Source organism: Dipteris shenzhenensis, chromosome 19 (assembly GCF_047967505.1).
Source record: "Dipteris shenzhenensis isolate YYH24624 ecotype China chromosome 19, Dip_SZ_1.0, whole genome shotgun sequence".
NCBI classification, from domain to species: Eukaryota; Viridiplantae; Streptophyta; class Polypodiopsida; order Gleicheniales; family Dipteridaceae; genus Dipteris; species Dipteris shenzhenensis.
Window position 1 is genome coordinate 49,573,325 of NC_141614.1, and position 67,778 is coordinate 49,641,102.

The 67,778-nt window shown below is 39.5% G+C and overlaps 1 protein-coding gene across 1 annotated transcript; it reads left to right on the plus strand.

The window, feature by feature from the left end:
• Positions 1–42,600: 42,600 nt before the first annotated feature.
• LOC147890588 (putative E3 ubiquitin-protein ligase XERICO) lies at positions 42,601–45,253 on the plus strand. Its single transcript, XM_087390961.1, has one exon. The coding sequence runs from the start codon at positions 43,064–43,066 to the stop codon at positions 43,607–43,609; it is 546 nt and encodes a 181-aa protein (XP_087247087.1). The 5' UTR covers positions 42,601–43,063; the 3' UTR covers positions 43,610–45,253.
• Positions 45,254–67,778: the final 22,525 nt, after the last annotated feature.

Below are 67,778 nucleotides of genomic sequence, written 5' to 3' on the forward strand. Positions count from 1 at the left end.
TAAGAGATTGGCACCACTGCCATTCTCCACTTGTACAAATGTTTACCCTACTATTCTAGGAGGGCTATTCCAGTGATCATAGGAGAGTGGTGTCCTATTCCATTCCACATGTGAGTTTGATGATCTCAGTGTCATAGTGTAGTTGCAAGCATGAGACTGGCATCACTGCCATTCTCCGCTAGTGGTAATCTAGACAAAATGAACCTATAGATTGACATTCCACTACATTGAAGAATGCACATTACCACTAGCGGAGAATGGCGGTAGGATAATGGCAAAAGTGCCAATGCACATGTGAGTTTAGGATTCCTTGTGCATGTTTTCAGGTCATGGTATGAGATTGGCACCACTGCCATTCTCCACTGGTGGCATTCTCCTTAGAGATTGACACAAATCCATATGATCTCTACACAGCGGAGAGAGTGATCACTACATAGAAGAATGCACATTACCACTAGCAAAGAATGGCAATAGGATAATGGCAAAAGTGCCAATGCACATGTGAGTTTAGGATTCCTTGTGCATGTTTTTAGGTCATGGTATGAGATTGGCACCACTACCATTCTCCACTGGTGGCATTCTCCACAGAGATTGGCACAATTCCATATGATCTCTGCACATCTGAGTTTAGGCTTCTCAATGACATTTCTTAGGGCCTAATAAGAGATTGGCACCACTGCCATTCGTCACTTGTACAAATGTTTACCCTACGATTCTAGGATGGGTATTCCAGTGATCATAGGAGAGTGGTGCCCGATTCCAATCCACATGTGAGTCTGATGATCTCAGTGTCATTATGTAGGTGCCACCATGAGTTTGGCATCACTGCCATTCTCCACTAGTGGTTGTCTAGACAAACTAAACCTATAGATTGACATTCCAAGGCCTAATAAGAGATTGACACAATTCCATATGATCTCTACACGGCGGAGACAGTGATCACTACATAGAAGAATGAGCATGTGAGTTTAGGCTTCTCAATGCCATTTCTTAGGGCCTAATAAGAGATTGGCACCACTACCATTATCCACTTGTACAAATGTTTAGCCTACTATTCTAGGAGGGGTATTCCAGTGATCATAGGAGAGTGGTGTCCTATTCCATTCCACATGTGAGTTTGATGATCTCAGTGTCATTATGTAGTTGCAACCATGAGATTGGCACCACTGCCATTCTCCGCTAGTAGTAGTCTAGACAAACTGAACCTATAGATTGACATTCCACTAATTTTATTGGCTAAAGTAGGATAATGGCAAAAGTGCCAATGCACATGTGAGTTTAGGATTCCTTGTGCGTGTTTTCAGGTCATGGTATGAGATTGGCACCACTGCCATTCTCAACTGGTGGCATTCTCCACAGAGATTGACACAATTCCATATGATCTCTACACAGCGGAGACAGTGATGACTACATAGAAGGATGCACATGTGAGTTTAGGCTTCTCAATGCCATTTCTTAGGCCCTAATAAGAGATTGGCACCACTGCCATTCTCCACTTGTACAAATTTTTACCCTACTATTCTAGGAGGGGTATTCCAATCATCATAGGAGGGTGGTGTCCGATTCCAATCCACATGTGAGTCTGATGATCTCAGTGTCATTATGTAGGTGCCCCCATGAGTTTTGCAAAAGTGCCAATGCACATGTGAGATTGGCACGACTGCCATTCTCCACTGGTGGCATTCTCCATAGAGATTGACACAATTCCATGTGATCTCTGCACATGTGAGTTTAGGCTTCTCAATGCCATTTCTTAGGGCCTAATAAGAGATTGGCACCACTGCCATTCTCCACTTGTACAAATGTTTACCCTACTATTCTAGGAGGGGTATTCCAGTGATCATAGGAGAGTGGTGTCCTATTCCATTCCACATGTGAGTTTGATGATCTCAGAGATTGACACAATTCCATATGATCTCTGCATAGCGGAGACAGTGATCACTACATAGAAGAATGCACATGTGAGTTTAGGCTTCTCAATGCCATTTCTTAGGGCCTAATAAGAGATTGGCACCACTTTTATTCTCCACTTGTATAGATGTTCACCCTGCTATTCTAGGAGGGGTATTCCAGTGATCATAGGAGAGTGGTGTCCTATTCCATTCCACATGTGAGTTTGATGATCTCAGTGTCATTATGTAGTTGCCAGCATGAGATTGGCATCACTGCCATTCTCCGCTAGTGGTTTTCTAGACAAACTGAACCTATAGATTGACATTCCACTAATTTTATTGGCTGCAGTAGGATAATGGCAAAAGTGCCAATGCACATGTGAGTTTAGGATTCCTTGTGCATGTTATCAGGTCATGGTATGAGGTTGGCACCACTGCCATTCTCCACAGAGATTGACACAAATCCATGTGAACTCTATAGAGCAGAGACTGTGATCATAGGAGAGTGGTGTCCGATTCCATTCCACATGTGAGTTTGATGATTTCAGTGTCATTATGTAGTTGCCAGCATGGGATTGGCATCACTGCCATTCTCTGCTAGCGGTAATCTAGACAAACTAAACATATAGATTGACATTCCACTAATTCCAATGGGAGAATGGCATTGGTGCCCTTCTACCTTTGTGAATCCAAAATTTTGAATCAGGACATTCCATTGGGAGAATGGCACTAGTGCCATTCTCCATTTTCCTATTACAAAGCCAAAAAATTAGGACATTCCATTGGGACATTCCATTGGGAGAATGGCACTAGTGCTATTCTCCATTTTCCAATGGGAGAATGGCACTAGTGCCATTCTCCATTTTCCTATTACAATGGAGAATGGCACTAAACCTATAGATTGACACTCCACTAATTCCAATGGGAGAATGGCATTGGTGCCCTTCTACCTTTATGAAGCCAAAATTTTGAATTAGGAGATTCCATTGGGAGAATGGCACTAGTGCCATTCTCCATTTTCCAATGGGAGAATGGCACTAGTGCCAGTCTCCATTTTCCTATTACAAAGCCAAAAAATTAGGACATTCCATTGAGACATTCCATTGGGAGAATGGCACTAGTGCCATTCTCCATTTTCCTATTCCTAGTGCCATTCTCCATTTTCCTATTACAAAGCCAAAAAATTAGGACATTCCATTGGGAGAATGGCACTAATGCCATTCTCCATTTTCCTATTCTCCAGTGCCATTCTCCCATTGCAATGTCCTAATATAAATTTCGGTTTTGAAATACAATTTCAAACAGAATAATTTGAATTTGAATTTAAATTTAATATTGGAGAGAATGGCATATGTGCCACTCTATATATCCAAATTCAAAAGGGAACAATGGTGGGAAGAGCACTGGTGCCACTCTCACGGACTTCTTATGAGGTCTTGGAGAATGGCGCTGGTGCCATTCTCCATTTAAAATTAGAAATTCAATCTCTAAATTTGCCATTCAATCATGAAAATCACAATTGAGATTGAAGTTTAACTTGAAATCAAAATTTGAAAACTAGAATTTAGGTTTTGAAATACAATTTCAAAAGAATAATTTCAATTTGAAATACAAATTGAAATTAAAATTATCAATATGAATTTGAATTTAAATTTAATATTGGAGAGAATGGCATAAGTGCCACTCTATATATCCAAAATTCAAAAGGGCACAATGGCAGGAAGACCTATATTTCAAAATTTGAATTATTTAGTAGTTTCAAATCAAGTCCTTTTCTCTCATTTCAATTGATGCCTTTCTCTCATTCACTTTCTATTCATTCCAAAGCAGATTGGAGAGGAGTCTTAGAGTCTGAGAGTTTTACTCACCACAGCTCGCACGGAGAGTCTTGAGGCAAGAAGGCTGAACTCCACCGGAGCTGCGAAGTTGATGGAGCTAGAAGGAAACAACACAATTGACGCTCAATCAGTTCGGTAGCTTCCTCTTTAATTCACGGATTTTTTGCTTTCTTATACCCGTGACGGACTCTTACTGCTCGATGCACTTGATCCTAGACTCTTACGAAGCACTGATTTTCTATTCTTTAAGGAACGAAGCGCTCCTTTGGATTCGCCATAGCCAATTCCTATATCTTATTAAGCTTTCCATAGTTAAATTTGCCATAGCCAACTCCCCGCCATAGCCACTCCTATCTTAGAGTCTATGCACAGACTCTTGTGAGAGCCTTGAGAACATGGCAGTCTCGTCAAACACCTTCTTGAGAAGAGCAAAGCGTACGTTAATCAAATTATGAAAGCTTACGAAAGTTTTGAAAGCTTACATTAATCATCTCAAAAAGCTTAAGTTTTGAAAGCTTACGAAAGTTTTGAAAGTTCTGAAAGCGTATGTTCATATCTTTGGAAGTGCGAATTTCTTCATTCTTTGGAAAAGCGAATCCTTCATGCTTCCATCTTTTGGAAAAGGAAATCCTTCATGCCTCTTTGGAAGTGCGAATCCCTTCAATCTTTGGAAAAGCAAAGAGTATGAAGTAAAGCGAGTGGTGAATCCTTCATGCTTCATTGGAAGAGCGAATCCCCTCAATCTTTGGAAAAGCAAAGAGTATGAATTAAAGCGAGAGCTTGAGTAGATGAGCGATAGGCAGGATGAATTAAAGCGAGAGGCGAGCTTGAGTATGAATTAAAGCGAGAGGCGAGCTCGAGTAGATGAGCGATGGCATGAAAAGTGAGGGCGAGAAACGAAAGGCATGCGAGCGGCAAGCGGCAAGCGGTGAAAGGCAAGCTAAAGTTAGGAACCCAAAAAAGCAAAGGGGCAAGGAAAGTGGAGACGAAAGTGCAGGATGAGATACGCTTGAGCTAGCTTGAGCTACGCGCACAATGAGATCGACAGCAGCACAGCATGCGAGGCAATCAACATAGGGCAACGAGATGAAAGAGAAGGTACTAGGGTTTTTCAAATTTTCACCTTCATTAGTTTAACCTTTTGCATTTCGTTAAAATTTAACACGTTTAATATATCCTACCTATGCACTTTTTTTTAATGTAACGAAGTTAGAGATGTGTCATTGAGCTTCAAGTATACACTTGGGCTCCATAAACCACACAAGGCTCTAGAAGCCTCTTGTAATAGGCCTTGACAAGAACTACAATCTTTTCAAGAGCATAAGAATGTACTTCAATAACTACTTAGCTTGAAATAAGTTCTCATTGGAGTTTATAATGCAAGCTTCAAGAGCAACACATAAAAATATAGTCAATGTTGTCTAGACATACTCATAGTGATGTAGAAGTCATAGACTTTGTGCAAATTCACAAACTTCTGCCTCTCTCTCTCTCATAGAAGGGAATTCCACACACAAATCCTATCAAACATAAATTTCAAACAACAAGAAAATGAGTTCCTAGGGGGCTCCTACAATCAAGCTCTAGAGCTCTCAAATATAAATGGGAACTATACTACTCAAAGAAATGGTGAAGATGGGCAATGTTGTAGAGGGAGGGCTTTGGAGCATAACAAAACCAAGGGCTTACAAGAGAGAGACACTATAGGGGGGAGAAGAACACCATGGGCTGATATAAAGATAGGGGTGAGAGAGAGGCATTCCAATGGAATGGATAGGGTTGAGTCTTTGCTTCCATTCAGCTACTTCGACTTATGTCGTGGCTTTGTTTCCTTCATCTCTATTGTCTTCTACAATTCTGTCACCTTTGTAGTCGATGCATCTCGTCTTTGCTCACCACTCTGTGCACTATGTCTATAACCACTTAGGTGCTTGTATGAATACACGGCATCAAACATCGGTTTGTTCAGTGGCTTGAGAGCCTAAGAACATGACAATGGCACCCTTTGTAACACTTCAAAAACCCTTTTCCCATCTTGAAAATGTTTCAGTGGCAAGCTCTTGATGAGTGAAGTTGATTGTTTCATTTTCTAATGCCACTACCTACTTTGTTTACTCCCACTATATATTTCATGAAAGAGTGAATTCAATTGCAAATCAATTATTTTTCATCTACTCCTATATTAACTTCATAACTAAAAGTTAGGAATACTCAACATTAAAAATGGAGAATACATAATTAATAAAATACAAATATAGTAACCACACAAAAATACATAAATAATATATATTTTATTATGGAACATAAAACATAAAGAATATATATATTATCATATTTAAATATAATCAAATATATAAATGAAATTGGTGTATATTTCATCAAAGAGTGAATTCAATTGCAAATCAATTATTGGGACGAGTTTCATTGATAGATGGTGCCCATCAGCAAGACAAGAATGACTAGATTATAGTTGTCCATTCCCCATTGCCGATTGCCCAATCTCCCCTTCCCCCCCTTCCCCTCCCCCCCCCCCACCCCCCCTTCCCCATTGGGAGAATGGCACTAGTGCCATTCTCCATTTTCCAATGGGAGAATGGCACTAGTGCCATTCTCCATTTTCCTATTACAAAGCCAAAAAAATAGGACATTCCATTGGGACATTCCATTGGGAGAATGGCACTAGTGCCATTCTCCATTTTCCTATTCCTAGTGCCATTCTCCATTTTCCTATTACAATGGCGAATGGCACTAAACCTATAGATTGACATTCCAATAATTCCAATGGGAGAATGGCATTGGTGCCCTTCTACCTTTGTGAAGCCAAAATTTTGAATTAGGACATTCCATTGGGAGAATGGCACTTCTCCATTTTCCAATGGGAGAATGGTACTAGTGCCAGTCTCCATTTTCCTATTACAAAGCCAAAAAATTAGGACATTCCATTGGGACATTCCATTGGGAGGCACTAGTGCCATTTCTCCATTTTCCTATTCCTAGTGCCATTCTCCATTTTCCTATTACAAAGCCAAAAAATTAGGACATTCCATTGGGAGAATGGCACTAGTGCCATTCTCCATTTTCCTATTTTCCAGTGCCATTCTCCATTTTCCAATGGGAGAATGGCACTAGTGCCATTCTCCATTTTCCTATTCCTAGTGCCATTCTCCATTTTCCTATTACAAAGCCAAAAAATTAGGACATTCCATTGGGAGAATGGCACTAGTGCCATTCTCCATTTTCCTATTCTCCAGTGCCATTCTCCCATTGCCAAATTCACATGTAGAATGGCACTGGTGCCATTCTCCCCCCGCTACAAGGACAACTTTGTTGGTCTTATGAAATTCTTTGGTTGTAGTTTGTTCATAATCAATTTCCTATCATCGTAATGAGAGGGGATGGCTACTATCAGATGCATGAATCAGGTCATGACGATGGTGAAAATAATTCATGCTTTAGAAAAAGTTTTATCAAATTGCTAAAATTTTTAGGGAAATAATTCATGCTTTCATGAAAATTTTGTATAGACTCACTCATGCTTTATAGAGATTTGCACCAATGCCATTCTTCCCCTCTAGAAGGACATGTTTGATGGTCTTATGAAATTCTTTGGTTGTAATTTGTTCATAATTAATTCTCCATAATCGTAATGACAGGGGATGGCTATCAGAAGCAGGGAGAAGGTCATGATGATGATGGGGAATGAAGTGGTTGGAATTGGTGGAGTGTGTGCAATAGATTCGGAGGCCTACTGCAGTGGTGTGAAGATTGGGACAGAAAATGTATCAGTGATAGTGGAGAAGTCTATCAATACTGAAATGCTCTTGCCATTTCCCACTATGGATGCAGTGCTTGTTGGTGAGGCAATTTGGAGCATTGTCAAGTGGCCTAAGGGCTCTCTAAAACATGTTGGTGATTCTTTAGATGATGCAGTAACTGAAGAAGCTGCACCAAGTGGGCCTGAGCAACCTTATGTTGAGGCAATGCCAGTTTCTTCATTGGAAACTGACAATTTCATTCGTGAATCTTGGAAAGAGAAAAAGGTTGTCTTATGGGATGAGAGCAAAACAAAGACCGTGGGGGAAGGTGTGATCTTATATGTTTTCCCGGGAGACTCTATAAACTTTGACCTATTGGGTAATGATTGCATTGGTGTGGGTATTGAAAAGAAAGAACAAATTAGAGGAAGTGACTCAGGGTCTTCTATGCAAGATGTCGGCTCTCTCAGCCTAGTAAAGTGGCCCATCAAGCAGATTACCTTACTTGAAGGAAGCCCATTGCAACAATATGTGCCCATGGTATAGATGAGTTGGTCAATGATCAAATGTTGAAAAGGGATGATCCAACATCAAAAAAAAGAAGGTACACTTTCATTAACAGGGTGCCTAAACAAAGAGAGCCTCCAACAGCAATGTACAAAATATAACTAGATTCGGTGCAGCAGGTTTCTTCCATCGATTGTTGTGGGAGTAGGTGTTGCCAACATGCAGAGTGAGATCTCTTAATGAATCTAAGGAAGAACTTTTGGGGCAGCTCCTTGGAGTCTCGTACAAACTTTATATACCATGTGTTTTCAACGGCTTGGCATCATGACTACACAAGGAGGATATGCTACAAGTTCAGGATAAACGGTCGGGATGTCTGTTGTAGAGCATGGTATGAGATGCATGGAATTCCAAGGACATCATTTTAAAAGCAAGGTGACTTCATCTTGGTGAGGCCATCAGATCCTATATACCCCATATGGCTTGGGGTTGCCATATCAAGTGCCGAGATGGATGCTGCTTCTCCTAATTTCAAGAAATTATTAATTCAGTATTGGGCACCATCAGTTAAGAGAAAGGGGCTCAGTGATGCAGATGCCTATGTTGATTGCTGGAACAAGTATTGGGCAGAGAATAGGTTGGATCCACAGGTATGGGAGTGTATTGATGCAATTGTCTGGTCATGGACATCAAAATCCATAAATAGACCCAAGAAGATCAAGATTCCACAGAGCATATGTATCAAAGCACAGGAGAGCTTGCTTGGTATCAGAGCATAGAAAATGGTGTCGATTTTCTCCCTCTTAATCTCCCAAACTTCCATTGTAAGGTGTGTTCTCATGTGATGTTTCTCAATTGTTGTTATCTTGTCAATGGGTATTTGCATATTATTAATATGACAATTTTCAGAAGCTGACCTTCACCAACAACTACTTTGTTTCTAGTGGAACTCACTATGCATGGTGTTTGTTAACACCACCAACTGGTGTTTATTAACACCTCAAGTAAAATATACATGTTGTCCCTAGACGATGTTTATTAACACCACCAAATACATGATTTTCAAACTCTGCCACAAATTCTTTGTTCCGGTTTTTATACGCAATGAACTGTTTCACAACCAATGAAGTTTTTCATAATCATTGGAATTCCAAATATTAGCTTATTCAATATTGGTAAAATTCCCACAATCAATGGAAATTTTCCCAAATTTAATGAAGTCATTCCCAATTTTAATGAAATCCACCCAATTTTGAAATTCCCAAAATGCAACTTTTGTCCCACTTTATCTAATACTGTGTTTTCATAGCAATCGTTATGCTTGCCTATCGTTATTGCTTCCACACCGTCACCACCACTGCCACTACCACATGTCTCCTCTGAACTCTATCCATTGACTCACGTGAGCCATATTCATTTCCCCCTATTTATCACCCAAGTCATATCCCCCCCTCTCTTTACCTTCATATGTTTAAACTTTCTAACCCTTTCCAATTAATGTCTCTACTTTTATTACTTAAACGAATGTTTTACCCTTCCTACCTTGTATGATGTTTATGCTAAAATTCAACTTTATGTTTCTTTCATGATCCACAGGAAAGTTATTTGGCTTCTATTCCATATTTAATCACCACATCATTATATCATAGGTGGTTAAAAAAACCTTTAGTTTGCCTATGTACTACCCTAGCTCTTAATTTTTAATTAGTTTATATTTATTAATTCTTGAATTTATAATTAATGAGTCTTTTACCCCTTCCTTTTTAGGAGAAAACTTCTTTCCATAATTTTCCATATTCTTTACATATATAATTCATTAATTTCCCATTAAAAGGTAGTCATCCATTCTCATTACAAGTGCAATTCCAAGAACTACCGCCTATACTACCACAACACCAATGCCTATCAAGATCTTCAAGATCCAGACGTGGTACCCCTCATCCAAGCAATCACATTACATATAGTGGCAAGTAGGTTCCCTTACCATCTTAATCTGCAATGTAGGTGGTAGAGTTCATGGATAGGAATAATCAGTCCACAAGCACGACAGCATGGCTTCACGTGGATGGCGAGTACCACCACTTCCATTTCATAGTGGAAACAATCTGACATGCATTTGGGCTTCCCATCATCTCCCAACCATTTGCAAAGTTAAGGAATATGGAGAAGCGGCTTGCAAGGTACAACACAAATGTACACAGGGGTGGTGTCCCTATGAAATAAATCCAAAATGTACCAATAGCAAAGGCAGCTAGGGAGCCACTCTGCTTGCCCAGACATAGTTGATGGAACATCATAGTGTGTTGCTACCTAATCTATTGGCCCAAACCAACTGGGTAGATTTCTTTTATAGGGAATTGATCAACATCTGCACACATGGGGAAAACATTAGAAATCCAATGTTCATTATGCCTATCATCCATCAACTGTCCAATGATCCCATTCTAGAAGGGTATGGTGATGTAGCAAGATTTATTACTTTACTATCAGCCCCAAAGTCAACGCCAACTAAGCCATTGCAAAAAAAGAGAAGAGAGGAGCCAAGCCAACAAGCATAAGAGGAAGCAGCTACTGCCAAACGATAGCAAGAGGAGGCAGAAGCCAAAATACTCTAGGATGAGGAAGCGGCAAAAAAGACATAGGATGACCTCCTTTAGCAACAAGAAGAGCTCCAATGGATCAGAGAGGAATAAGCCTTCAAGAGGGAGGCAAAAATTACAGAAACACTAATTAAAAAGCCCCATTAGAGATAGAGAGGATATTATCGATATGACACAGGAGTCCAAGGAGCCAAATCCTCCACCATAGCCAAGGCAGCTAGCATGAAGCTACGAATAGCAACAGTCGCTACAACCCCCATACCGCCCCAATGTCTATCAACAAGCTCTATAGTTTTGTACCTCCAAGTCCTACCAATCTGTCAAAGGCTACCACAAAATAATGATTGAAGACAATTAGACTGGCCAAAAAGAGATTTCTTTTCTCAAATCTATTATGGCCATAGAAGTAGCTGCAAGAAACATCCGAGCAGCAAGGCAACATGAGTTTGCAATCTGTTAGAATATTGCAGTAGCCAAGGCAAACATTAAGTTCTAGGAATCAAAAAGGCCCTATAGAAAGAGAAGGCAGACTGACTGGTTAATAATCTCAACTACAAGTCCTTCCTTCTCTACTATTTTTTCAGATTCCAAAGGAAAGCTCAAAACAAAAAGGATCACCTGACCTCGTACGAACTTTCTTCTTTCACAATCCCTCCATTCGCTTCATGATCTCTCTCTTTGAATCTTGTCTTCTTTCATGATCTCTCCATTGGCTTCATGTTCTCTCCCTGTGCATCAATCCATGAATGCTCATGCAATAATACCCTTTAGGCATATTACGATGCCCTATGTACAACATCAAGCGATCATGGATCAGGAGAAGTATCAAGTGTCGAGGAGGAGAAACAAGCCTTGGAAGTTAAGGTGGCCAACAAACCTAGCTAATCGAATGGCTACATCAGCAATGGCAACAACACATTGTATCCTTGCAAATGGATTTGTATGCACAAGGGCATACACCCCGCCACAGCATGATCCTATGGGGACCTCCACAAATGGTTGTTGGAAGTGTCATCCCATGCCTCTACACTCTACTTCACCACACACACAGTTGAAGACACCTTCAACCATTTTTTTAAGACCATCTCTACCGTTGCACTACCACACAATATCAATTTTGATAATGCACTGACATTGCACAACTTAGAAGGACTCTTGTGCCGCACATCCACCCAAAGACACCCACTTATCTCTATGGCCTACTTCCATGAAGATATAATCCTTGACTAGGATCTGGACATTCTCACATTTTTCTACCACCGAATTGTCTACAATTTTATGGCATGGATGAGAGTGTTGTAGGACTCCTTAGTCTTCACTAATGATACATCTATGTGGGATGGCATGGATGAGAGTGTTGCAAGGCTCCTTAGTCTTCACTAATGATACATATATGCTTGAACTTATCAAGCCAACTGCCTTAGTAGACCTCCCTTGCAACCCTTGCATTCTATGCCGAAGTTTAGAATGGATGTAAGGATATGGCCAAAGTGATGTCGAATTCATTTTCATCCACCTTTTTCGGGCCGAAAGTGAATGGTATCTGAGGGGCCTAACCGACCCTTGTAGAGGTGAGGAACTAGCTCATTGGTTGAGAACCAATTCTCTTTCTCCCACCTTTTTAGCTCTTCAAAATGTTAAGATTACTCTGGCCAATCTAGAAACCAGGTTAAAGATTGTTGATAGAAGAAGGAATTGGTACTTTACCAACCATGAGGAAGGTATAGCGGGGACTGTAGAAGGAATCTTGTCTCAATATAACAATGGAGTAAATGTGATAGTAGACACCCAAATAGATGGCTCTCACTGCAATGTGTAATTAAGAGGTAGGTTTTTTTATGATATCCATTTATGCCTTCAACAGCACTCATGACAGAATATCTATGCCTTAGGTGACTTCAATATGGTGAAAAACATAGGATGGATGGTCAAGAAAGGTTATTGTGATCAAAGGTGGGGAATTGGCTCCAAGATACCCTGTAATTAGTGGACACTAATGTTGGTGGTGATTTCACTTGGTGCAATAATTAGATAGGAGAAGTCAAGAGAGAAGCTAGGATTGTGACAGATGTTATGCTTCCCAGGACCTAATTGGAAAAATTCTCTCATTCAAAACTTAGGTGTCCTCTCTCTCATTGTCAGATCATAAGCCTGCTTGCTTCAAGTGTGACTTTGGGATGGGTCATAAGTCCAAGTCTCTTCTCTTTAAAGAGTAATTAAGAGAGGTTCAAAGCTATTTGGATAGAATCTTTTGCTGATAACATATCTGTTGCTCTTTCTTGGTCAACTACAATTCAATTGACTCAAAATTTCCCCAAACTTGCTAGGAAAAATAGAGCCAAAATCAGGGCCAAGCGGATGGATAGAATATTGGTAATCTAGAGGCTCTTGCTAGACAAGGATGTTTTAATGCTTAAGCTTACTAGATAAGAACCAAGGTTGATCTCAAAAAGAAGGAACAAATAATTCTAATGATTCCAAAATTTATTTTAGAGATTGGTGGGCTGGTAAGCTGGATAGACCCACTAAAGAAACCTTCAAACTAATTGGAAGAAAGATTGATAATGATGAGGAGGTGCCCCTTTTATAGAGAGGAGATGACTCTCTAGTAAGCAGTCAGGTAAAGAATGTTGATCTCATTCAGCAACATCTTCAAAACCTTCTCTCCTCCACTATCATCCCTAATGATGAGGTTCAAAGAGAAAGGAAGATTTGTCAATATGTTAGAGAGAAAACTATCCTAAATTTTGATGATTTCTTTCTTGGGAGACCCTTGACCATTGAAGGGCTCAAAGAGGATGTTATGGTCATGGATGATGCTAGGATCCTAGGGGAGGATGGCTTACCCATTGAATTCTATAAAGCCTTTTCGGAAGTTGTGGGCCCTTACCTTCTACTTCTCTAGTAAGAGAGTGTTAGAGACAAGGCTCTCCCTAGTCATACTAATGGAGGTCTCATTAAGCTCATCCCCAAAGATGGACCAAAAAATGACCTAAAAAATTGAAGATCCCTCACTATGTTGAACTTCATCTACAAATCTTTGATAAAGTCCTCTCCCTCAAGATTCAGAGGAGAATGGACACTTGAATTTTACAAGAGCAGAAAGGGTTCATAAAAGGAAGGCACTTGTTAGAGGCCATCATTAACATCTGGGAGGGGTGTGAATATGCTAAGGAGACCAACTAGGACATTTGCTTTCTCAAATTTAATTTTGACAAGGCTTGTGATAGGTTGGAATGGGATTTCCTCATCCATTCTTTGCAAGGCACGGGACTTGGTCCTATTTTTGTTTCTTATGTGAGCCTTCTTTTAACAAATTCCCTAGCTAAACTCTGCATTAATAGTGAAATGAGTAAATCTTTCATCATCAAGAGGTCAATAAGACAAGGATGTCCATTGGATCCTTTACTCTTTGCCACTGCTACTGACTCCTTAGGTTGGCTTATTAAAGGTCAGGCTAAAGAAGGTGCAATCAGAGGAATAGAGCTTCCTACTGGTAAATTGTTGGTGTGTCTATAGTTTGCAAATGACACTAATCTCAGACCAAGAGACACTGTTTAGGATATTCAGAGAGTAATGAGCTACCTTGAGGTTTTTTGCAAAGATTTTGTTATGAATTGCAAACCTCAAGATACCCAAAGGAACTATTTTCAAGCTGCTTGGCATTCCTATGGGTTTTGACATCTCAATGAAGCATATATGGGACTAGGGTTCTAAAAGAAATTGGATAAATGGAGAGGGCTAATCTTGAGTAGGAAGAAGATTTGTGCTAAATCATTGCAGCTATCCTATTTCAATTTTTTATCTCTCTTATTTTTTATCTCTCTTGTTGGGCCCCCTCAAATACAAACTTAGATAGATTCATTAGACTATGTAGATCTTTTTGTGGGGAAGGGAATCCATAATTTCCAAGGTCATATGGTATTTTTTTTAAGACGAAGGTGGATTGGGGGTTACTGATATTGAACAAGAAGTTAGGAAACTTTTTGCTTCTTGGGTAATAAAAGCCATCCTTAACCCCCCAAAGTGACTCGACTCATCTTTTACTCAGAAGTCTGAGCCTACTAAGACCCTATAGAGCTCCTAGGTGGAAGAATGACCCTATTCTATCATCCCTGTGCAACCTTGAGCCTTGAAAGGCTTAGGGGAATCCTATGTGACAATCCATCTCCGTGCTACTTTTCTTACTTCTACTATAGGCCTCACTCACCTTCAATAGAGATCAACCTATTGCACCTTAATGAACAAATGTTGTTCCACTATGCTGGGGCTGCTCTACTAGTCCATCTATTTTGCTGGACCCTTTACTGGAGGTTATTTTGGTCCCTCCACTAGATCTGTTGCTGTTGCTTGACATTATATTGACCCTCTTTTGGACCATTTGGTGGATACTCTGGTTTCTCTTCTAGACCTATTGTTGGACCCTCTACTGGACCCTCTATTAGACCTACTGTTGGACCCTCTATAGTACCCTCTAATGGACTCTTTGCTGGACCCTCCACTAGATGTTGTGCTAGACCCTCTGCTAGATCTATTGATGGATGCCTTGATAGTCTCACTTATCAGCCTACTAGTCAATTTCTGGGACTACATGGTGTACACCCTGCTGACAAAAAATAGTAGCCCCAAGTCAATGAGGTTTTTTCTACTACTTTTTCTTATGTTCTCATAGATATGTGATCTGCCACTTTTTCTTCTCCCCTTGGGGGATGGGATTTCTATGTATTCAAGGCTTTGTAAAGACGAGTCTTTTGATATAAAATAATATAAATAGTTTTTTTTGCTAAAAAATAAACTAGTCGATAAAATCTCAAGAATGTAAGTTAGACTTGTTGCATTCTAGCCAGTGGTGATTTGCAACATAGTTTTTTGCACAATGCCTACATGGGGGTTTATAGATGCCAGGTTTTGGTTTTTGATTTAGTGCTAGACTCTCAGCTCCATTTTTGTTTGAGTTTTTGAGTTTTTGGGATCTATAGCTATTAGTGTAGCACTCAACAAGGAGCCTAGCATGCCCTTGCTTCAGCCCTTTGAGGCTTGTATGAGGTTCCACTACTTTTTGATGTACTTTGTCCCATATGCCCATGAGGCCTTCCACGGATGTTAATATATCTTTCTTTCCTTCCTTCCTTTATGCTCTGTGTGTGTGTGTGTAGGCCTGTGTGTGCATGCATGCAAGCATGTGTGTGTGTATGTGTGCATACGCACGAGTGCTCACATGTGCATGTGTAGTACGCATGTGTCCATGTGTGTGCCATGCACACTTGCACACACACGCATGCAGTGTCCATGTGTCCATATGTGTGCATGTGTGTTTGTGTCTTGTTTATGTTTGCCTCCTATGTGCATACGTGCATGTGCATGCATGCAGGTCAATATGTGCGCATGCACACACGTGTGTGTGTGTGTGTGTTTAGATTAAAAAGTCCCATCAATAATTGAGCCATACAATTAATTCCATCAATTGGATAAAAAGTTAAAAAAGAAAAACATATAAGGAAAAAATGTTTGAGACATCTAAGTTGAAAAATGCAACTAGAGTTTGCAAAAATTTCAATAAAATTAAGAATTTTTAATAATATTGAGTTTGACAAACATAATATTGAAAAGAGATTGAAAAAAGATGTCGAATCCTCAGGCAGTCCAGGTTCCGAGGTCGAGGTCCACTTACTTGCCACCATCCAAACAAACTAGGTGTTAGAACATCATAGCTACATTTGGGTAGACAAGTAATGCCTGTTTTCCGTAGCTTGTTATCGCTTTACCTAGGAATATAGACAACCATATGGATTCTTAGATAATTAAAAAAAACAATTTAGCCACAAGTGAAGTTTAAGTCACAAGTGGAGTAAGGAGCGAATGAGTGCATGGGTTAAGAAGGGATTAGAGGAGGTATGGGACGATTAGTGGGCTTGGTATGTGGGGTGGTTAAAAAGAAAGTTTGAAGGGAAAATTTCATGGGGTACATAAAAGAATAATTCATAGTTAGGGAAGTATACATGTGTGCATGTGTGTGTGTGTGTTCATGTGTAAAGAAATAAGTGTCTGTGTGTGTGTGTGATACATTTACTAATCAATTTTTTATATTTTTTTTGTGTGTGTGTGTATGTGTGTGTGTCCCACCCCCAACCCAGAGGGTAAGACCACATGGTGGGGAGTAAGCCCACCATGTGGAACTTACTCCCCACCTACTGATAATAAGTGAATAAAAGTGGACTTGTATGATAAGTGTCAAAATGTAGTAAATGTGTAAACCACTTCTACAAAATAGATATAAAAGTTAGTAAAAAATAAGGTGGATCACAACATGACTAGGGATTATCCATGCTAAAGAATTATCCAATGGATGTGAATCAATTGTATGGCACTAGCCTGGCTAGTTGGAAAATCAAAGTGTGTGTTTAGATTAAAAGTCCCATCAATAATTGAGCCATACAATTAATTCCATCAATTGGATAAAAAGTTGAAAAAGGAAAACATATAAGGAAAAATTGTTTGAGACATCTAAGTCGAAAATTTTCGATCAAATTAAGAATTTTAATAATATTGAGTTTGACAAACATAATATTGAAAAAAGATGTCGAATCCTCAAGCAGTAGTCTAGGTTCTGGGGTCGGGGTCCACTTACCTGCCACCATTCAAACAAACTAGGTGTTAAAACATCATAGTTACATTTGCGTAGACAAGCAATGCCTATTTTCCCCAGCTTGTTATTCCTCCTCCCTCCTCCTCCTCCCTTCTCCCCCCTCTCCTCCCTCCTCCTCCCTTCTCCTCCCTCCTCCTCCCTTCTCCACCCTCTCCTCCTCCCTTCTCCACCTCCTCCTCCTCCTCCCTGCTCTCACACCTTCTTCATCTCCCACTCCTATGCTCCCCCTAAACCCTTAGTCCCTCAACCCTTGACCTCCATGTTCTATGAGGGAGACAAGTTCTTTGCTATGTACTCTACCTTGAACCTTGGATCCTCCTTCTAACCCTTAATTTAACCCTTCTAGACCCTAGAGCTTGTTCTAAACCTTGGAAACTACTTCTGAACCCTCAACCTCCCTCTAACCCTTAAAACTCCTCCTAAACCCTTCAACCCCCAATGAAGGCAAAATCCTTCATTACCACAATCATGATGGTGCACGTTCCTTTCACACATGCATGCACTATGTTTGCTTATGACATATAAGCCTACGTCTCTCATCGGAATACAACCCGAGGTCTGTAGGTGACAAAAAGCCTCGGAACTCTGCATACTAAGATTACCCTGCTCTTCCTACGAAAACCATGGGAAAGAGCCAAAAACACTATAGCCCCTCCTAGGGAAGTGTACTTATATAGAGAACAAGTCCCACTAGCAAGTAGATTGCCTAAATGGCAAGCGGATTACCCCTAAAATGCCTAAAAGTGGTGAGCAGATGGCAAGAAGTTCCCTCTCTACTCTCTAAGTTCTATCTCCTCTCTCATCTCTCTTCTTTGAATCCCACCTCAATCCCCTCTCTCTACCTACACTAAATCATCTAGTGTTGGTTTGTCATCCCAATAACTCTCTCTCTCTCTCTCTCTCTCTCTCTCTCTCTCCAGCTTTGCCTCTTGTCTTATGCAACTTTGTGGTTCTCTCCCTTTCATCTTTGGGGCCTCTCTCATTGCAATAATTCAAGAATTAATTCACAAATAGTCCAAGCTCAACAATCAGCTCGAAAGTTTATCGACGAACATCCTCCTTCCCGACCTCTTGATAGGGCCTTTTGCTCAATGAAATCGCTCACACCCTAGCCAGAGGAGGTCCTCTCTACCATATGGCTTTGATACCAATTGTTGGTAATTGCATGCATGCAAAGATTTTTGGTAGCACATGAAATGATGTTTCCCTTATGAAGATGAACAATATCACAAAAGCTACTTCACCTCCCACAAGAAATTCTTAAGAACTTCACAACATGCTTTGATGGAGTCCTTTCAAATAATCACATGCATTATAAAATGGCAGCAATGACCAAATCTTCCTCCATAGTTCACACCACTCGTTCATGTATTCAAACTCACAAAAATAAACTGCAACAAAAGGAATGGACCAACATCAATATATTAATGTCAACAAAGACTCATAGCATGAACTAATAGGTAGCAGCACACCCCTATTGGGTTTGTACTTGCATACATGGACAAGATTGAGTGCCCTACTAGCTATGCATAAGCAGCTGCTCTTCTGCTACAAGAAACTAGAACACTGATTGTCGACTCTCATGGAGTCAAATGGACAAAGAGGAGGAGTTCCTTCACTGCCTAGCACTATGTAGAATTCTCAAGGAGTCGAGCTGGTCACACTACAAGAAACCCCGCCATGTGCTACATCTCCTTCATGCATAGTGAGAGTGCTCTCAACGGAATCAAGAACGGAAGAGGAAGAGAGAGAAACAGAGAGTCACACAAGTTTTGGTGGGTGCAGAACACCCTAATCTTCTTTTTCATTCATTTATATATGTGTTTGAGTATTGTACATAACCGGGGTAAAGGCACAATGACCTTTAACCCCCACAACCTCCCACTTAAAGGACAATGTGCCTTTAAGGGAGAACAACCAGTGAGCATACTATCCAATGCCCATCAATACATGACAATACTCAAACCGCTAACTAGGTAGACTCTTCGTCAGCATATCTGCAGGGTTATCATCTGTATGAACCTTGACAAGCTCTATGCACTTGTCCTCAAGTACCTCCCTAATGAAATGGTACCTGACCTCAATGTGTTTGGTCTTTGCATAAAAGACCGGATTCTGTGCTAGCTGAATAGCACTCATGGAATCACTATGCAATGTCGGTACACCTGTATGAATCCCCAAATCTCCCACTAGCCGATCAAGCCATATAGCCTCCTTGCAACCCTCTGTGGCTACAACATTCTCAGCCTCTGTGGTAGACAAAGCAATGCACTTTTGTGCACGAGACATCCATGGCACTGCACCACCTGCAAAGGTGAACACATAACCAGAAGTGGATTCCTACTATCCACATGCCCTACATAGTCTGAATCTGTGTACCCAAGTCCACGCATGTCTCCTCTACCAAAGCAGATGCACATCTCCTTGGTACCCTTCATGTACCTCATGATGCACTTAACTGCCTCCCAATGCCTCTTTCCTAGATTAGCCATATACCAACTAACAACTCCCACTGCAAATGCAATGTCTGGTCTAGTAGCTATCATAGCATACATAAGACTCCCAACTGCTGATGCATAAGGAACCTTGGCCATCATGGCCCTTTCCTCATCTGATTTGGGACTATCTGTATGACTGAGTTTCACATATGGAGGCAATGGAGTACTCACTGCCTTCCCCCCCTCCATATTGAAACACTGCAATACTTTTGTAACATACTCTTTTTGTGAAAGCCAAAGGAGTTTCCTACTTTGATCACACGTGATGCGCATACCAAGAATATGACCTGCAAGTCCCAAATCCTTCATATCAAAGGCCTCATGCAACTTGGCCTTTAATGCATCTAGCTCATAAGTATTCTTGCTAGCCAATAGCATATCATCCACATATAGTGCCAAGATTATCAGGCTATTATCCTTAGCCCTTTTCGTGTAGAGGCAGTGATCAATTTCACTCCTTCTAAAACGCTAGGACCGAATAAAAGCATCAAACTTCTGATACCATTTTCTAGGTGCTTGCTTAAGACCATAGAGACTCTTCTTTAGCTTGCAAACTAAATGCTCTTTGCCCTTTTCTTCAAAGCCTTCTGGCTACACCATGTAAATTTCCTCATGCAAATCCCCATGCAAGAAAGCTATCTTGATATCCATCTGCATAAGCTCCATATCCTCTGATGCCACTAGTCCAAGCATGCATCTAAGTGTGGTCATATTCACAACCGGAGAGAATATCTCATCAAAGTCCACACCCTTCTCTTGCTTGAACCCTTTAGCGACCAAACGGGCCTTGTACCTAGGCACATCATCACCTCTGACCTTCATTTTGTAGACCCAGTTACATGGCAATGCTTTCTTTCCATGTGGCAAAGAAACCAAGTCCCAAGTCTTGTTCTTCATAAGTGAACTCATCTCTGATTGCATAGCATACTCCCACTTGCATTGATCCTCGCGCATCATAGCCTCTCTATAGCAAGAAGGCTCCCTGCAATTAGTAAGCATCACATAGTCTACCTCTGGAACAAATTGCCTTAGTCTCCACATCAAAATTCATCTTCTGAGCCTGAAGCTCGCTGAAAATAATATTGAATTCATTCAAGTGAGAAGCAATGGAGACCCCTTCCTTCATCTGCAGCTCAAACAACCTCTTCATGAGGTAAACTTTATTAGAGGCAGTTTCCTTTTCATAAGTGGCACACAGTTTCTTCCACAAATCTTCTGTAGTCTGCTCATTTACTACTATGAAATAAACTGACTCTGCAAGATGAAGTCTAATAGTAGATTTTGCTAATGCATCCAACTCATTCCAATCATCCTCAAACATATTTGCAGGGTTAGCTTCAATCCCTGCCAAGGGTTTAATCTGCTTCTTTTGAATAAGCACATCCCTTATTTGTTCTTCCCACAAAGAAAAGTTTGTCCCATCAAAGTTTTTAATGCTAAAAAAACTCCTTTTCAGACATGGAAGAGGATGCCATGATGCAAATGAAGCAAAAATCCCAAATGCTAGTGCCTTCAAGAGAGAATCACACCAAATACCAAGTGCACCCAAATGTGTATGCCACAATAGAGTGAAATATCACCAAAACTCATGTCTCAAAGCATCTGACTCATGTGCATATACTATGCATCCATATGAGCAAATCTGGCCCAAAAGAAAATGCAATCTGCAATGGCAATCCAAAATGCCAATAAGTGCCAAATGACTCAAGCATAAACACCGTCCACTGCATATGCATTAATAATATCTCATCCAAGAGAGCATAGCACTATCAGTGCATCACTTGCAATGTGTCAAAGCTATCCCTCAGCATAAAATAGCATCCATGTGCAAAGCGTCCATAAAAATAGCATCCCGCAAGGCAATTTGGGCCTATCAACGCATCCAATAAGGACCGCAATGCATCCAAATGGCCTATAAATCATCCACTACAACCCAATGCACACCACAAATGAGTGCACACTGCTCAAATTGCAACCAGAGTGATCTGCATAAGGTATGCTCAAGAAATCGTAGTCCCACGGTGATGAACGCTACTGAAAATAAAACCTAAGATGCCTCAAAACATGGGCGCCATTGCATAATCGAACTCAGCAAGAAAATCTGCAAATATCTCTCTTTTGTCGGAACTCCAAAATCCCAACCGATGAGTGAGAAATGGGAGTCAACACTTATCCACTACCATGTGGCATAAATCTAAGGTTTCAAAACCTTAGAATGAAAAATGCATAACAGAGAGACGTAATCGAATACATGGAGATCTATAACTCTAAAAATCCTCCACCGAATTGCGTAAGAACTAACAAATAGGGGTTTTTTGGCGTCCGGAATGCAATGGGACAGACGGTTTTGGAAACCGTGGTCTCAATCACTGGGTCTAACACACGGACTGAAAAATGGTTTTGGAAATAGAGCTATTTGTAAACTCCACCGGAGTGTGAATGATGAGCAACATAGAAGTTTTAGGACCTCTTGAGTCCACCAGAACTGACAGATTTGCAAATGGTTGCTCCAAACTTGAGTTCCAACACCCGGGCAAAAAAACGTAAAAACTGACACAGTGAGTCAGAAATCCAGTGAAATGATCCCACATTCAAGAATGAAGGTGCTTCCAAGCTCCCAAAGTGAAGTGGACACCAACAGCAAGCAATAGTTGCCTCTACAAGTCAATACGGAGTCTCTGTCATCGAACGGAATAGGGAAAAGCTCAAAAAACGACTTTTTCTTTGAAAAACACTTAACAGGCTCTCAAAACCACTTCGCAAAACCAAAGTGACTTTTCCAAAGGTTCCTCCAAGGTCTCTACACACTCAGATGCAAGTAAAGTCACCCACAAAGCTTCCCACAGAGCTTCTCCTTCCTCCCATAGAGCTGCTGAGCTTCAAGCATTCACGCACGCTCAGCTAGATCACCCGGGCTCTGATACGAGTTGAGAGTGCTCTCAACGGAAGCAAGAACGGAAGAGGGAGAGAGAGAAACAAAGAGCCACACAAGTTTTGGTGGGTGCAGAACACCCTAATCTTCTTTTTCATCCATTTATATATGTGTTTGAGTATTGTACATAACCGAGGTAAAGGCATAGTGACCTTTAACCCCCACACATAGGCCAGCCATCTTGCCAACCAATCAACATTCGCCTACTTGCATGGTATGGCTACAAATGGCACTAATGGCAGGTTATGGGGTGACTCAATAATATTGTATTGGATCGCAAAAGTGCTTAATATAAACATTACTATTTGGTCTAGCTCAATAGCCTACCATTTTTGAAGTACACGTCCAAAAATTCTTATACATGTAATCTTGTATACTATGATACATTTCAGAATAATGGTCACTATGAACCTATTGTGGACATAGATGCTATACAAGAATACAATCATCTCAAAAGTATCCATAAAAATTCCAAGCCACCAAGTATTTATGAAAATGGGATGAATCAAGCACAAGATAAAAGAATCTGTACATCATGGAACAATGATGTGAATAATGATTTAATCTCTTTATTTCGACAAAACCAACAATTATCCAAGTTACAAGTATGCTCAATGTTTTTAAAATAACACCCACAATTAAGCACAACACCCTACTGTGCAGTTAAACACTTACAATATATACTTTAAAAAGAGAAAAAACTTGCAAACATAGAATCTTTAAAGCAAAAAAAAATCCAAGAAACATGTATTGAAAAACTTGAACCTTGGCTTGATATCATTCATGACTGTGACCAACATGTTGTTATGAATTACCTGAAGAAGATTTTAGATTGTCCTATACATGCTTGCTTTTGCTGCAAATGGTTGTCGTTTGCTTTTCAATTAAAAGAGCGTTCCTCAAAAGGAATAGATTTCCTTGAACCTGAATTGCAAATACAACTGACATGTAGAAAAAAAGAAGACGCAAGAATTTGCACTGAATGCTACAAGCAAACCCAAAAAGACAAAATACCAAAATATGCATCACCATACTATATCCAAATGCAAAGAGAATTGCCAAAAATCTCAAAGTTGAGCGAACTAGAAGAAATACTAGTCGCTCCTCAAAACACATTTGGCCAAATACACCAATTTTTGAACTACAAGCAATACTAACTGAAAGGTAGTATTATTAATGTGCTTACAAATACCAATATCATGCAAACTGTACTTCCACAACCAATAGAACATACTATTAGATATCAATGCTCCACTCTCGTGTAACTACGCGGGAACTAGCTAACTCTACTTGTAAGCCCCCTATATGAGGAGGAGGCATTTGAATAGCTAGGTTATCTGGTAGGTCCTGGTTTGGACACCAGATGGGGGCCATGTGTGGCCTGATGGCTGGACGGCTTCAAATAGAGTTGGCACACTACCAACTAGGCTACATGCAAGTGCAGGAAGGCATCCCATGACTGACACTGAGGGTAGATGGAGCATTTCTCGGGGTAACCCATTCTCGGGTTGCGGGGTCCGTTTGGAGCCCCAGATGATCTTGGATGGCTCTGGGTTGAACGTAGTCTGTAGGTCAATTTCTCTATTCTATGCCACGGTTCTAACGTGTGGTCGGTGGCCTACCAACCTCCAGTCGACCGTTTTGGGCCGACTGGGTTGGTCTCCCAATTGGCTCTAACCGACTACGACTGCTGGCTATATAAGAGCAAGCCCATGAAGCCCATCATCATCACTGGCTACAGAAACCCTGATTCCTTAGCATCAAGCCTCTATCCTCTACTGTTTCCAACACGCAATCAAAGCTTCTCACACAAGAGCGCATGGCTGGGAGGCAGCACCATCTATTGTATCAGTTTTATAGTAATCAAATTTCTTATTCTCCATACTATCTGCTTTTCTCTCTTGCATACGAGATCCTATTATCTGTTGAGCACATATGTTGTATTGTTTTCTTACATGGTATCAGAGCTTGGGCTCTAACAAGAAGATTTGGTAGTGTGTTTCTGTTTGCGAGCAGATTGTGAGAGATGGCCCAGCCTGCAAGACTGTGAATCCCACCGTTCGATGAAAGCGAAAAGTTAGACAGCACTAACTATCCACTTTGGAAGTTCAAGATGAAGACCATCCTAAGCGCATATGAGCTTTGGGATACTGCTACTAGGGTGGGCATGAAGCTGATTGCGAGACCGAATCCAGCTAATGCAGGACAACATATAGTACCAACTACGAATTACATTCTCGTGTGGACAAGAAGAAATGCAGATGCACTGTGTTCTATTGTCTGCAATGTAAGTGATTTTGTCATGGCATTAATTCAACATGTCACCACAGCGGAGGAGGCATGGATGGTTTTGAAAAATCGGTATGAGACCACGAATCAGATGCAGATTCAAAATCTAGACTCAACTCGCGAACAAGAAACTGTCTGAGTCTAAAACGGCAGAGAAGTTCATCACCAGGGTGAAGAATTTGTGTGATCAGATGACTGCGATCGGCATCACCATCACTAGCGAGAATCTAGCACGAAGGTGCATACGGATTCTCCACCAAAGTATGACGGTCTTGTTACGGCGTTGAATACAGAATAGAAATCCGCCCGTCGACTTTGAGGATTTCAATGCGATGCTTCTGGAGTGGACATTTTGCATCATTGCCAACTGCTACCAGGATGTCATTCCCTACCGGATGTAGAGAGGTATACCAATCCTTTCGACTGGTCATGTGGTGCGATGCAATATCAATCATCCACAGGTACATGAACTGCCTCCGTGCAAATCTCCTCAATTGCTATGAATAGCTCTACTAGTACTGCCTGTGCGCTATTGCTGGACTCTTTCTTTACTCTATTCTTCTCATCTGCAATCTTCTTCCGGCACTCATTCTGCTTGTGGCCTACCTTGTTGCAATAGAAGCACTTGATCTTCTTCTTTCTCTTTTTATCATAAGAAGAAGATCGGTTACCAAAGTCCTTACCCTTACCTTTCTTTGAGCAAAAGGAAAAGGTATGATTGCTCTCAAGTCAAATGGAGTTGTAAAATAGTTGTTCGATGTTCTTTATGTGCCAAATATCAAGAGGAACTTGTTTTCCGTTTCTGTGATCATGGATCGAGACCTCAAAGTTCACTTCGATAAGAATGGCGCACAGATTTTGGATCTTCAAGGGAAGGTCATTGGTAAAGGTACACAGCGCAACAACATCTACGAACTCTCAGCTTTCAGTGCTCGAGCCGATGTGAGCAACACTAAGCTGTGGCATGAGAGGTTTGGTCATCTAAACCTTAGTTCTTTAAAGGAGATGCATAAAAGTGGAATGATTGCAGACCTACCAGAAATTATAGATTTGCCCAATCTATGTGAAGCTCGCATGATGGGCAAGCAGCATCGGCAACCCTTTCCTAAAGAGGCCAGCAGGGCAAAGGCTCCTCTAGAGCTCATTCACACGGACCTCTATGGAAAGATGGAGACGGAAGCTTTGGGTGGTTCCTACTACTTCATGACGCTGATCCACAACTACAATAGAAGGATATGGATATACTTCCTGAAGACTAAAGATGAGGCTTTTAGTAAGTTCAAAGAATGGCATGTAATGGTCAAGAAAGAAACGGGGAGGAAGGTGAAGAAGTTGAGATCAGACAGAGGCAGTGAGTTCACATCAAGTGAATTCAAAAGTTACTGCAAAAGTCACGGGATTAAGAGGCAGAAACCCCCGCCACATACATCATAGCAAAATGGAGTAGCAGAGCGCAAGATGCGCGTCATCTGTGAAATGGGCAGGAGTATGATGAAAGGGAAAGATTTACCAAAGACTTTCTGGGCTGAAGCATGTAACACAGTAGTTTACATTCTAAATGGTAGCTACACGATGGCTGTGAACAGGATGACTCCACTACAGGCCTTTTCTAGTAAGAAACCTTCAGCTACACATTTCAAAGTTTTTGGATGTGACTGTTTTGTGCACGTCCCTGATGCTAACAGGATCAAATGGGAACCGAAGAGCCAGAAGTGTATTTTCTTGGGCTACAGTGAAGAGGCAAAGGGTTACCTTCTCTATAATTCTGTTACCAAGAAGGTAATAGTAAGTCGCGATGTGGTCTTCTCAGAACAACCGCATCAATTGGAGGAGGATGCTTCCTTCCCAAACAACCCGGACCAAGATATCTATCCAATACAACCACCAACAGCAGATCGAACTCCCCCAATGGTGCTTGGGAGGATTCAAGAAAAAGAAGAGGAAGAAGAGCCTGCAGAGCCACAATGGCAATGGCCATTCCCAAAGTAGGTAAAGCAGCTTTTGGATAGCAGAGAACCTCCAGCCATTGAGGAGGAACCATCCGAACACTGGCAGTCCAAGAGATTAGAGGAGCAAAGAAGGGCACAGGAACACTTGGTCAACTACGCTTTGATGACAGAGGTGATTCATACTGAAGAACCCAAGTGTCTTGAAGAGGCACAAGGTGATGATAGGGGGATGGAGGCTATGTAGTCAGAGTATGGCTCCATAATGAAGAACAACACTTGGGACCTTGTGGATTGTGACCACCAAAATGCAAGGTAATCGGCACCAAGTGGGTGTACAAGACCAAGTATAAGTCCGACGGCACGTTGGATAACAAGGCTCGGCTCGTGGCAAAAGGATTCGCACAAGTACATGGTTTTGATTATCAGGATACTTTTGCTCTCACAGCTCTTAACTAACCACAATTCGCAGTGTTTTGGCTTTAGCAGCACAGGAAAGTTGGCCCGTGTTTCATATGGATGTAAAATCTACCTTTCTGAATGGAGATCTCAAGGAGGAGGTATACGTGGAACAACCACCAGGTTTTGTGATCCCCGGTTCAGAAGGTAAAGTCTGTAAACTAAAGAAGGCACTTTATGGGTTGAAACAGGCCCCACGAGCGTGGTACCAGTGGAATGATGCCTACTTTCTACAAAACGGGTTTAGGAGGAGCCCATCTGATGCAAATTTGTATATCTACAGAGAAGGAGGCAAGTGTATGATCGTGGTCCTTTATGTGGATGACCTTGTCATAACAGGGAGTCATGAAGAGAAGATCTCACAGACAAAGCATTTGCTAGGAAGAAAGTTTGAAATGACAGACCTTGGACTGATGCATTTCTGTTTAGGGATTGAAGTTTGGCAAGAGCCAAAACAGATCTTCATCTCATATCTGAAGTATGCTGGAGAGATACTAAAGGCATTTGGCATGGTTGAGTGCAAGATTGTTGGCACCCCTACGGAGGTTGACGTGAAGCTCTCAAACGAGGATTCATCACCACTGGTGGACGAAGCGAAGTACAGAAGTCATATGGGCAGTTTGATTTACTTGTGCAACACACGGCCGGACATCAGTTTTGCGACTAGTGTACTAAGCAGGTTTTCCAATAAGCCCCGGGAGAACAATTGGAGGGCAGGGATGCAGGTGCTGAAATACATCAAGATTATGGCATCACCTATAACAAAGGCAACACCTTGACTGGATTCTGTGACTTGGATTGGGCAAGAGACGTGGACAGTAGGAGATCAGTGACAGGTTATTGTTTCTCACTAGGATCTGGAGCTGTGTCATGGGTCAACAAGAAGCAAACCACAGCTGCTCTTTCTTCTACCGAGGCTGAGTACAAATCAGCATGTTTTGCCTCTTGTGAAGCAGTGTGGTAGAGGAGGATTTTAGGGGACATGGGTGCAGTGCAGAATAAGCCTACGCAGTTATCATGTGACAATCAGAGTTGCATGGCAATTGCAAAGAACCCTATGTTCCACGCTCGCACAAAACACATTGAGATTCAATATCACTTTGTACGCGAGCTCATCATGGATGGAGAGGTCGACTTGGTGTACTGTCCGACTACAGAGAATGCTGCGGACATCTTCACGAAGGCCCTTAGAAGAGACTTGCTGGAGAGGCATCTTCATCGACTTGGCATTGGGTGGAAAAAGTTCACTTATGGGTGGACATTGAGGGGGGGTGTTAGATATCAATGCTCCACTCTCGTGTATCTATACAGGAACCAGCTCACTCTACTTGTAAGCCCCCCATATGAGGAGAAGGCATTTGAGTAGCTAGGGGGCCATGTGTGGCTGATGGCTGGATGGCTTCAGATAGAGTTGGCACACTTCCAACTAGGCTACATGCAAGTGCGGGAAGGCATCCCATGACTGACCGCACTGAGGGTAGATGGAGCATTTCCTGGGGCAGCCCACTCTCGGGTTGTGGGGCCCGTTTGGAGCCCCAAATGATCCCGGATGGGCTGAACAAAGTCCGTAGGTCAGTTGCTCTATTCTACTCATGGTTCTAACATGTGGTTGGTGGCCTATTTTGAGACCGCTGACCTCTAGTCGGCTGTTTTGGGCCGACTGGGTTGGTCTCCCAATTGGGCCTAATCGACTACGACTGCTGGCTATATAAGAGCAAGCCCATGAAGCCCATCATCATCACTGGCTATAGCAACCCTGATTCCTTAACATCCAGCCTCCGTCCTCTACTGTTCCAGCACGCCATCGAAGCTTCTCACACAGGAGTGCATAAAGCTTTACACATTCTTACACAAACACCACTTTATAGAAAGTACAAAGTTAAGATCTCAAATTTATGGATATCACAATTTCATCTAAGTTATGAAATGAACAAACCAAATCAAACACATGACAACCACCAAGATAGTGATGATAATATTGAAATCTCTAATGAAGAGGCCGTTGATGCTTGCACAGATACACTTGTACATGGTTTCATGGACTCAAGTGAATTTTTTGACAGCACATCTAATATTATAACAATAGCACCTTCACAAGAATACCAACCACTTGGATTTTTCAAAGATGAGGATTGCGAAGAACTAAATTTTCCAAAATTATTCTATGGCAACAAGAGAAAGAAAACAATAAAAGAAAGACTCAGCTATCAACAAATAGCACAATGGGAATTAACAAACCAAGATTGATGATTCGCTACACATATTACTAATATATTTTTCAAGGTGATCAAAGTTATGATCCAACAATCGCATCATCATCATGGATTCGACTTCGAAAAGGAAAACTCAAAAATAGAATCATTTATGCAAAAGAGGTTAAAACAAAAGCAAACCTCAATCAAATATTACGTTCAGACATAGGCTATCGTGACTTGCAACGATTGCGTACATCGCCAGACTACCTTGAACAATTGTGAAAGAACCTATTTGCTATGATACATCAACTTGGTCCACCTACATTTTTTGTGATGTTTACTAGCGGAGAACGCCTTTGGGAACCTCTTCAACAAGCTTTACAAATATACTAGTAAAGATAACATACATAAACTAATTAGACAAGATCTTGTTACATGTGCACATTACTACTCACACAGAACTTCTTCACTTAGAGAACTTCTAAAACATACAAAACATATATATGGTGAGGTTGAAGATTCTTTCTTTGTGACGGAATTTCAATCACGCAAAAGCGAACACGAACATGGTTTACTATGGGTAAAAAATGCACCTACATACAACCAATCAAACAATGATGAAATCATAAAGTTCGTAGACAAGTATATCTCATGCGATAGAGAACTTATCAATGAAGAAATATGAAATATACAAACACACTATCACATGCACACATGTCGAAAAAAACATAAAACAAAATGTAGATTCAATTTTCCTCAACCACCAATGAATGAAACTACGATTCTAATACCCTGATAAAGACATAAAGAAAGAAGACCTTGAAAAAGCGAAAGAAATACTCCAATTTCTAGAGACAATACACTGAAGATAGTAAAATTAAAACATTCGAAGTATTTTTATCCGCCTTACACTTAGATGAATAGGCATACAAACTATCAATTTCTGCAACATTAAAACATTCCAGAGTCTTTTTAAAACATAGCCTAACAAACATACGCACCAATCCGTTTTCACCACAGCTTATAAACCTATGGAAATCTAATATGGGCACCCAATATATCTTGGAACCATATGCAACAACATCATACTGCACATCGTACCTCACAAAATGTGACAACACAATGACAAAAACTTTTAACGCAATTATAGAGAAATGCAAGCACGAGCACAGTGATGCTGCTACGCATATCAAGCAACTTGGATCAGCATTCTTAAACACGCAACAAATGTTTACTCAACAAGCAGTGCTTATAATACTCTTGCTACCCCTATACCATGCCTCTAGACCATTCCAATTCATTAACATGGCACATGTAGAAGACCAATCTTTCATGCTGAAATGTAATTACGATCTTCAAGCCTTACCTGACAATTCAACGGACATAATGTGTACATCCGTTACATAAAAATACAAGGCACGTCCCTCTTGCCTTGACAACTATACCCTATCTGACATTGTTGTGTTTTATAATTACAATGAAAGCTTTAGAAAGCAGAAAAAAGAAAGAATCATAAGATCAATAAAATACAATAGAAACCGTGACCCCGAAAACCACTATAGAGAGATGGTCTTACTACGTTTACCTTTTGAGAAAATGAAGAAATTTTGAAAGGTTCACATGCAACATGGAAAGACCTCTACAATCTCCACATTGATAGTATAACAAATAATGTAAAGAAATACACACATGTTTATTGTAACAAAGAAGACTCTAACTGGAATAACTTTGAAGAAAATGCCCATCAATTGTCAAAAGACAACGATGACTTCATAAACTCAACACCAACCGACTTTCACGAGAACTATATCAAGTTAATTAATGCTGCAAATGTTGAGTTATATAACAACCTACGAAGAAGATAGCAAAAAGGCTAAATGAAACATGCCACTGTACTAGTTACTAACACCAAAAGGAGTTGCTCTATCGTCAGATGAGTACTACAAACAAATAAGACAATTAAATCCACAGCAGTGGCAAATTTTCGATGACATCGTGTTCAAGCTAACTTACCGAGAGGAAGAACAAATACATGCATTCATCACAGGAGGAGCTGGTACTGGGAAAACAAATCTATTAAAGGTACTCGTTGAATTCCTAACAAGAAAATTCAATTCACATAAATACGCTGATCCATTGAAACTGAAAGTCCTGAAACTGGCATACACTAGTAAAGCTGCATACAATATAGATGGCATGACACTACACTCAGCTTTACATATTCCTATCAACCAAAGAGAAAAGTCACAAATACTAGATGAACGATTAGAGGCACTCATAAAAGCATACTCCAAACTGCAGGCAATAGTCATAGATGAAATATCCCTAATAGGAGCACGAATGCTTACAACACTAGACAAGCATTTACATGCAATTAAACACGCTCGACATCTACCCTTTGGTGGAGTGCACGTTTTCTTTTCTGGTCAAGAAAGTATGCATAAATGTGGTTGCATTGTGTTTTTTGTTTTTAAGAGCTACTAGGAAACTATCGATTATGATTTTACGTATGTTTGGACCAGATTGCTTAAAATCCATTAGAAAGCTTAAAGTATCAAATAAACAATCACCAGGCACGTATTTGTAATTTGAAGGGCGATGTAAGCCATGCAGGCTTAGGGCTCTATCTATTCTATCCATGACTTGTATGTATACTTTTATTTGGAAACTATAGGTAACAAAAAGAACAAGATGTAATGCAGTTAAAATTTTACTATATAACAGGTTGTTTAAATTAGAATCAAATACTAGAATAATGACAAGTTAATAAAAAAATAAAAGAAAATAGCACAACATATAAATTTGAGTGGCATTAAGTTAAAAGAAAATGTGTATGTACATGGTAAATTTACTTCTCACAACTCAATAAACAATATTGATGGATGAAGGTACAATGGTAAAGAGTCAATGAAAACAAAACACCATTTTACTAGGAACATGTAGCTGGGAAACATGGTAAATGTACTTCTTACAACTCAACAAGCTATGTTGATGGACCAAGGTACAACGATAAAGAGTAAATGAAAACCAAAAACCATTTTGCTAGGAACATGTGGCTAGGAAAAGAATTCTAATGTTGAAGTAGATATGAAACACTCTTAAGGTGGAAACAAAGATGAAGTTCTACTCTATCTTTTGTTATCGTTCAAGTAACATGTTGATTGTATTCCTGTTCATGTACAAGCAGTAAGTACAAGCAGTAATCACCAATCATGGTACTTGGTGACAGCAAATCCTGGTGCTCAGGCTAGCCTGTGATTAGTCAATCTTTGTTTTTCCCTTGTTACTTTCTATATTGTTGTCACTTTCCATTTTTTGTTTCTTTCTTTCAATGTTATCATATCCGATAATCGTGTTTGCCCCAATTAACATGAACCATCCATGTATCCTTTTGCCATTAGTTTCTTTGTGAAACCTTGCTCGGTTCTCGTTATAGTAGGTTTCAATTGGTTTATCTGTTCCTAGAAATGACAGAAGCCATTGGTCTCTGACGAAAACATTGACCTTGCTTGAGATTGTACTAATGGTGCCTGCCATTAGCAATATTATTTTTGTCTCAACATCACTTTGACACTTCAAGCAGTAGAAAGCATCATTGTTCAAGTTTTTGTTGATTTGTACTTTTGAACTCCACTTTGAACAAATATGGTAAAAAGGTTTGCTTGTAGGAGTAAATCTGAACTCACCTTCAAGCTACACAAGTGCAATAACATCATTAATAAAACTTGAGGACATTAAAAGGTGTTTTAATGTTTGATTGTAAATGTATAGGCACAAAAAAAAACATACTTCTCTGTAAGAATTTTGCTTTTTCCAGTGTCTTGCTACCTGGATCAACTCTTCTTGTATTGCAGCGTCATTTATTAAAGCAACAATACTGGATGTTCGGAATTGAATGTTTCTTTTGTTATTGTATGTACTTATATGTACATTTTTTAGAATGCACATAGGAAAATCCTTTGAGCATAGCTCATCGACCATCCAATTTCTTTCACTTTCTGTTTCATGGAAAAAGGTAATCTAGAATTCCAAAAAATGAAAAAAACATCATAGTTTTAGTATAGCTTTGGTACTAGATTAAATCAAATATTTTAACAGAAGTATAGCTAGTTACCAGTTCATTGTCTGTTTCATTCATGCCATCAGCAACTTGGATGTAGAACATCGTAGTCTTGTCAGTGTCACTTTTTCCACTATCTTCCAAGATAGCAACGGCAAGAGTGCCCTCTGTTTCCTTACTGAAGGTACCCATTAATGATTTGATAGTTGTATTAGGGTAGAATTTAACCTCAATTACCTTTGGATGTAGCCTGAATATCTTTGTATAGTATGCAATTCTTATTGTTATATTAGCATCCTTTATCATATGATGCCTTTTTTCTCAAAACAATGAAATTTTTTATTCTTATATGATGTTTCTTTTGTATATATTGCTCATACTTTTCTACTAGGTCCTTGTCAAGTTGTAATGTAACTCTTACAAGTCCTTCATCATCTCTTAAGTCAGCACGGACATTTAATTATGAACTTTCTTTGTTGAAGTCGAATGTTCCGTAACGATTAAGGATTAATCCCTCAAATGCAACTCCTTGCATCCATTTGATGAGGCCTATAACCTTGACAACTTTCAACTGGCTGTTATGTAGTTGCATAGCTGCCATCCTACACAATTATATAATTGTATAAAGTTAAATGAAAGAAGGTTGAAATCAGCAATTAAAAATTAGTACTTGGTTGTAATCTAACAAAGTAAAAGTTTAAAAAATAATGATATTTAACTGTCATTTTACAACGGAAGAATGTTTTAAAAAATTCAATATATATGTATTTTATGCATATCTTACTATATAAATAATCGGTTACTTTGAAAAAAAATTACTGAAGCAAGAGTAACTTGTAAAAAGTCACAATGTATGATATAAATAGGCATACAAGTATATAATATAAGAATACTAAAATTAAAGTACACGTAAATGACATAGAGAATTTAAATCATTTATCCATGAAACATATGATAAAAACAGTTGAAGCTATACATATAATGCTCAAGTGAATGCAAATATGTTCAGAGAATTTTGTGAAACATGTCATAAAGATTGGAACACGTGTATGTAACTTAGAGATATTGAATTACCTACCTATGAAACATATTTGATTTTACAAGATAAGAATCTAAAGATGAATCGTCATGTTATTTTTGTATGTATATCTTATTATGTAAATGTTCAATTACTTTGAAAAAACATTACTAAAAAAAAAGTAACTTGTAAAAAGCCACAATGTATAATATAAGTAGAAATACAATAATATAATATAGGAATACTAAAATTAAAATACATGTAAATGATTTAAAGAATTTAAATTTTTCATCCATGAAACATATTGTAGAAGTAGTTAAAACTGTACACGCATTGGTTAAATGAATGCAAGTATGTTTAGAAAATTTTGTGAAACATATTATAAAAGATTGGAACATGTGTATGTAACTTAGAGAATTTGAATTGGCTATCTATGAAACATACTTTTACATGATGCATAAAATAAAAACTGTATATATACATGATGCTAAAATAAAAACTTTTACAAACATGATTTCATCTCTTCTATGGTCACATTACAATGTTCTCATCAACATGATGCATATGTAGTTTTGTCAGAATCTCTTTCATTGTAGCTCCATCTCATGATCTTTGTTACATAGACTATTGTGACAATCCATGAGGAACTTGATAACAATTCCTCTCATATATAAGTTATCATGTAATGCATCTGTAGAGTTTATGATAAACGTAGCTATTTGTCCAAACAGCTAGAGCCCACAGCAAAGGAATCTGACTTCTGTGACCAGTCACCCTTATATTTTGGCCCTGCTTTAAGACTTGCATATAATTATGGTGCGAGCCAAGGATACCTGTTTGAGGAAACAAATATTGGATCTAGCTCAGGTCTACTCTCAGTCCAGTGCAAACTCTTTCCCCAATCAATGACTCCTACTCTTATTGATTTATCATCACTGGTAAAATCTAAAACATAGTTGCAAGGATTCAGGTCAGTATGTGTGAAATTTTGCTCGTGCACTGAAGCCATTGCACTTGTAATTGCACCTACAATTTGTAAAGCATTCTGGCAAAACAATCTTACTCGTATCTTGGTGATTGTAGAATGCCATGAGAAACTTGGTTGTTCTAAAGGATTTTGCTTCTTTATCCAATTGATGTATGATCCAGAAGATAGAGGAAGAGACATGAGCATGTCATGGATAGTGCCACCATTGAAAAATGGACTAATTAGCCAAAGCTCCTTGTCATGCACATAGCCTATTGCTCGACACATAGCTCTATGTGTCACACTCATTACTAACTCTATCTTTAGTGATGAATGTGCTCTTGCATTATCCTTTAGAAGTCTTTTGCCAGCATAGGATAATGTTGGTCTAAAAGTTGGAACACCTTAAACTTGCATTCGGTATACCCTTCCTTCTATTCCACCACCTAAATATTCATGAATTGTTAATGCTGCTAGTGAAAAATGCATAGTAGAAGAACACAAGTCAGCAAATTGAGTGCATAGTTCAATTTGTGCCCTTCCTTGTATGTCTGCAGCATTAGTGTTTTCCTCAGATCCACTAGCCATCTTAGTATAATGAACAAGAGCACTAGTAGTTGCTTTCCCTATTGATCCTCTCTCTCTGATATTTTTCCTATGAATAGCAGCATGTGATTCTTTCCAAAGAATTGTCCATAGGTTTAACTTATCATGTCCATCAATAGGCAAGATAAAGCATTTTGCCTTAAACAATATTTGTAATTATGTTGTGATATCCCCAACTATTCTAGGAAAGAATCCATTTACTGTCTCATGGATCTCAGGTCCTATTTTCTGTCCATGCTTTTGCCAAGCAATGTGAACCTTTCAAATATTTGCTTTTGCATTCCATCTAGCAAATGTTTACGAACTATAGTAGATCTAATTTCCTCATTGGTCAATGCCATGACATGCCTGATTGAAAACTCATGAATAAGCATTTGAATCTCAAACTTCAGCTTTGCGCTCTCTCCCTCTGTTGAGTTTTTGTGCTCCATTGTTGCGTGATCATCTAGACCAATCAACAATCATTATGTAAGTATTCTACCAAGTAGCACTAGTAATAAATCATAAAAGCTACTCATGCCATAGTAATTTTAAATGAAGTATATTTAATACAACTGTGAGAATACAAAGTAACATATTAATTTAATATCGGCACTGCCAACATCGATATCATTAAATAGCAAGCAAGTAAAAACCTATAGTATCATAGCATGGTATATATTATCGTAATGTAATATTGAAGATCAGCTTATACGAACAAATAAAATAGTTGAACTTCTGAAAGATTAGGTTCAAGATATTCTTCAAGGAGATAGAACATGAACATTTTGAAGGTTTTCAGATATGCTATAGATTTGTAGTAGCTATATAACTCTATAAAATTGTGCGACTAGAATTTAAAATGGACTTTTAGTTATAAAATAACGCTACAAGAATCTATGTAAACTCCCAAATGAATAGATCGTAAATAAATTTTAGATCTTAAACGAATTGTGTAGTGTTCATGACTTTTATCTTTGTCAACATCAATATCATTAAATAACAAATGAGTAGAAGCTTATTATCTTGTAATATAATATGCAGATTAACAATTTATCTTTAAACTGGATAATATGTAAGCTCGCTTTTAATAAAAAATAACATATGAGTTTAGCATTAATACTGTTAACATTTACGTCATTAAACATCAAAAAAGCGAAAGCTTACAATTTGATAATATCATATATAAATGGAGTATTTATATAAGTAAATAAGATATCGATAAAATACACATACATTTAAAAGTCAAAAATTATAGTAAATAGTACTACATATTTGATACTAGTCTAAATTAGATGTATAGTATATAATAGTTATCTATCTTTGAAGCTTCAAAACTCATGCCATTTACTAATTACTAGTTAAAGAGATATTATCAAAAGCTAGTGTAATCTAGAACATAAAACATGCAACAACATTACATAATCAAGATGATCTAGATTATCATTTATGATTACACATCTAATTGCTCATGCTATAGTAATTCTAGATAAAGTATATTTGATGCAATCGTTAGAGTGCATAGTAATATGTTAATTTAATATTACTACTATTAATAGCAATATCATAAATAGCGAACGACTAGGGACTTATAATATCACAATATCATGTATAATCTCACAATGTAATATAAAAGGTTATGCTATACAAAAAAATAAAGCAATTAAAGTTCTAAAAGATCAGGTGCAAGATCTTCTTCAAGTTCAATTTTGCAAAAAAATTATCTATTAAGTAGAAAATAAGCATTTTAAAGTTTTTTTAGATATGCTATAGATTCATAGTGGTTGTATAACTCTAGAAAATTCTAGGACTACAATTTAAAATGGACTCTCAGTTATAAAATAATGTTACAAGAATCTATGTAAACTCGCAAATGAATAAATCGCAAGTGAATTTTAAATCTTGAATAAACCAATTATATAGTATTCATATCATAATAATAGAAGAAAACCGTCGTGTAAACAAACAAAAGAGTGCTCAACTTTTACAAAAGACCCAAGTTTTATATATTCAAGAGTTATTTTTATACATTTTTGACCAGTTTAAGATTGAAGCTAGAAGAAAAAGAAGGTGAAAACAAAAACATAATATAACTGAAGTTCTAGGAGATCAAGTGTGCCATTTTTTTATAACTTTATATTGGATCAAGGCTTTCAAGATGGTGGCACGACACAGAGAGCAATGGGATCCTTCAGCAACATACTTCGAAAACTGTGGGTCCTTGTAATATTGAAGGCCTTCCCACAATTCATCCTGCAATTGATCCTTCTTTCGAGTAATAATCTCAGGTCGATGTTGTGGAACACTAAGCTCTTTCTCCAGTTGATCAAGTTCATGTATAATGATCTTAGGTTGCCGAGGAACCCATTGCGAAATGACTTCATCTTCTACAGGATATTGAGTTGAAGGAACATCGTTGCTACCATGGCTTTCCATATCTGTTTGTTCATTCTTTCATCAAGCAATATGTAAGTTTAGCATTAACTTCGTTAACATCAACATCATTAAACAACAAATGAACATAAGTTTATAATCTTGTAATATCATATGCAGACCAACCATTTATATTTGAACTAGATAATTTATGAATTTGCCCCATAAATAAAAAACGATGTATGAGTTTAATATTAATACTATAAACATGTATATCATTAAACATCAAACAAGCAAAAGCTTACAATATAATAATATCATATACATAAATGGAGTGTTTACGTAACTAAGTAGGAAATCAATAAAATGCACATACAGTTAGACGTCAAAAATTGTAGCAAATAGTACTAGATATTTAATAATAGTATAAATTGCATGTATACTATGTAATAGTTATGTATCTTTGAAATTCTGTAATGTGGTTTTGTTAAGTCCCGAGGTATCTTTGATAACATTTTAAATATCTACTCCATGCTCAATTACACTTGTGCCATAGGAGAGAGCTGCATGTCGTTTGGGTTGGACCTTGACAAACCTTATGACTGGGGAGTGACTGGGTTAGTTGGGACTTCATCTTCACAGTCTTGGAATGTCTTGGATTTGGGGAGGGTTTCATCTGAATTATTGCAGCTATGTTTGCCAATGCCTCAGCTATTTTATGCCTAAATGGTGGTGTTGTAGGGAGATTTTATTTGCATAGATCAATTAGGCAGGGCTACCCCATTGTGCCCTTACTTTTTGCTATTAGCACAGTCCTGATCTATCAGATTAAATCTACCATGGCCCAAGTTAGTATTTCTAGAGTTAACCTGTATAGACCTCCTTTAGCCAGTTGAACCATTGACATCCTTGAGCTTTAGATGGCACACAAGGGTGTGCTTCTTACCTAATTCAAACCATGGCTTGCACACCCCTTGAGCTTGCCTCCCCATTTCTCCATGCAATAGTTTCTTGGCAACTGTGTCATCAAGATTAGAAAACCCTCCCAAAAGCCTTTTCGCCAAGGCATTGGCATAGGATGGGGCTTCCTTTTTTTGAGACCTCCATTTGCCCCTTCTATGATGGACTTTCCCCCTCGCAAAGCCTCCTAGACTCATCACCAACCCCCTCTGTCATCGAGGATACCTCATGATCTTCACCTTCACATCATGCATGGGATGGGGCTTAGCTCTCACCCCAGACGAACCAACCTCAGCACTCACAGCTATCATGCACAGGCTCAAGCTCCAAGGTTCTCAGTAGCTTCCCCATCAACCACCAATACTACCCAATAGCAATGCAACCTCTCTAAAGATATATTTCTTTGGAAGGGTTCCCAAAATAGAAGAGTGGGATGGCAACTTGATTTGTGTGGGCCCACATAATAAACAGTGTAGGCTCATTGGTAGATCATGTGGGTTAGCAACACAATAGAGTGGGACTATAGATGTATTATAGATCGATCATAGTAGTTGTGACCAGTTCCTAGTCCATGACCAAATTTATGAAAAAAGCACAATCAGTGTGGCTAAAGGAAGACAATTTTTATAAGAACGGTGGGCAAATAGCAAGGTGGTTGGTAAATTTTGTCATCAATTAATTAACAACTCATCAAGTTGTGGCTAAAGGAAGACAACTTCTTAATTGAAACTTCAAGTGGTTACTTTATATATAGAAACTTCTTTTAGCCCAAAGAAAAAATAAAAACCAGTAGGTTGCTTGTGGGAAGAGGTGTGATTAGCCACATTCATGTTTGGTTTGAAAGGTAGATATTCTATTTTTTCTTGTTTGGCAGATTTTGAAACCACCTCTATATACAATGTAAAAGGGAACCACCCTTATAAACAATGTACTTTGAAAGCCATGTTGTCATGATTACTTTTGACTAGCATCAAACCAAAACATTGCCATTATATAATGACTTTAAAAGTCCTACAAAGCTCAAACCAAGTCCTTCCATTAATGTGACTAATTGAAATGCAATGGGACCAATAGAGACGCATTAGGACTTTTGTATGTAAGCATCAAGCCAAAGTATTGCCATTATATAACACGACTTTGAAGTTGTGAAAATGGTGACCTTTTTGCCAACATCAAACCAAAGTATTGCCATTATATAGCATGACTTTAAAGTCATAAAAAGTTGGAATTAAGTTCTTCACAAATAATCAATACGCAATGGGGCTGATGGAGAATGGTTGTGATCCTTTTTATGATGTATGTGATTGAGTTGGGAGAATGGTGACCTTAGCATGCGCTAGTAAGATTTATTGTCTTCACTTCACATAAAGTAATGATGAAGCATTTACTTATTGTCTTCACTTTACAAAAAGTAGATAATGATGAAGGGTCACACTGTGTAAGTGGCAACATCAATGTTGACCCTCTAGTGTAGGGTCCATAGGCAAGGTCTTCTGGTTGATGATATTGCTTGAGTGGGCAATTGGACATGAGGGGCATTTGCTGATGCCTTTCCCTAGTTTCCCAACCTTATTAAGTGGGCAATTGGAATATGAGGGCATTTGTTACTGCCTTTCCCTAGTCTCCCAACCTTATTGGTTGTTTAGAATAGTGTACTGTTGTTGCAACATTCATCCACTTCTAGTTCAATTAGGCCATAACTCTTTCCAATGTGTGTCTCTCTCTAGAAGGAGAAATTCGTAGGCATGTACCAAATAAGGCCTTGATGCAATTGAACACGTTGTAGAGAAGCAAGCTTGTCACATGGCGAGTGGTGGAAATCCATGTGACATATTTAAAAGGATTAATCACCTTGGTTAGTTCGTCGTATGACTTTATGTGCTTTCTGCATTGCTTGCGCTACGGGCACAAAAGGTTGTTTATATTTGTGCTTTTATTGTATGTGCAACTTGGGTTGCTTATGCTATAGGCCTCTTATATTCGTGAGAGGTTAGACTTGGGATGATCAAAAGCACACCTGATTTTTCTAGGAAGAGGGGATGATATTGCTATGGAAGCCTCATGATCATGGCTTCTGTTTTATTTGGTTTTTTTTTTTTTTTTTTGGAAAATCGAAAAGCTATTAAAAAATGAATTAGGAAAAATTAGAAAGGCTAGGTTAGGAGGCCACATCAATGGTGGAGAAGACAAAGGATAGGGGAAGAGGTTGGTGCTATCATTATTAAGTGCGACTTGGGAGAGCTAGAGCGCATTTCTCGGAAAAGGGGATGATAAGCCTCCTAATCATGGCTCCTTTGTTTTTTGTTAGTTACGATCTCTCTTTTCTCAAGGAGAAAATTGGTGGCTTCTCTAGGGCTGCCACTTGCTATTTTCTTCCTAAGGCTCCATATCTCTCTCTCTCTCTCTCTCTCTCTCTCTCTCTCTCTCTCGCCTCTCTCTCTCCCCCTCTCTCTCTCTCTTGCCTATCTCTCTCTCTCTCTCTCTCTCTCCCTCCTGCCCCCCCATCTCTCTCTCTCTCTCTCTTCCCCTGCTCTCTCTCTTTTAGTTATTCTTCCTCTCTCTCTCTCTCTCTCTCTCTCTCTCTCTCTCACTCTCTCTCTCCCCCCCTCCCTCTCTCTCTCTCTCTCTCTCTTTTCCTCTCTCTCTCACTCACTCACACTCTCTCTCTCTCCCCCTCTCCTCTCTCTCTCTCTCTCTCTCTTCCCCTCTCTCTCTCTCTCTCTCTCTCTCTCTCTCTCCCTCTCTCTACCTGTCTACCTTTCAATTTATTATCACGCGCCTTGTTAGAAAGCCTTCTCAAAAAAAAAAAAAAAAGGCGAGGGAGTGGCCACAAAAAAAAAGGGCCAGGGAAGCGAGCCACGTGAGCGGGCGGAGATATGGGGAAGCACGTGGCGGGAGGTGAGGGGTGGCAGCAGAATCCAGATACGAGATCGACGGCGAGGAGAAGGGGGAAGAGGGAGACGTGGCAGGAGGGGGGCCATCGGATGGGGGACACGTGGGGGAAAGAGAGTCATCTTCTTCAGTTGACAATGGAAGCCATAGCCGCGCTCTTTAAGCTCTGTTTTTTGCGAGATCGCCATAGCCAACTTCTTCAAGCTCTGTTTTTGAAGATCGCCATAGCCAAGCTCTCTTGTACAACAACAACTCCATAGCCAGCTAGCTTCCTTGTCCAAGCTCTTCCATCAAGCTCTTTCGACTCCAGCTTTTCGTTTCACCATCTCCCCATCGCTTTCCCCCTTTTTCAATCTTGACCTTCGTCCCTTTCTGGCCTCGCGTGGAGCTCTACGTCTCCTCCTTCCCACAAACCTCTCCAGATATTTGGCCCGCTTCGTGGATCGCAAACGTCCTCTCTTTGATTCCTCTCAGGTCCCCCTTTTCGCTTCTGATTCTTGCGTATATATGCTCAGCTTTCTCTCGAGTTTTGTTTTTACCAGAGCTTGGCAACAGAGGTTGGCTATGGCGATTTTCAGAAACAACAGTCAGCGAATGCACTCTTGATTCCCCAATCGAGGCCTTCTGAGAGCCATTCGCTCTTCGTTACGCATGGGATTTGCCGGATTTTCAAATGTTTCTGTCGGGGTTTTCCCCATTTTGATAATCAACACGGCTCTTTCCATAGCTGCTTTCAAGGATGCCTTGAAGTCGGTCCTTCGAATTGTTGGAATCAGAGGGAACTCGCAGACAGACGAAACGCAGTCTTTCTGGATCTTCCCGTCAGAAGATCCGAGTGTATTGGTCCTCCCTAGTATGTGGGATGAGATCCGGTTGTCTCTGCCCGTAATACAGTACGATCCGGAGCTTCACGATGATTCCAACGAAGATGCACAGTGTGCGGTCTGCTTGTCGAAATTTGAGAGCGGGGTCGACATCCACCAGTTGCCTCGCTGCAATCATGTCTTCCATCAAGCATGCGTAGGCAAATGGCTGGATCATCAGCACACGACGTGTCCTTTGTGCAGATCTTCTCTTGTCTCTGAGGAATTAATCTGGAGGCACAGGCGAAGGGAACAGGAGCTTACAGAAGAACTGATGCTTTGGTTCTCGTCTTTTCACGGATCAGGACTCCAAGGTTTTTGGTGGCTGAATTAAACATATACCGTCTCAAAGATTACAACTTCCACTGCTTGCATGCCTCGTTCTGTGGCTTCTGTGTTCTGGCGGAGTCTTGAGAACTCTGGAGTGGATCTTGCAAGTCGACGCCCGTTTAACTTGTGATATTCTCCAAGCTACCCGGTGTTTCATTTCACCGTATCGTTCCCGGTGGAAAACATGGGTATTCTCCTCGCTGACCAGGAGTAGGAAACTTTGTTTTAGTCTTTAAACATCTTCTTCTAAAAGTTTGCTCTGGAGCAATCTGTGGAAGTTGCATGTCTTTTCTTCAACTGGTTCTCTACCTCCCCACCGATGCTTTGAATGTTCTCAAGGGCGCATTTCTCAACTTTCCTTATATTTCCCTCAGCGTTACACGGTTTAATTCTGTGTATCGAACGTTGAGCTGTAAGCCTCATGTCTCAATGCTTGGGCACGTTTATGAAGACCGTGATGCGGTTCAATCCTACTTGATAAAGACTTGGCATTCTGTGTACAAATAGGAACTTGCCATACCCCCGTCTTTTTGTTTTGTTATGAATGTATCATAGATTGTACAAAGGCTAATGGTGCTATGTCCAGACTGCAGAGTTCAGTTCATAAGTTTGCCGTTTTATTCTTACTTTTTGGTACAGACTCATCGAGTAATGATCTTGAAGGAGCGAGAGCCTGAATAGTTATTATTATTTAACATCTCTTTGTATGTTTATGTTTCCTCTTTATGTTACGATAGAAGGCACGATTTTCTGAGGCAGAAGAGCTCCGCCTCCTTTTTGTAGCACATGCAGCACATTCACTTCCCTTTGCGTCTGAAGGTGCCCAGTTGGCCAGTCACGATTTTTCTTCTTTCTAGAATTTGGAGGCATATCACAGCAGGGACTTGTATGCAGTTCCGCATATTGAATTAGGGGGGCTAATATTTAAGAGCATGGTAGATGATGATGAAAAAGAAGAAGAAGAAGGTGCTTACCTATAATCCCAATGGTAGAGATATAGATGGCTTTATTAAGCAGTTCCACGCTGTTATCTCAAACTTGAATCTTGAGCTTAAAGGTAGGACAACGAAGCTGTTTAAAGCACAGGCAGAGGCATGTCTGATGATTTATGAGAGAATTCTCACTCAGTGAGTTTATCAGAGGAATGTTTCTAAAAAAAATTCGTGTGTTCTACCTTCATTCTTCTGATAAAGTATGTCCAATCTTATCTACCAATGCTATGAACATTTTTTTAATTGCACGTTGACAGTATCATACTTTTGGAAGCCTCTTTTACAAATGCTAAATTTACAAGCTTAGGGCTTGCAACATACTTTCCCTGTTATTGTATTTGAAAATGCAGCTTCTTCATCAGATTATCCTGTTCTAATTTTTCATTCAGATTCTTTTATCTCTTAAACAAAGCCACTTGCATGAACATGCATGTTCTTTAGATCGGTCTTGGATATAGTCCCCTGATAGGCATCATTCTCAAAAGTCGAATCCTAACTTTTTTTGTTTCTCACTGCTGCTCCTTGACACCTGAGAATTGTCAATCCATTGGTATGTCTCATGGTCAACAAAAGTAGTGGATTGAATTCCCTTGGAGATGTCCTGTAAAATGGTGATGATTGTGGTTCAAACTTTGTGGTTTCAGAATTACCTTTACAGTTTCATTGTTTATGGGGTGCAGAGAAGTGCTGCTGCAATGAAATAGTACTATTCTCACGATCTTGAGCTTCACACAAGAGTCTCAATTGTGGATATTTGCTCCCAATTCAACTGGGTGTTGAAGTGTACGGGGCCATTTTATTACTAGCTCTTGAAGCAAAGTGCCCAGGGTGCTCCAAGTTGGTGAATTGTAAATGCACAAGTGGAAGGCAAGTCCCACACAGTTGAAGAGCTCAATGAAGAAGAGAGGAGGCTTCTATTATGTACAAGAGCTTTGGAGAGGAAGCAAACTGATAGAGGCTGAGGGCTTCTCATAAGAATCCCAGCCCATGCCTAGACAGTCACTCCATGGATATGGAGAGCTTCTACAGCTCTCTCCTCTAGAAACTAGATGCTTACAAATGGGGGAGAAGCGGCCCTTAAAAATATGTAAAGTTGGTTTTTTCGAACGTATGGAAGTAGATGATTTGCTGATGTGGCATGAGCGCTGATTTTGATGATGACCATACTATATAGCGTTTGAGAGCTCTCTATTAGTACTATTCAATGGTATACGCCATTCAGCCAATTTGCATTATCCGAACATACATTACAAGGACTAAGTCCTGTCTATGTAGAAAACGTTTGTTGACAAGGGAAAAAGCTGATATGGTTTCCAGCATTGGTGGCACTTGGGCATTACAATCCTCTGACTTTTGCTGTCTACCATCAAGTGTCGCATCTTTTTCACAATTCCGAAATGCTAAGTCTATTTTTTATGTCTTGCCTCATGGTGCTTTATCATGGTCAAAAGTTTTGACCTTTACAAGGTGGAGTGTACATTGGGAGTGTATTAACTTTTCTTAGCGCATTGACTATTGCCTTAATACACATCAATAGTATACACCACCTCTCCAGCTTGTCAAAGTTGCATGAGTCTATATAAATTTTTGGAAATTACTACCCTTTTGTGAGGCTTATTCTTTTGTGTTTTGACTTCGAAGTGTGTAAATAAGCCTAAGGCTTTTGGAAATGAGCTGGCTCGAGTTACTTAAGCTAGGTCCTACGGTTATCGAGGTGGTGAGTCTATGTATCCATTCTATAGCGGTCATGATTTGGCATAGTGCATTTGTTGTGGTAATACTTTGGCAATTGTGTACTTGCATTGTTTTTCAATTTTTTTGCATGAATGGTTGTATTTTATGCGCTTCATACGAGTGAATGTGTGATCGAGTGATACTCTAGATAATGGCCTCCGATGATACTCTAGATAATGGCCTCCGATGTTTGCTAAGTGTGTGCGGATATGATATTGCATTTTCCACCTATTTAGTTGGTCAAGTTTGCACGGGTCCATCGCTAAATAGCAAGTTGTGGTTTGAATTATGATATGATTGTCATCCTTGGTTGAAGTTGGATTTTCCTCTCTTGAAGGAAAGTAATACATCATTCAAGGTGAATGTCATGTGCATGAATACGAATAGGATATGTCGTCTTCAAAAGATTATTGTGCTAGTAGACCAAAGTAACAATTTTTGTGAAGATTAGTTTTGCTAATTTTAAGAGTTTAGAACCAAAATGCACATTAATAGAGAAAAGCTTATTTTAATGTATATCTCATTGAATTATTTGGGAATGCCTAGGGTGCCTTCAAGTATTAATGATGACATTATGGGCAATTGATATTGGAAACAAATTCGGAAAGCACACACTAGAAAGTTCATAAAATTTTGGAATGGCGAGAAAATTAGCGTTTTAGAGAAGCAAGCAAATGTGCCAAGAATTGATACTATAAGGTTTACTCTAACCATGATTTTAGGACATATTTAGAAGATATTCCCAAGCATCGATACTATGAGGATTACTCTAGCCACAATTTTAGGATATAATGAGAAGATACTTAGCATTATGCCTAGCAATGTATTTAGAATATAAGGCGGTGAGATATAAAGAGGAAACAATGAAAAAGGATGGCATTAGGCTCAAAGATGTACTCAAGATTTATGAAACAAACCTACGTACTTTGTAATGAAAAGAAAAGTGTTTAGTTTTTTGTCATTGCTAAAAAATTTACTTCATTCTATTTACATTATTATCTTTATTAACTACTTCGTTTTATTACATTATTTGAATTGTGTTCATTTCCCAAGTGTTTTGATTATAGTACTCGTCCATGCTTCATGTAGGAAAATCAGTGTATGAAAGATGTAATGTTCGTTACAGATATGCATACACATCTTAAAATTTTCATGCTTCATGTAGGAAAATTAGTGTATGAAAGATGTGATGTTCGTTACAGATATACATAAACATCTTAAAATTTTGAGGGAGGAGTGAAGAATTCAAAGTTATGATGCAATTAAGAAAGGAATATGAAGAAGTCATAGTTATGATCATTGAATAACACCTTGCTAGACAAGTCTACCCATTTCAAAAAGCACCATTGGCCAGTTACCAACTAGACTTCACCATACCAACTAGACTTCACCATACATTGACTCATCCAACGTTCCTAAGAGATTACTTCACTATGTCTTAACCCTTACTTCACTATGGCTTAACCCTTTCATACTTCTCTATGGTTTAACCCTTTCATACTTCACTATAGCTTAACCCTTTCATTCTTCTCTATGGCTTAACCCTTTCATACTTCACTATAGCTTAACCTTTTCATACTTCTCTACACCCAAGCCCCTTTATTTATTTATTTTTTGCACATAAAAAGTTTGTATATTAATTACATAATCGGTTTACATCACATGAATCTTATAAAAGATTCACCAAGAGAGTAGTTGTCAACTGAGGTGATTTGCACATACAAAAGAAACCATTTTGTCATCAGGCATTCAATCTTCTTCTTCCTTAACCTTTTGGTTTTCTAAGGCTTCCGTTCTCTCATCAGGAATCCATGTAGATGTTCCAATCTAGCTGAGTAGAAATGAGGGGGACTTGAGGAGGATCAAGCTTAAGCCTCACAACACCAATTTCTGTAGAGTCAGGTTCCATGTGGCCAGGTTCGTGAGCAACAAGGAGAGGAGTTCTTTTTCTTGGTGAGGGGGCTTTGAAGAATGGCCCAGCAGAGCAAGGGGTACCAACTGCATGGGTGGAGGGACTTGGGGATGCTGCGCAATTAAGAGGAATCTCCTTGGCCAAGACATGTCGATCAGCTTTAACAGGTAGCTTTATCACAATGGTATGTGAGTCTTCAGTGCAATTGAGTGCGTGTAGTTCAATTTCCATGTTTAGTGCAGTTCGATTTCCATGTTCAATTTCCATGTTCAGTCCATGTTGAGTGCGTGTATGTGAGTCTTCAGTGTAGTTGAGTGCGTGTAGTTCAATTTCCACGTTCAACTGTGTGTGCGCCTCATTGTAGAGCTCTATGGCTTTGTGGAGGCGCTTTAGTTCATGTCCCACCAATCAGCAAATGGAATGTCAGTAGAGATAATCGTGTTATTAAACTGAAAACTGTTTCTAACAATCCATATGAAGCAGATAGCCTATGTCCTTGTCGGATGCCACAAGTCCTTCTTGACCTTGGAGGACTCCCCTAAAACAATAGCCTTCCAATTTAAAGGATCACCAGTAATGAGATGGACAAGTTTCAAAGAGATGAAATATATCTTCACATACTCCTAGACATTGTTTGCAACAACCATCACCTTTCCCAATTCTTGAGCTTCTTCTTTTTGTCTAGATGGCCATGTGAAGCATCATCCATAACAAGGTTGAGACTTTTTCTGGTGTGTTTTTGTCCGAGATAGTTTCAAATCATGTTCTTCCAAATGGCCGCACTGCCTCCAAACCTCCACCTTTTATTAAGTTCCTTGTAGACTTCATCAATAGTGGAATTTGGCGTTGGTATGGGAAAAAAGAGGGAGTCGCCCAACCAACTAAATTCCTTCCTGTGTGCCAGCTAAGAGCCACCCTTTCATTGAGTTTCACCTTGCAAAAGAGCAATTTTGTTCATGACTAAAGGCTGCTAATTATTAGTAAGTGAGAATTCTCTCCGTATTTCCTACCAGCACTTCCCATTTGAGGTTTCCTTGGTCACATAGTTGTCCCCACTAGCATTGAAGGCCCTCTTTGAATAACAGGCTTGCTCTTAATGAGTCTTCATCATTCATAGATTTATCCTTTAAGATCATCGAGACCCAAATGGAATCAAGTGCCATAAAGGAACCTTTACCTGAAAAGACAATGAAGCTCTTGATTTGCTCAATAGCAAAACAAAAAGATCTCCATAAAGGGCTCCCTTTTGTGGTGTTGGGTTCTACGGAGCAGAGAGCCAAGAGAAGAGGAAATTTTTTCCACATAGGGGCTCTGAGAGGCCGAATATGAATAGTATTTCTGAGCAAAAGCAGGGACCAATCTTCCAAAGGGTTAAGAATAGCTTTGACAATCCAGGAGGCAACAAGCTATGAGCAGCTTGCTCAATATCAACTATCCCCAGACCTCCCTCCACTTTGGGTTTAATGCAAAACGATCGCCTCACTTTAGACAGTCTGGTTGAACCTCCCCATAGAAAGGTTCTACATAGCTTAGTAAAACTCTCAGGACTAGCCCTTGTTGGTGCCCAGTAGGATAATTAGAAGATGGCTACAGGGTAGAGGCAATGGTGAAGAACTAACCTCCTTCTAGCTAAGGTGGCTTGGTAGCCTGTCCATCTATCAAGCTTCTTCTTGAATTTGCAAAGGAACCAATCCCATCTCTGTTTCATTGAAATATGAAATCCCATAGGGATCCCAAGCAAGCAAAAAACAGAGCCATGGGGAATCCTCAAACATCCAAGGTCCCTCAAAACCTCCTGTTCATTTCCCTTTAAAGTTGCATACCCTGTTTTTGAGTGATTGATGAGGGATCTCGAGGCTTAACAGAAAACATCAAGGCAATTTAACACATTTTGGATGTCATGCATTGTGTTCTTAGGAGTGAAGTTAGTGTCATCTACAAACTATTGGCAGATAAGTTGTTTACCTGAGGGGAGCTCAATGCCTTTAATGGTACCACTTTCAATTTCATTTTGAATAAGCCATCCAAGTGAATTTGCAACAATTGTAAAAAGGAGGGAAGCAATAGGGCAGCCTTGTCTGATGGGTCTTTTGAGGGAGAAGGAGTGACTCATCTCTCCATTAACACACACTTTGGCTAAAGCATTAGGATGGAGCAGTCTCACAAAGACACAAAATTTGTGGAAAGGCCCATGTCTTGGAGGGTCTGAATAAGAAAATGAGAGTGCTCTCAATGAAAGCAGAACGGAAGAGGGAGAGAGAGAAACAGAGAGCCACACAAGTTTTTGGTGGGTGCGAAACACCCTAATCTTCTTTTTCATTCATTTATATATGTGTTTGAGTATTGTACATAACCGGGGTAAAGGCACAGTGACCTTTAACCCCCACAACCTCCCACTTAAAGGACAATGTGCCTTTAAGGGAGAACAACCAGTGAGCATACTATCCAATGCCCATCAATACACGACAATACTCGAACCGCTGACTAGGTAGACTCTTCGTCAGCATATCTGCAGGGTTATCATCTGTATGAACGTTGACAAGCTCTATGCACTTGTCCTAAAATACCTCCCTGATGAAATGGTACCTGACCTCAATGTGTTTGGTCTTTGCATGAAAGACCAGATTCCGTGCTAGTTGAATAGCACTCGTGGAATCACTATGCAATGTCAGTACACCTGTATGAATCCCCAAATCTCCCACTAGCCGATCAAGCCATATAGCCTCCTTGCAACCCTCTGTGGCTGCAACATACGCAGCCTCTATGGTAGACAAAGCAATGCACTTCTGTGCGCGAGACATCCATGACACTGCACCGCCTGCAAAGGTGAACACATAACCAGAAGTGGATCTCCTACTATCCATGCGCCCTGCATAGTCTGAATCTGTGTACCCAAGTACATGCATGTCTCCTCTACCAAAGCAGATGCACATCTTCTTGGTACCCTTCATGTACCTCATGATGCACTTAACTGCCTCCCAATGCCTCTTTCCTGGATTAGCCATATACCAGCTAACAACTCCCACTGCAAATGCAATGTCTGGTCTAGTAGCTATCAGAGCATACATAAGACTCCCAACCGCTGATGCATAAGGAACCTTGGCCATCATGGCCCTTTCGTCATCTGATTTGGGACAATCTGTATGACTCGATTTCACATATGGAGGCAATGGAGTACTCACTGTCTTCCCCCCCTCCATATTGAAATGTTGCAATACTTTTGTAACATACTCCTTCTGTGAAAGCCAAAGGAGTTTCCTACTCCGATCACGCATGATGCACATACCAAGAATATGACCTGCAAGTCCCAAATCCTTCATATCAAAGGCCTCACGCAACTTGGCATTTAATGCATCTAGCTCATAAGTATTCTTGCTAGCCAATAGCATATCATCCACATTTCATGCCTTCTAAAACCCCAGGATCGAATGAAAACATTAAACTTCTGATACCATTCTCTAGGCGCTTGCTTAAGACCATAGAGACTCTTCTTCAGCTTGCAAACTAAATGCTCTTTGCCCTTTTCTTCAAAGCCTTCCGGCTGCACCATGTAAATTTCCTCATGCAGATCCCCATGCAAGAAAGCTGTCTTGACATCCATCTGCATAAGCTCCATATCCTCTGCTGCCACTAGGCCAAGCATGCATCTAAGTGTGCTCATCTTCACAATCGGAGAGAATATCTCATCAAAGTCCGCACCCTTCTCTTGCTTGAACCCTTTAGCGACCAAACGGGCCTTGTACCTAGGCACATCATCACCTGTGACCTTCATCTTGTAGACTCATTTACATGGCAATGCTTTCTTTCCATGTGGCAAAGAAACCAAGTCCCAAGTCTTATTCTTCATAATTGAACTCATCTATGATTGCATAGCATACTCCCACTTGCATTGATCCTCGTGCATCATAGCCTCTCTATAGCAAGAAGGCTCCCCGCAATCAGTAAGCATCACATAGTCTACCCCTGGAACAAACCTATCAGGCAGTCTAAACACTCTAGATGATCTTCTCAAGGGCATTTCAGCTTGCTGTCCTACCTGCATATATTAGCCACATTTGGCTCATCATTTCCATCAATAGATGATCCATCATCTACCCTTGATTGTATACCTATGGGAGTACTTGGTGGTACCATTTCTTGCACATTTGGTGCCTGGACAGCTTGCTGTCTATCAACATATGCAGGCGGATTCACGTCCTGGAAAGTGATTCTCCTCATTTCCACATCCCTCATGGGTGCCTTATTGAAGGCTACATCATGGCTACGTATGATCTTCTTTGCTTCTGGATCCCAAAGACGATAGCCCATCTCTCTACTTTCACCATAACCCAGAAAGATGCATTTCCTAAACTTAGGATCTAGCTTCTTTAGAAGCTCTTTTGGCACATGTGCATATGCCTCACCCCCAAATATACGCAAATGAGAGTAAGAGGGCTTCTTGCCACTCCATGCCTCTTCAGGATTACCACCATCCAAACTCTTACTAGGTGATCTACTAATCACATGCACTGCAGTCTTCATTGCCTCAGCCCAAAAACCACCAGAAAGACATACATTGGAAAGCATGCATTGCAACCTTTCTTGAATGGTACGGTTCATCTTTTCTACAACTGGATTTTGCTCTAGAGTACGAGGGGATGTGAGCTCCCTCTTAATCCCACGTGTATCACAGAAATGCTGAAAGTCATGAGAGAGATACTCTCCACCATTGTCAGTCCGTAGGCATTTTAAGCATTCTACCTGACTGATTCTCAACCAAGGCCAGCCATTTCTGAAATACTTGGGACACATCACTCTTCCGAGCTATAGCATGATCCCACACTTTCCTTGTTGCATCATCAATGAATGTCACATAGTATTCAGCCCCGCCTAAGGACCGTGTAGGCATGGGACCACATATGTCTGAATGCACCAAATCAAGCTTTTCAAACTCTTTCTTTCCCCTTCTTTTATGGGCTGATTTAGTCTACTTCCCATAGAGAGAGTGCTCACAAAATTCAAAGTCAGAGATGTGCACTTGCATGTTACCGAAATTTGATATGTTTTGGTGCCCACATCAAGGGGCTTTTCATGTGTGTATAAGGGGGTGCATGCAAGCTTTAATGTGCATGCTAATGTGTGTGGGAATTGTGTGACTAAAGGTCCAAAATGTGCATTTAATGTGCATTGGGGGAATATTTGCATTTTTTAAATGGTAGAGTGGTAAAATGTCACTGATGAAGTGGCAAATTAGGTTGAGGTGGCTAGACTGATTGGGAAGGCATCCTGCTCATGCAAAGGTGGCTACATAGCAAGGAATGTAGAGCGTCTGGATTGCGATCGATCACGTGTAGAAAAATCTAGAATTTCTTAAGAAAAGAGGAAGCGACGCATGTAACTGGGGGTCTCGTAGATGAAAGCAAAAGGCTAAGCGCCCATCAAAAAAAGGCCTACGTACGTGATGGGATGGGGATTTTCGACTGCATGCTTGGCACAAATGGACTCTAGGTGCTTGGTGATGATGAGCTCGTTGGTGTTAGTGACACTTACTGAAGTCCTGTAGAATTTTGGCCGTGTGTTGATAGTGCAGTTGAAGGAGAGGATCTTGGGCAATTGAGTTTGTGAGCTCCACAAAATCTAAGAGCATGGGCTGACTGTTATTCGGGGTACACGTTTGCTTCAAGGCTGACAGCAGGGAGGCTTTGGCCAAGCAAGTGCCCGGTGATGCTGAGGAGACCTTGGCACTGAAGATCTCTAGAGATAGCGATTTGTTTGTAGTTGGCTGAGCAAGGCTACCTTACGTGCAGGACCATCATCGTTTGCACGTGAGCTGATACGAGGAATGTATGGGTTGGTTTAAATCATCTAAAGGACTATTGGCAACGTGAAGTATGAGCATGTACTCTGTGGGCAGGAGAAGAATACATATGCTGGAAGTGGATTTGTAATGCAGAGATGGTTGATGCGACCTGATTTGCCAGTCCCTTTCACTCTTGGGTCATTGACTGCAGCTTTGGGGAGAGTTACGTGCTGTTATCCTTGATGGAAGCTTAGGAGTGTGGGCTGTGGGTTCATAGTATTTGGAGGCCATCCCCTCTCCATATCCTCTCATTAATGCTCTTTGTCTCCTCCCTTACTTTAATCGTCCCCTCTCTCCGAGTTTTCTCTCTTCCATTGCATTTCTTACTTGAAGCAATCGTAATTGAATTTTGATCCTTGTCAAACTAGGCAGTAGACTATATGTATATATATATCAATGTATTTATGTTTGCATGTACATGTTTCAAGATTGATGGTTGATCTTGGTGCTCAATGTGTCCTACAAAATCTTCCCAAAAGAAATGGCTTTGCAAATAAAGAACGGGGTCCAATGTGGCTAGAGGACATGGTTTCGTCAACAAAGTGGATATTTATGAAAGTGTCCTTAGGGTTGCATAACGCATGACTTTGTACAAGAAAACAAATAAGAACTATTCATTGTAGCCATTGACCCACATGATTGTTCTCTGAGTTTTGGGGGGAAGTTCAGTTCTAAGTTTATCTTTTTCGGGCTGTGTAGTCTTTTGGCTCTCTTTGAGTCTATGTGATCCATGTTCAGTCAGTTTTTGTGGGGGTTTGTCTCGATGCCTAATACAAAGATACATGCTCTGGAACCTAGTTCATAAGCTCATCATCTATGAGCCCACTTTGCAACTGATCCCTATGAAGTCTCAACTATCTGATGTGGTGAAGTACATAATTCCTGGTTGTCTTTCCTTTTTTTTCCTTATCATATTTTTTGCGATCCTGCTAGGGACAAGAGGAGTTTTGAATTGAGATTGGGTACTCAAGACAAAATGGCCCAGAAGATTGGCTAGGGAATGTTGCTTGAATTTCTGTGTGGTTAGGGATTGAAACTATGAAGACAAAGCCTCGCATGAGAGTGATTCATTGTGAGTTGTGTGGGGAGTGTGGATACTTGAGAGATAGATGCCTTGATGTTGAACTTCGGGTGATACGTCTCCGTGCTAAGGTTCAAAAGGCTTTGAAAGTGATTGCTCTTAGGAAGAAGAATGCCAGTCAAATGCAGGGTAAGTTTTCTTCAGTAGAGTGATCATTTTGTTTTATTCCCATAAGAGGTTGGGTGGTATTTCTGGTTGGGAGTGTGTTTGAGATAAGTTAGTCAAGAGGAGAGATGGTTCATGAATTTCCTCAATTTCACGGGTTGCCCAATGAAGACCTAGAGAGGTTTTTAGAGTGCTTGGAGTTCACAGCTCTTATTAAAGACAGGAATGCTCTAGAAGTCCTTCTTTAGATTCTATCCTTTTGTCTATTGGGAGAAGCGAAAACTTGGCTATAGACTTTCTCTGGAAGGATGCATGATGATCAGGGTGCTCATAGAAACCCGACTTATCCAGAGGTGAGAAAAGCTTTCCTGGACAGGTTTATGTGTGTGAGAGATCCTGATGGCATTTGGAGAGAGCTATGTTTATTGCAGCAACAGCCAACTCAGTTAGTGGATGAGTATGTCGGTAAGTTCACTATGTTGTGGAATAAATGGCAGGTGGCCTTATTACCTGAAGTTCCTCCCAGAGTCATAAAAAAGGATAGGTTTGTTGCTAGTCTGAAGCCGGAGATTAGGATAAAGATTGAATGTAAAGAGCTGGTCACTTATGAGGATGCTCTCAGGGTAGCAAAAGAGAAGGAGAGGAAGCAGATAAGATTGTCACAAATGATGCAAGAGATGCCAATGGTTCAGCATGTGCCTGAAATTATCTCTCATGTGAAGCCGGAAATACAAAAGCCTGAAGTCAGGAAGGAGGAGAATATAAAAGAAGAAATTCATGAAATGTCGGAGCTTATGAAGAGTTTGAGTTTGAATTTGATGAACGGTAGGGGAAGAGGTAAATCATCGGGTGGTTATGGCAGAGGTAGCATGCCTTCTTCAAATAATCCATGCCCGTGGCAAGCAAGACGAGGTCAAGGGTCATTTGCACCTTGTGTCCAGTGCTTTAATTGTGGAGAGTGGGGACATCACAGCACGCACGATGATAAGCCTCCCCGTGCTGGGGGTGATGTTTATCCATTGCCAACAGGGTTAAATAATAGGGTGAATGATCATAGTGTAGAAGTAAAAGATGCAGGTCAGCCTAGTACCTCTGGAATTCGTAAAGCCACTGAAGAAGAGAAAGGGAAAGGTAAGGCAGTTACATTTGGCTTGTTGGAGTTGGAGGAAGTTAAAGATGTCATGCCATTAGGGAAGAGAGATAGAGAAGAGGAGGTTGGTCCGAGTGCAAAGAAGGGGAAGCAGTATGAGGAGATGATGACCTACCAAAAGAAGAAGAGCAAGAAGCCCAGAAGGAAGTACAGGACTGCAGATTATCCCATGGGGAAAGAGCAGGGAGATTATGATTTGGTGGAAGATCTTTTAGCGAGGAAACCGGACATTACATTTGCCCAAATGATTGGTCTATGCCCAAAGCTTTAAAAAGAATGGAGGCGGGCTATAAATCCAGCAAAGAAGAACTCTCATAAAGGTACAATTAAGCTGATGTCTGTCTCAGAGTTGCCAGATCTTTTACTTGCTGTAGAATCCTGGCATAAAGGAAAGGGTTTTGGAGAGGCCTATATAGATGGGGGTGCACAGATTTGTGTGATTACCCAGGCTTGTGTAGAGAGATTAGGACTGAAGATATCCCACTCCTCCAGTTATCGCATCAGAATGGCAAACCACTCCAAGGTGAAGACTTTAGGGATAGTACTTGGCCTGGAGGTTGAGGCATTCAGTGTTTCATGTCAACTGGATTGTCATGTGATGCCTGCGGGGTTGGGAGCCTATCCTTTGATTCTTGGAAGGCCGTGGTTGAGGAAGGTAGGTGCAATTCAGAATTGGCAGAGAGGAATCTTTTCTATACATACGAATGGGAAGAAGTTGAATTTTGATATGGTAAGCAGGGCTGAAGTTTTAGATTCAGCAAGTGAAGAGGAAGAGAGAAGTGAAACCAGCAGTGAGGATGAGAGCTTAGTGACTTCAAAAAGTGATGAAGGAATAATAGCACTGGTGGATTTGGTAGATGAGGATTCACATGTAGATTTTGTGGGGGCAGCAGGCTTTGGTGAGGAAGAGGTGGATAGGTTTGAGGTTATCGAGGATTTAATGCAGCCCAAATGTTCTCAAGAATCAACCCAGGTGTTGATTGAGAAATCATTGAATCTTGATCTCAATGTTGAGGAGAAAGAAGAATATTTGAAGATGTTGCAGAAATACCCCAATTTGTTTATCACCTCTTATGAGGAGATCAAGGGATTTAAAGGGAAGCCTCTGAGGATTGAGCTGAAGGAAGGTGCCAAACCTGTTTTTCAAAAAATAAGGAGATTAAGTCTGGAACAGAGAGATGTGCTGAAGGAAGAGGTAGATAAGCTTCTCAAGGCAGGAATAATTTATCCTATAGTTCACTCTGATTGGACAAGTCATGTGGTCATAGTGCCAAAAGGTCTAGACAAATGGAGAGTCTGTGTCGATTACAAACCTTTGAATGCAGTGACAAAGAGAAACCACTATCCTCTACCTTTTTTGGATGATATTCTTGATAAAGTGGCGGGTCATGAAATGTACAGCTTGTGTGACGGATACTCAGGGTACTTCCAAATAGCCATAGCTCAGGAAGATCAAATCAAGACTACCTCCATTACCCCCTGGGGCTGTTTTTCTTACATGAAAATGCCTTTTGGAGTTACCAACGGCCCCTCGCACTACCAGGAGAATTCAGATCTGATTTTATCACCTTTCCTGGATAAATTTTGTAAAGTGTTTATTGATGACATCTGTGTCTACAGTGGAAGAAGGGAGCACTGTGGCAAGCTAGATCAGGTATTTTATGAGATTGATAATAATGGTGGTCAATTAAATCCTAAGAAGACTCAGTTAGCTTAGACCAGCATTAAAATATTGGGGCATATTGTATCTAAGAATGGCAGATCTAGGTGAAGTAAAAGCTTTAGTTATGTTGTCCTCTCTTGAGGATACCAAGCAGTTGCATACCTTTCTCCAGAAGGTGAAGTATCTGTCGAGATGTTATCTCAGATTTGTATCCTCTTCAGCAAGTGGTAAAATCTGAGCCTTTGAAATGGACGACAGAGAGTGAAGAGGTGTTTGAGGAAGTTAAGGAATCCTTGACTCATATTTCAAGTGTAAAGCCACCAGATTATTCCAGGACTTTTTATGTGAATCCGTATGTAGGACCAAATGCTATTGGTGCTATTCTTTTGCAGTAGGGAGAGGGTTCCATATATATGAGGCCAGTCTACTATGCCAGCAAGGTGAAGAGTGAAGTAGAGAGGACGTATTCAGTGGCTAAATTGGTCTTGGCTAACCTCTTGTATGCCTGTAGGAGATTTCGGTCTTATTTATTGTCCAGGCCTTTTGTGGTTCGCACCTCATGTTCACTACTACCTCATATGTTGAATAGTACAAACATCTCCAGGAGCATGATTAAATGGATGGTAGAGTTACAGGAGTACTCTTTTACCTTCTTAGTTGAGAACTCTACCAAAGCTTCCTTGGCAGATCTCCTCACCTATAAGGAAGGACCTATTTTAGTTGAAGATGTGAAGAAGAACACTGACATGAATGAAGAAAAAGTACTAGAGGATGCATTTGTTTTACACTTTGATGGATCTTACCAAAAAAGCTTAAATAAAAGTACAGGAGGAATTGTCATTTATGATCCTAGAGGAAAGGAGATTTGAAAAATGAGAATTTAGCTCGAAGCCAACAGTAATAATGAAGCTGAATATGCAGCCCTCTTCGAAGGTTTGAAAGTATGCATTAGTCTAGGTATAAAGAGACTCATGATTAAGGGAGATGCTCTGTTGGTTGTGAAACAAATTTTAGGTGTCTGGAAGGTTAAGCATGTTCATTTGAAGAGATGGATAAGTGTGGTGAAGAAACTGTTAAATTGATTGGATGCTTGGACACTTCAGCATATTGAAAGAGGTAAGAATGTAAATGCACATGATCCTACACAAGAAATTACAGCAGCTTATGTTGATGCAAGTAGGAGTGCAGGAGCCCTTATACAAAGGTAGGGAGACATTGGCTTGTGAGGAAAGCTTCTTGTTAACTGGTAAAGTGCCTGAAGAAGTTTCGAAACAAAGAAAATATAGATTTATTAAAAGCTGTACTTATTATTGTCTGATAGATGATGCTCTTTACATGAAAGGGGCTGATCTGGTGCTTAGAAGAATTCCCTGGCATGAGAAAGTTTTTCATATTCTACAAGCTAATCATGAGGGATTATGTGGACATTTTTCTTTGAAAATCATGCTGAGGAAAATACTTACAGAAGGGTATGTGTGGCCATCCCTCCAGAGAGACATAAAACATTGGTGCAGGTCATGCCTAACTCAAAAATATCATGCCTGGTTATAATATTTTTGAGAAATGGGGAATAGATGCCATTGGTCCTCTACCCATGACAGCCAAGGGAAATTGTTATGTGCTAACAGCTCTGGACTATTTGACGAGATGGGCTGAAACACGAGCAGTACGGGCTGTCAATGCAAAATCTATATGTAAATTTGTGTATGAGGATATTTGCTGTAGATGTGGTCTGCCACTGGAGTTGCTTTCTGATAGAGGTCCAGGTTTCAGGAGTGAACTAATGGATTTATTATGTGGTAAGCTGAAGATTAAACACAGATATGCAAGTCCCTATTATCCCCAATGTAATGGGATGAATGAAAAATTTAATGGTGTGTGTACTAATATCATGGGAAAGATCATGAGAACACATGAGAAGGAGTGGGACCTTGCTTTGCACTAGGCTTTATGGGCTTACAGAGTTGCACTAAAAGAAGGCACCCAGTTTTCACCATTTCATCTTGTTTATGGGAAAGAAGCTCTATTACCCTTGGAAGTAGAAATTCCTACATTACAGATGTTAATGAAGATAAACGAGGATTCAAATTCTACTTTCCAGAACCAATTATTGGATTTGCAGGAAGCACAAGTAGACAAACAAAAGGTGGTGGAAGATTATGCTTTAATTCAAGAGGAGAATCAGAGGAGAGCAAATAGGAAATTCAGGGATAAGAAAATCAAGGAGGGTGATCTAGTTTTGAGATACAATAGTAGTCTGGATTCTACCTTCAAGAAGAAATTTGTGACCGAATGGGATGGACCTTTTTGTGTGACAAAGAAATTCAAAAATGGCTCATATCAAGTTAAGGATTTGGATGGTCAGCAACATAAGAATAGAGTGAATGGCTTCAGACTAAAGAAATACTTTCATAGGATCATGAGTGTGGGCAGTTGTGGACCTACTGTGATAAGGATATCTCTGAAGAAATGCAAATCTTATATACCCCTATCTGCAAGACATGAATGTCTGCAAACTTGGGGATGGGCAAAATGATAGGACAAAATCTGTATCAAGTTTTTGAGCACTGTCTATAGCTATGGGTAGGCACATAGTTGTACACATCTAGGGTAGGTGTGGGCTTTTGGCATTTGTGGATTTTTCTTTCACAAGCATGATGGACTAATGTATAGTTTTTTGAGACAAAGTATGTTTTGTAGGGACTTCATGGGAGATGATGAAATGCAATGTGGTTGTACCAGACCTCCAGAGCAAGGGTGTCCAATGTGTGGTCAAGTGAAATGTTTTTGGGGTCATGTAAATCAAGTCATGAAGGGGTTTTTTATTTTATGTGGACTTGCATGTTACCGGAATTTGATATGTTTTGGTGCCCACGTCAAGGGGCTTTTCATGTGTGTGTACGGGGGTGCATGCAAGCCTTAATGTGCATGCTAATGTGTGTGGGAATTGTGTGACTAAAGGTCCAAAATGTGCATTTAATGTGCCTTGGGGGAATATTTGCATTTTTTAAATGGGAGAGTGGTAAAATGTCACTGATGAGGTGGCAAATTAGGCTGAGGTGGCTAGACTAATTGGGAAGGCATCTTGCTCATGCAAAGGTGGCTACGTAGTAAGGAATGTAGAGCATCTGGATTGCGATCGATCACATGTAGAGAAATCTAGAATTTCTGAAGAAAATAGGAAGCAACGCACGTAACTAGGGGTCTCATAGATGAAAGCAAAAGGCTAAGCGCCCATCAAAAAAAGGCCTACATACGTGATGGGATGGCGATTTCTGACTGCATGCTTGGCACAAATGGACACTAGAACACTTATTTCATTAATTTTGGACTTGTCAATGTACAAATTCATTTTTACATATACTTTTGGACTAGTTTTTGAATAAAATTTAAGAAAAACCCAATCTTCAAAGCACATATAAAAACATAAAAACAAGCATTTTTTAATATATTTTTAAAGAAGATGAAACTCAAATTATAAAATTTAACGCAGCCTAGATAACTCTCTTAATATTTTATGGTGTTGATAGACACCTTTAAAAGTTACAAACTCTCTTAATATTTAATGGTGTTAATAGACACCTTCAAAAGTTACAGTATTAAGGAAACTCTCACCATATTTATAAAGGTGTTAACAAACACCAAAAGTTACAATAAGCCTGAGATAAGTTACACAAAAAAATAAGATTCATCCATTGTAAACTCTCTTAATATTTATATTAGTGTTTAGGAAACACTTTCAAAAGTTACAAGTGGAAGTAGTAAACTCTCACAATTTTTATAAAGGTGTTTAAAAACACCAAAAGTTACAATAAGCCTCTCACTGAAAGGCAAATCTATTTTCTCTCTCTATCCTAAATTCAACCCATTCAAGAGCTGAGCTCATCTCATCCTCATCGATGTAGTTAAAATTACAGAAGAGAAGTAAGGATTGATGAATTTTCTCCTTTATAACACTTTGTTGATTCTGAATGGCTTGCACTTCTTGGGGTGAAAATCTTCCATAACGAGCCACACGTGAAGATATCTCACTTTGAAAGTCTGTCAGCTCTCTCCTATATGACTGCAATTTATCTATTTCACTAGTAGCCATACTTATTTTTCTTTTCTCGTCCTTCTCTAAGTCCTTCTGACAAGCAAAGTCATCATTCTCGTACTATGTTAACGGAGCTAGATTTCACTTTCTCTCCTCTCTCTTTCCCTGGTTCTCAACAATCCATAGTTTGGTGCTGCCAATGGCTTCCTCGATAGAATCGATTACTTCAAAAAGATCCATGGAAACGAGAGGAGGAAGGTAACAAGAGCAAGGAAGGTAATTAGAGGAGGTAAGGCAACATGGAAGGAGTATGCTTGAGGAGAGGAGGTAAGGCTACGGGCAAGGCTATGGGCAACCAAGATGGAAGGAGTAAGCTTGAGGAGAGGAATAAGTTAAGAAGAGAAAAGTGGAAGAAGTGTTTGCTGCAGGCGAGATATAGAAGACTAATGACTACTAAGGGGTTTATAGAAGTCCAGACTCATAATGTGAGATGAAAGATTTAGAATAAAGAATTGGTAGAGGCTAAGATGACTAGATTATCTGAAGTAACAGATGCAAGACCGTAATGCGAGACATGTGAGACATGTAAGATAGTGAGTACATTGAAATCTATAAAATAAAATGATGGGATGCAAGACCGTAATGCGAGACATGTGAGACATGTAAGACAGCGATCAGTACATTGAAATCTATAAAATAAAATGATGGAACACAAGAATGATATAATTATTAGAATCTCATCATGAGTTATTTTTTTAATATAATAAGTTAGACTTGCTTATGCAAGATCATAATGCGAGACATGTGAGATGATAGATTTTGAGTACATTGAAATCTATAAAATAAAGTGATGGAACACAAGAATGATATAATTATTAGATTCTCATCATAAGATATTTATTGTATATAATAAGTTAGACTTCAAAAAAAGTAAAAATGATTTAATAAATTTAGAGAGGTGAGTTGTCCATTGAGTGAGGTAAAAAATAAAAGACCGTAAATGTGAGAGACACATGAGATGATAGATTTTGAATCGGTTTAAATATATGAAATAAAGTGATTGAAGACAAGAATAATATAATTAGACTCCCTTCTTTTGTCCATCCTAGTCCTTCTACAAGCACATTCTTCATTTATCACTCTTAATTTATCATCTCTCCACCCACCATGGATGTCCTTGGCATCGTCGGAGACATGGAGTCTGGAATCGACAGTCTCAAACAATGGGTTACTGGCCAAGGAGCAAGGAGAGACGTAAGAATTTGACAAGGCTCTCCACTGACACGGATAGAGAGAGAGGAATTCGATGCACAGAGGCGGGTAGAGAGGGAGGAGACTCAGAAGATTGCAGAGAGCGAAAGACTTATACAATGTATTGTAAAAGCACGACAAGATCTCTTTGACTTCTTAAGCAACCTACGTTATCGAAGCACTCGGTATGGCCGATTTGATTGGGATGCTGAAAGAACAATAAAGACCTCCCAAAGAGATTATAAAGAAACAATCTGTGACTGTTTAAATTTCTTCCTTCATTGTAATTATGTTGATGATACGGAAGTGGAGTCTGTGGAAGATTGGATTGTTGAGAAGATAAGAGATACTAATGATGAGATCTTCTAGTGTGATCTCGGCCTCTGTGGCCTGTCCATCATGATTGCTTGAATTTCTTCCTTCATTGTAATTATGTTGAGGATATGGACATGGAGTCTATGGAAGATTGGATTGTTGAGAAGATAAGAGATACTAATTATGAGATCTTCTAGTGTGATCTTGGCTTCTATGGCTTGTAATAGTTTTGTATTCTCTGCAACAAGTCTGGTAGGGCTAAGCGGATCATATTAGAATTACTAATACAATTTATTTTTTTAGAATTGCTAATACAATAATAATACAAATTGAATAAATATCATAAGTAAATATCCTAATGTATTGTAACATTTAACATAAGTTTAAAAAACACTATCATTAGTCAACACAAACAAGATAAAAATATTCAAGGAATCATGTTTCTTTCTACATGCTTTACAACTGAATAGAGTCTGATGAGTCCTTTTGAGGGAGGCAGTCGATAGAGCGAGCGAGGAAAAGCGAGCGGGCCCAAAAAAGCGAGCGAGCTTTTCTACAATTTCCTTATCGAGGTACTCAACATAGCTTTGTGGAAACCACTATTTGGGAAGATTCTCGAAAATAAAACTTATGTTACTATGTGTAACTATACCGATATTGCGAATTATAGTCTACCTTAACTTCCAATTGGAGCCATACTCACATTATGCAACAATAATATGTGGGTTTGAAAGAAACCGAATTTCCACTCCAAAGTGGATTCCATTACTGATACAACAAATCTTTTGCATTTGAAATGGGTCTTATTATCAAACTCCTTCAATAATCAAAACAAATGTGTTGCTTGATATGTTGAACTTAGTAACGTAAACATCACTTCACCCATATGCGGGGAAAAAAAACTGTCTGTAGACTTCATAGCATGGGATTGCATCAACACTTATAACATTCAAAATGGTTCTTCTTATTAAAAGTGTTATCAACCATGAAAGAAAATGTTTAAAAATAGTTCACCCATATGTTGAAAAACCCAAGTGTCATTTATGACATTCAAAATTGTTCTTGCAACCATCCTGTAGTTCGTAGAGATTTTGCCCATACTTCCAACCCCTTCCCTTCAACCACTAAGAGGTATCTAATAGTTTTATAGAACACTTGAGATATCATCACCTCCTAATACAAAACCATTATTACTATTTGTAGAACACTTGAGATATCATCACCTCTTAATACAAGACCATTCTTACTATTTGTAGAACACTTGAGATATCATCACTCCTTCCCTTTAGCCACTAAGAGGTACCTAATACTTTTGTAGAACACTTGAACCATTCTTATTATTTGTAGAACACTTGAGATATCATCACCTTTTAATACAGAACCATTCTTACGGTTTGTATAACACTTGAGATATCATCACCTCTTAATATAAGACCATTCTTAGTATTTGAAGATCACTTTAGATATCATCGCCTCTTAATACAAGACCATTCTTACTATTTGAGAGATTAATGGATTAAAGGTTTGAAGCTCATAGGAGACGAAGGAAGAGAAAGTCAGTTTCAACATGAGGACAATAAAACTAATTGGAATATTTTGAATTATGTATTATACCTTTTTGAAGACTATGAATTTAAGTCAGTTTCAACATTAGGATGATAAAACTAATTAGAATATTTTGACTTATGCATTATATATTTTTGAAGACTATGAATTTTAATGAGGAGAGGCACGCACACTACTTAGTAAATACACTAGTACTACTACTAGCCTACGACTATTAAGCCTAGTAGCACCAGTGTGATTTTGAGCCTTGTATCAACCTTTTGATAATTTTCTTTCATCGTTAGTGCAATAGAAATTATTCCTTCTATCAGAAGAATCTTGCCAAATTTATTCAAAGTGATGATTTTGTAGTCTACATCCACTATCCTCTGACTCTCAAAAATATATTAAATGTGAGCACCCATTTATCTTGTATGATCAACCCTAGACTATGCTGCGATAGGACATTACTAGAACAAAAAAAATATGAATTGATATGGCGATGTTCGGTGTGAAATAACCAAATTAAGGATTTAATAAGAAAGAAAACAATCAGAATCAATAGGCTATTCAATGGCTCAAATCTACACAGAAATTATAATGTGCCTCCCAACTCTTATGCATTCCAACTCCTCATGTTTGACAAGAATGCAAACAATAATGAAATCACATTATCTTTAGTTTCAAAGTAAGCAAAGCACCAAAAATAAATGCAAACATATTGGATGAGGAATAAATAGGTATAGATATAGATAGACCTATATATATGCATTCATAGATATAATGATGATTAAAGTTGGATGGTCGTAATAATATTATGTGTACTATCATTGGGATTAGGACTACTATTGGTAATATTGTATGTAGTAGTAGGAGAACTACCATTAAGGAACACTCAAATAAAATTACTAATGGTGGTGATAAAACTACCACTAGTAGTTTGGTAATTACCCCTAACATCTACAACAAATATTTGATGGGTAGCTAGTATTAGGTCAAAAGGCCCCAATTGTGCTATAATAATGGACCAAAAAAGGGAGTGCTATAGCATCACCTAAGGGTCACTTTTTATCCATGAAAGAAACAAGTTGGTGCAACCTAGGTCATACAGATCTAGGACATGTGGAGTGGTTCGCGTCTCTTTCCTTGACAAAAAAGTTACACTACCTTTGATAGTAACTACAAAGATTGCTGCCATAGTGCCGTAGAGTAGCCCCTAGGTTGCACCATCATCCTTTTTTGCTTTTGAGCCATTAAGTTTGATCCACTGATTTTATGTAGAATTATTCTACTATATGTTCACATGTCCTTAATAGGATCTTGATATAATCCCTTCCATTGTAAGTACTTTTACTTTAAGTTTCACATATCCTTAACAAACCACTAGGCTTCAACACAGATTCATTCTTATGTTTCAAGCCTCAAAATCAAACACCCTTGTAAAAGGGATAATGTATTAAAGCTACATTCAATCCATCAAATCTTTGAATAACAGTTCTATTGAAAATTCATGTATCATCAATAGGATTTCATCCATTATATGTTCATTTGTCTTTAATAGTATGTCTAAAAATTCATGTTTCTTCAATATTATTTCTCTCATGTGTTCCAATATCTTCAAAAGGATACCTTTATATATGTCCAAACTTGAGCATTGATTTGTATTTATCAAACACAATTTCACTCCACCTATTCTTTAGAATGAAATTTTTTCGCCAAAAGTGGGCCAAATGTAAGGTCTTTCCACATATTCTTAAGAATGAAAATTTTGGCCTTATGTTGGCAAGTCTATGGAATGAGGGTAAGGCCAAAGTCTCTGGTACGGTGCGTTAGGTCTTGATTAATTCTTCTTTAGGCTTGAATATTTAATGCATTAACTTCACGACTATTATTTATGCTTGAACTTGTAATGTATTAATTTCATGACTTAGGATTTTATGAAGTTATATCTAACATGTCCCAAATTTAATGGAAATTAATATCCTACATAACACAACAAAGTATCATCATATCCCTTCCCAAAATCAATGCTACCTAGCAACTCTCTTGGCATTTTCACTGCCTTGCATTTGAGTTAGCTATGATGAAGAATGTTGCCTGCCTTTGGAACCTCTTAGAGTTACCGTTAGCATGATCTAATTTCATGTACCCCAAAACTTGAGACTTGGAGATTCCCATATCACACCAGCGGTAGCTATCTTGTCCACTCTCAATGCTAGTAAGAGCTAGGCCCCATAGAGCGGTAAAAGAAGTCTTTTTGGAGGTTCAATTTTTTCCCTCCGTCTTCTGCAGGCCCCATGATAAAATAGGATATATTCATCACCCTACATTTAATGCAAGAATTGACACAACTTTTTTGGACTTGACTATGTATTTCACATCTCAAACTTGGTGCTGAAATTGCAAACTGGGAGATTCCCATATCACACCAACGGTAGCTGTCTTGTCCACTCTCAACACTAGTAAGAGCCGGTCCCCATAGACCGGTAAAAGAAGTCTTTTTGGAGGTTCAATTTTTTGCCTCCGTCTTCTCCTGCCCCATGACGGAAT

Bases quoted from the DNA above. Each gene is read 5' to 3' on its own strand.
- LOC147890588 (XM_087390961.1), top strand. From the start codon at position 43,064: ATGGGATTTGCCGGATTTTCAAATGTTTCTGTCGGGGTTTTCCCCATT.